Source organism: Chinchilla lanigera, unplaced genomic scaffold, assembly GCF_000276665.1.
Source record: "Chinchilla lanigera isolate Chin_1 unplaced genomic scaffold, ChiLan1.0 scaffold00027, whole genome shotgun sequence".
Classification (NCBI taxonomy): domain Eukaryota; kingdom Metazoa; phylum Chordata; class Mammalia; order Rodentia; family Chinchillidae; genus Chinchilla; species Chinchilla lanigera.
Window position 1 is genome coordinate 18175374 of NW_004955428.1, and position 72089 is coordinate 18247462.

Genomic DNA, 72089 nt, shown 5'->3' on the forward strand with positions numbered 1-72089 from the left:
TGTGTTGTGCCTATGTCAATTTTCTGGTTTTAGTGATGTAATATAAATATGTAAATGTACCTTTGAAGGAATCTGGGTGATATATTCATACTATCTATCTGTATTATTTTTGGAACTTATGAGCCAATAATTATTCCTAAATAAGAATTTTTAAATTATAAGATAAAAATTATTGCTTTAGAAAGCAGAAGGCTATATGAACCCTGGTATCATAATACCTCCTTAATATTCTAAAAGTTTCCTGCTTTGGAAAGTGCAGCTCCTATGCTTTAGAGACAGTTTGAGTTTGACCCTCAAGTGTTCATGTGTTGGAATGTTGTCCTCTGTGAAGAGTTATTAAGAAGTAAAGCCCAGTGGGAAGTCAAGCCATGGGAGGGACTGAAGACATTCTCTTAATGCCCTTAAGAGAAAGGGACTCTTCTAAGAACAAGTTGTTACAGCAGCAGAAGCTTGACCCATCAATTGCTGATATACTTCCTTTCTGGTGACATTTCTTCCTCCTACACATGTGGCCACTATCATGACACCGGCTATGCAGAGATAGTCTTCGGAGTTGGGCTGGTGCTGGCGCTGTGACCTTGAACCTCCATTACTATGAAGTAAATAAATCACTTTTCTTTAAAACATTATCCAGTCTCAGATATTTTGCTATAATAACAGAGTTATGCAAGAAGGATAGTCATTAAAATTTTAATAGTAAAGTATCAGAGAATTCACTTAGAAGAACTTATATCTAAAGTTTTCATAAATACTTCATGCTTCTGTAGTAGGAAAGTCAGATGTTTCTAAACATGAAGAATAGCTATACCAGCATTCTTGGGGAAGATATATACACATACATATATTTTTCAATAAGTAAATATTTATCTACTCATTATTACTGGAAAATCATTACTTTGGAGATAATACATAAATAAAATGACTAAATTTATAATTTTGTAGCAGTATTAAAGCCTGTATAAATATGTGAGAAGAAAGTGATATAGCATATGAAAGTGCAGAGACAGATGAAATATTTAAGACTAAGAGGTTTCCGAGACAATTTCATGGAAATTATATTTGATCTAGCCCCACAGTGGGAAGAATTTAGACAAATACAGATGAATGGAGGGGGCTGGGGATTTAGCTCAGCAGCACAGCACCTGCCTGGCAAGCGTGAAGTTGTGAGTTTGATTCCCAGTACTAGAAAAAAAAACAAAAACAAAAACAAAAACACCCCAAAAAACAAAAAAACCCAGATGATAGGGAGATGTTTGGTCTTGCAAAACAGGGAAAAAAACATAAGTCAAGTAGCAGATGTCACTGGATGTGGTGGTGTAGGCCTGTAATTCTGGCACTCTGGGAGTGAGGCAGTAGGAATTTGAGTTCAAGTTTAGCCTTGGCCACTTCACCAGACACTGTCACAAAATTTTTGAAAAGTGGGGAGAAGATTGGTGATGTAGCTCTGTGCAAAAGCCAACATGAAATAAGGAGGAGGAAGAGGAAGAGGAGGAAGGGGAGGAGAGAAAGAAATAAAAACAAAACTAAAAACCTAAAACAAAACACACAAGTCAGTACAGTACAACAGGAAAGACATAATATATGCAAGAACAGGGTAGTATTATGAATGGGGAGGCAAAAAATAACAGACTGATTGTGGTGGACTCCAAAAAGTACAATCATAGAATTTCTATGATGTAAAACATTGCAGGGGCTACCCTCATATTTTTCAGTTCTCAAATTCTGATAAAACTTTGACAGTCTCAGAGCTAACATTTGAAGAGTGATTTGATAATGATATCAAACTGTACTTTAAAATATTTTTATAGTGAAATAATTCAAAAGAAATTGATAGGCTTACAAAACAGTAAAATTTGAAAAAATTATTCAAAGATATAGTTCTAAAATCTACCCAAAAGTTATATATTAGAATGCTCCTACAATAGTGAACTTAATCTACATTATAGTCACAGCAACACTCTAACAGATAAGCATAATAAATTAATACCTACAGTAAAAATAAAACTATAATTTTCATAAAATTGTTCCTTAAAAGTTTTAAATGATAATACAAACCTTTTAAGACTAGTAGAATTTTACCATCACATAAAAATTTTCCATAAAAATAGAAAATATTACTGAATTAAAAGACTATAGAGAAAAGAAATTCAGGTGCAATAAGTTTTTTAGCAATAGAAATATGTATATTATTTTCAGGAACAAATAGTGTTTTGGTAGTCAAGCTGATCCTTTGATATTTTTGAACTATTAAGCTAAATAGAACTAAATATCTTCACTGCTACAACACAGGAAGTGAAAAACACAGTAAGTTGCATTTTAAGTCAATTTAATTTATAGGATGGTATCAGGATCAAAAGTTTTCTGAAGAGGAAATTCACATACTTCCTGTTTACTTAACAATACTCTTTCCTCTTTCTCACATCAAAGAACAATTACCTTTATCTAGGTGCCATCAAATTCACCTCATTCTTAAAGAAAATAAACTTGTATTCAAAAGTTATAGTGTTCCTTCATTAACTCTTGTGTAAAACATGACCATATTCATATCATCCCCCTCAGTATTTTCAAAGCATTTGTATATATTTTACGTATGTATTCTACTCCTTATTTTTCACAAGTTTAACCTAAATCTCCCTTAAAATAATGCTCAGTCATGTCACTTCTTCTTATGTGCAAAATGAAATACATCTGCCAAGTACACTTTTTTATTTTTGTTTGTGGTGCTGGGGATTAAACACAGGTCTCATGAATGCTAGCAAGTGTTCTACCACCCAGCCCCATAAAAACTGTAAGTTTCTTTAATAGATATCACTGATCTATCCCCTGTAGCAATTTCCTATATGCATGCCTAATAACGCTGCATTTTTCGAGCAGTACTTTTTGATGTTCCTTATGCCATGGCAGGATATGAAAATAGCCTTTCTACACAGCGGGGTAAATAATAGGCTTGAAGCCAAAGTTGACGGCCTCATGCTGGAGCTGTCACATGGTCCTCACAAGCCTCTCAAAGGCTGGAGGGCTGACTGCTACCAGTCCTCATTCATATTCTGCCACACATGATGATTTGTACTTCTAATACTATTTTTGTTAATAACTGTGGATAGCATAACAGAGTAGCATAACAAGATATAGGATAGAGTAAATTTCTAAGAACTCAAACTTTAAAATATCCTGAATACGACATGTAGAAAGAACGCAATAATTGTCTTCAAGTTCTTATTTTTCATTCTTTTCTTTACTGTGGGCAATCTTAGCTCTGATACTACCAAGTTGCTGTTATTCTGTAGGGTGGGGTTTTTGAAAGCGTGGTTGCTGTGGTTTGGATCTTCAGTGTCCTTCCAAGGCCCATGTGTTGTTGGATGCTCATTCTGCAGCTCATGGCACTATCAGGAAAGGGTGGAACCTTTAGGAGGAAAGGTTTAGTAGAAGAAATATAGGTAATTGGGGAATGCCCTCAAGTGGAATATGGGGACCTCTAACCCTTTCTTTCTCTTACTTCCTGGCTGTATGAGGTGAGCAGCTTCTTCCTGCTACTCTCTCATCATGGTGTGTGCCCGCTGTAAGACCAAAGGCAATGAAGTCAAGCAACCCTGGACTGAAGCTGCATTTGAATTGAGGATTCTTTGGCTCAATTCAGATGGAAATCATGAATCAGCAAAGCGTAGCTCTACTAGTGGCCCTGATGCCACCAGATGGTACTAGATAATGATGGATGCCATCAGGTGACACAAATGATTGCTGCTTTCTGCTGCTATTGGCCACCACTGATAGATGCCAGCTTGTGTCAGGTACTATCAGGAGAGTTGCCAGATGTTGGTCTCTGTTATGGATGTGAGCTGGCTGCTTCTCTCCAGATGTCTTCAGGGCTAACAGCCCATAATTTTTATTTGATCTTTCTTTTGAAACAACCACTCTATCTACCCTACTGGGGATAAAAATCCTGGGTAGACTTACAGGACTTTCTGAGCTCACACTACCTGAGAAATCATGAATAAACTTACAGAATCACTGAAGTGAGTCTTTATTTTTGTAACATTTTTTGTTAAGTCTTTATCAAGTTAATTTTCATGAAAGTGAGTCTTTATTTAAACCTGATGAGGGCAAGAGCACTAGGGATGTCACTACACCAGAGGGAGTCTTCACAGACTAACTTGAGAAACTTTCAAGGAGTGCTACTTATATAGCAGCTGCAGACTTATAATTGGTCCCAATGTAGAGCTGTGATTGGTTCAAATTCAGGCCTGATGATTGGTCCAAGGGCAGGCCTGTGATTGGTTCAAGTGGGTGTGGGGCTCCAGGACAGATGCAGCTGTCATGGCCACAATTCAGTAAGGGGGTGGCCTATTTGACTGACAGCTGTCATGAATTTGGGAAAAATGGCAGATGTAGAGCCCAGTAATCTTTGGGAGCACTACAGGTGTTCATTACAGCCTATTGAGGTTTGGGGAGGATGGTAATGTTAATAGTGGGCCTAGACCCCTCCCTGATCTTAGCCACAATAGGGCATTCTCCCCTACCTCTTCAAAGAGGCGGCAACAGTATCTGAAGTGACTGGAGTGGGGTAGGGCCATCATAGTTGACAGCCAAGCTGCACTCTGTCCTAGCAAGCCAGAGGAGAGTGGCTGCTAAATAATCAAGGAGGGCACTGAGGCAAGTTGTCCTAGTCCATTATGGAGGAAAGGTAGCAAAGGGAAGTGAGGGGGACCGGCACTGCAGCCAGTTACTAAACCTTGCCAGGTTCTGGAAAGAGGAGAGCCAGGCTCTTCTTGTCTGTCTCAAAACATCCAAAACTGTGATTCCTCTTTTTAAAGTTGATTATCTCCAGTATTTTGTTACAGTAACCATTCTTTGATTTTACCTTGTTCTTTATAATTGGTCACAAACTTTATTCTAGGTCATCGTCACCTATTACCTATTACTCAGGCTATTGTTACAGCATCCAAGCTTTTCAATCTCCTAAACTTTAAAAACTATTGTTAGAACACTGTAATAGCAAAAAGAAACCGCCAAATTTCCAATCGCATGAATTTGTGTTTGTACACATGTATATATACTTTGTTAGAAATAACAGAATAAAGGACTTAAATAATCTTATATATATGAAAATCACATATATATATGAAAGTCTATACACACATAGAAAGGAAGAGAGTAAGTGTGCACTCTTGGTATGGAAGGAATAGAGATAAATCTAAACTTCTCTGCTTGTACCATATATTACAGATTTGCTCTATAATAGCCATTACACAGCTTATAAAATCATACATAGGTTTTTATCATATTTCCATTTTAATTGATGTATTGTAAATATTTATGTGACATATACACACATATAAGGTAAAGATCAGATCAGGGTAATTGGCATATCTATCTCAGAAATTTATCATTATCATTTGTCATTGTGTTGGGACCATTAGAAATCCTCTCTACTAGATATTCTGAAATATCCAACTAATAGTTGTAAATTGTAGCTATCCTACTGTGCTTATAACATTCGACTTTATTCCTCTTATGCAACTGTACCCCTGTACCTGTTAACATCCTATTCCTTCCGTCCCACCCCTCAATCCCGAATTCCCCAGGCTTTGATGACCACTATTACATTCTCTAGCTGGCTTGCTTGTCTTAAATAATGTCCTCTAGTTCCATTCATGCTGTTGCAAATGATAAAAATTTTGTTCTTTCTATGGCTTCCATCGTGTGTGTATGCCACATTTCCTTATCTGTTCATGTGACTGGACACTTAGGTTGATTCCATCTACTGGCTAATGTAAAGAGTGGTGTAACAACATGCAAGTGCAAATGTTTCTCAACACACTGATTTCATTTCCTCTGGATGTATACTCACTAGTGCGATTGCTGGATTATATGGTAGTTCTATTTCTAGTTTTTTGAGGAATTCCCAAACCGCTTTCCACAATGGCCCTGCTCATATTTCCATCAACAGTGTATGAGAGTTTCCCTTTATCCAAATCCTTGCCAGCATTTGTTATGTTTTGTCCTTTTAGTGATAGTTATTCTAACTGGGTAGATGCTATCTCATTGTAGGATTACCTTGATCATTAGTGATACTGAGCAGTTTTCATCCACTTATAGGCTATTTGCATATCATTTTTGAGAAATATCTATTCAGGTCATTCATCTATTTTGATGAGTTATTATTATTTGTTTTTTCTTTAGAATTATTTTATTAAATCATAAATGTGCAACAGCTTCTTGACTGTACACACACATTTAAAGTTTTAAAGGAAAAATGTTATGCCTTATTACACCATGATCCTGGCTAACAGATTTTGAAAACTTTGAGAAAAATCTTTAAAAAGGTTGCACATGTCACCTGAAACTTACAAATTTAACATTATCAAAGAAGGAATGCTTCTGTACTCTATACTAGAAAGAAATAACAATTAAAAAGCTAAGAAACTGTCTCAAAGGTATTTTTTACAGTCCTTCCTCCACAGTAAGGTAATGTTATTAAATAATCCAATCCATTCACAAAATGCCTCTCTGCATCTTTTCTAGTGTCTTCTGCATTTATGTGTTATTATTTCAATAACCTGAAGCTGTTCTGTTACCTCTGGGCTCTCATCCTCTCATTTATACAGTGAAGCCCATGGCAAATAGGAAGAATCTCAATGTTGGCTCCTTCCACTATAACCCCCACTTCCTGCACTGCCTCCTGGACCATAATTTCCTCCACCATATGGTCACCCCACGTTCCTGCTACCACCAAAGTTTCCACTTTTCATTGGACCATCGTTAGAAGGTTGCTGGTTATAATTTTCAAAATCATTGTAATTTCCACTTCCATAATGCCCTCTTCCAAAGTTGTCATAACCACCTCCGTAGCCCCCACCCTGGTTTCCATATCCTGGTCCTCCACCACTGTATCCTCGTCTTCCTTCTCCATAAACAGGGCTATCTTCAAAATTGCCACCTCCAGGTCCCCGTCCATACCCATTACAGCCATCCTCAAATCCACGCCCACTTCCATATTCATCAGGTCCTCCTCTAAAGTTACTTCCTTGTCCTGGTCCAAAATTACCACCACCACCACCACATGAATCCCCCAAACTGAAGTTCCCTCCTCTTCCACTCCTAGAACTTTGGACTTCCTGCATTTTTTGTCTAGGCAAAGCTTTTCTTACTTCTGTATTATGACCACTAATGGTGTGGTATTTTTGCAATACAATTTTATCCATAAAATCATGGTCATCAAAAGTAAAAAAGCCAAAGCCTCTTTTTGCCAAGACTGCCTAGCAGTAATTATCTCAATGGAATGAATTTTTCCAATAATATGGAATGCTTCACGAATTTGTGTGTCATACTTGCGCAGGGGCCATGCTAATCTTCTCTATATCATTCCAATTTTAGTATATGTACTGCTGAAGTAAGCACTACTATTTGTTTTTGAGCTCATTAAATCTTCTTTAAATTAATCTCTTGTCAGATGAATAGCTTGCAAATATTTTCTCCCATACCAGACTTGTAATTTAATATAGTCCTATTTGTTAATTTTTACTTTTATCTTTATATATTATGCCAAAAAAAAAATCTTTGCTCAGACCAATGTCCTGAAGTGTTTCCCATGTTTTCTTCTAGTAATCTCACTGTTTCAGATAAGACATTTAAGTCTTTGCTCTCGTCCTGAATTGACTTTCATATAGTAAAAGACAGGCATCTAGTTTTCTTCTACATACTGAAACCCAGTTTTACCAGCACCACTTATTGAAGAGATTTCCTCCAGTCTCCACTGTATACTCTTATTGCTTTTGTCAAATATTAGTAAGGCAAAATAAACGAGTTCATTTCTGGATTCTCTATTCTATTTCCACTGGTTTATGTTTGTGTTTTATACCAGCACTAAGCGGTTTTGGGTACTACAACTTTGCGGTATGCTTGGAAGTCAGGTTTTGTAATACTTCCCATTTCTTCATTCAGAATTGCTTCTTCCCTGAAGGAAGGTAAAGGTAGAGGAGGTAAAGATAATAGTAAAATATGTAGTGGGACTGTGCAATTTGTTGGTTGAGGAGATCATTGGAGGGAGGAGTGTTTTTTCTATTTCTGTGAAAAGTATCATCAATATTTTTATAGGAATTATATGAACATGGGATACCTTTAGATTTTCTGGTGTCCTCCCCAATTTCTTTCACTAGTGCTGTAATTTTAATTGTAGAGATTACTTCCTTGGTTAAATTTATTGTAGGTATTTAACTTTTGTAGCCATTAGTAAGACAAAATAAACAAGTTCATTTCTGCTTTCTTGATTTTTTGCTTAGCAGCTTTTTGATGTATAAAAAGCAATCTAGTATACGGTTTGTTCTAAGGAATAAAATTCTGAGACTTCTGATCATTTGACTATTGTCAGAGTCAAGATTTTTTTAATTTTGAAATAGGATCTGACTAAATTGCTAAGTTTCCCAGGCTGAACTTGATCATCCTTCTTCCAATTTCCATAGTGCTGGGATTCAGGTCTGTGCCACCACTTCCACTTTCTGTACAATTTTGAGTCTACTCTCCAAAAAAACCACTGACCAGTTCTGCCATTCAGTGGGCTGCAACTTCCCCTTCTTTAGCAAACTGAGTCTAAGCTCTCAGGCAGAGCTGCTGTTATGGTTTGTGTCTAAGTGTTTCCACAAAGCCTCCCGCAGTCATGGGCATGGCTGAATCTGGAGTTTGTGATTGGTTCATTGCCTAGTGTTGGAATTATGGGTGTGAGTGCTACACCTGCCCTGGAGCAGGTTGCCCGCATACAATATAGGAGAGGGTCTTCTCTCTCGCTCCTCCCACATTTGATCTTGTTGCTTTTGCTGTTTTCCACAGCCATAAACTGTCACCCTCTGCCATGTGCCACTCTGCCCTGGAGCCAGCAGAGTAGGCACTGAAACCTCCACAAACTGTGGGCTAAATAAACCTTTTCTTCCTTAATTCTAGGTGCCATGTATTTTGTCTCAGCAACGAGGAAAAAGTAAACAAGACAGCTACCTTTCTATGTTTCTCCTTCTTGGACATTCTCTGCTATAGTACAAATGTGTCTTTACTCTAAAAATTTGTATGTTTAAATCCTAAGCCCCAATTTCATAGTACTACATGACACCTTTGGGAAGTAATCAGGTCTTGAGAGCACAACCCTTGGGAATGAGACTAGTGCTCTTAGAAAAAAGCCTATGAAGAAAACAGCAAGAAGACAGCCATCTATGAAGAAGGGTGGACACTTAGAAGGCAGTGAATCTGCATGAACTGTGGTTTATAAGCCATCTAGAATATGGTGTTTTTGTTACTACAGTACAAACAAACCAGGATACTTTATCTCAGCCATATGGACTTTTCTTAGATCTTTACTCTTATTGTGAGTTATTTTAAAGCTGAATGTAAATATTTAATAGGGAATGAGAAATTTATAATGAAGGCCTGAAGAACACAATTGCAGGACAGAAATCTATGAAAGATGAAAGAAGATAGTCAAAATAAAGAAGGGAAAGATTGGCCATGAAAGGAAGATTTCATTTTCAAGAGGGAACAAACAGAAAGTAAGATTTACAGAAACAAGCACATTCAGTGTATGTCATCTGCTTCTAAATAAGACTATTTTTCTTGAAGAAATACCAAGAAAAGTCACCCACTGAGAATGATGGCAAGATTATAGATCATTTATAGGTGCAAGGACAGAGGACAAGGTACAAAATATTCATCTCAGAAAATGTAAGATGTACTAAGGAACTATGTTAAGACTGAAAGATCATGTTAAAAGTCCTCAGATTTGTGCATATTTCTGAAAGTGATAAAATGCAGAAGAATTATATGATCTTCTCCCAGTATTTTCAGTTGTTCATGCCAAAGAAAGCCGATATTCAGGTTTAACTGATTTGAATTTTTCCTGGACAATATATCTGGTGTCATTTAGAATGACAGCTACAGGAAATGGTAGTTTAGGAGTTACTTGATTTAACTGAAAGCTTAGATGTTGCTGTTGACAAAATCTCAATTGTTCTGAGAATTCCACATCTGAGCAGTACCCTGAAAATATGATGAAGAGTAGAGGCAGATGTACGTAAAACAGAAGAAACAGTCACCAAAATTAGACACCTGAGTTATAAGCAAGCTACATGAGGAAAAGGTAGTGATCAGAGAAAAGGACACCTGAAATCAACACATTGGAGGAGGTAAAGATAATAGTAAAATATGTAGTGGGACTGTGCAATTTGTTGGTTGAGGAGATCACTGGAGGGAGGAGGCTAAAGAACCCAAGAGACCAGTTTTGGCCAAGTCATCCAAGACATGTTGATAGCCCATAATGCGGGGATTGAGATAATGAGCCAGATTTTATAAAGCTTTTGATGAATAAGCAGAATTGCAAAACGGTTAACACAAAAGAGAAGACTGGAAAGCAAGTACTAATGTAGGAACTCTGAAAAGGGTTGGATTTGAATATAGAAGGGGCCATGTGGTTCAGAATGCTAAGCAAGATGTTCCACATCATAAGAATTCAGATTATATATTTAAAAACAAACTCTCTAGAATGGGAGGGCAGGACTTCATAGGCACGTGAAGAAATTTTGAGGGGTTATAGATTCATTTTCAGGCCAGATATATAGTTCAATGGCACAGTACCTGCCTGGTAAGCATGAGGTCCTGAGTTCGATTCCTGCTACCAAAAAAAGGGTTTATTTTCTGTATGTTTTCATAAATATACATGTATATGTACACATATACATTAAAATTAGGTTCTCAGGTGAAAGTGGAAAAGAGAAAATAAACATTCAGAGAATAACTTGCTGGTATGCAGACCTGGGTCAGCTAAGCTGCTGAGGGAGTGTTGCCAGACTGTACCACACCCTCTACTACATTTTGGGATGCTGCCTTGCTCACTTCAGGGAAATAGCTATCATTTTTCACTTGCTTTGGTCCTTTGTTGTGGAGGAAAGCATGCTAAGCACTCTAGTGTTCCATCTTGCTTATATCACTCCCAGATTTGCTATTTTTGGTACCGGGGATTAAGCCCAGGGCCTTTGCATGCTAAGCACCTGCATATTTTTATATAATAATTTCAAAACCTCACTTGTAACTACTGAAAACCAAATTAAATAAAATCTAAACTGTCCTCAGTTAAAGGCATAATTACACAGAAGTTACTGTAAACCACATTAATTTGACTGCATATGTGAGGCTGCATATATGCTAAAGACAAAAATAATTTTAGTTTTTTAATAATATTATTGACGGTATTGCTATTCTGAAACTTCTATGTATGTACATGTGTGATGGAAAAATGAAGTATTTTTTATCCACAGGAATTGAAATTTTGGTATGGGATAAAAGAGATACAGAAGACTGAAGAAATTTAATTAAAAACACCATGAACCTGACTTCCTATTTCTTCTTGGGGGTGAGGGGTAATAGTAGTGGGAACTGAATCTAAGGCCTTTGCACTGAGCTACAGCCCAGCCCCACGCCCCCTTGAGAGGCAGTCTTGCTCTTAGTCTCTAAGTTGCCCATCATTCTTGTGACGCCCCTGTCTCAACTCTCCAGAGTGCACAGGAGAGCAAGACCACACTCCGTTGGTAGACATGAATTTGAAACGTGAATGTCAATATAAACAAGTATCTTAAATGGGTGTAAGATTTGTGCTCTGGGAAAAAAATCTTTAGGAGAAAATTACCAACCTAGTGTCCAGGTACACTTAGCATCAAAACTAGTTTCTCCACACCATTTTGTTATAAGGAACTAGGAGTCTTTGAAGAAATATATGCACATCAGGAGGCAGAAAAATTCTGCTGTGACAAAAATAATCAATCTAAAATTATTTATATCATGTTCAAAAGACAGACATCAACAGATAAGGTTTCCATATGAGGACTCCACTCACTACTATTAAAATGGTACTGGAAAGTCATGGACAGTACAAAAAAGCAAGACAAATTAGAATGTCAGTATTGCGATAGAAGAACTAAATCTATCATTCACACAGGATAGGACTTTGAAGAACATCTGAAAGCCTACAATAAATTATAGAACTGATTTAGTAATTCCATGAGCTATCAGGTGAATATAAAAATTAATTACATGTCTATATATTAGCAGTAGAGAAAATACACAAAATACTACTTCAAATATCAGAAGCAGTAACTAAGAAAAAATATTGAAAGATGTTTTAAAAAGGTTCCTACCAACTAAAAGTAGAACAATTTGATTATACATATGAATATTATAATGCACAGAAATACTAGAATGTTTAAATTCATCTAGATAAAATCTTTGGTCAACTTCAAAGGATGACAATAAACTATTTCAAAAATTTAAAGAAAGAAAAATAATCTAGCTTTTGCTTTATCAAGTATACCCTCTCACCCATGTAATCAAATAATCTATGAGGACACACTTCTTTAATAGAAGCATTGGTGCAAGACAATGTAATTGTGATCTGAAACCCATAATGAAATAATATAGGCAAAGATCATTAATGGCTGCTATCATAAAAAGGAAGCCAATCCAAATGTGGTGTTTTCTCCTGAAAACAGACAGTATTTCTGGGACGTAGTTTTGCTAAAAATCTGACACTGCATTTAAAAGCTTTTAGACTTAATGCTGATTTTAGGAAGTAGAAGAGAGGAACCTTTTAAATAACATCATAGCAACATAAGTAGCAAAACAGATTGTGGAAACTCTAAAAACCAAAGGACCCAGTTTTTGGCACATATAATTAAAAGCAAGAAGAGTAATGATTCCTGTATATTGATACTCAACAAATTCCAATGTAAAAAAGTAATTTTGATCCTTATTCCAACAATTTACATAAAATTTATGATAGAATTACTATTAAGGTGTGCTAACAATATAAGTGGGTGTACATAGCGGATTCCCTATCTTTTAAATTTCCGTAAGTAAACAGTAGCATAATGGTATTTTAATGCAAGTTATTTCCCTACATAGATTCTTCAAAAGCTCTTTTCTCCCTACCAAACTAAGAACATCTGCTAGGTTTGAATTTTCCCACCCAGTGTTCTACATTCTAGTCTTAATGTAACATTTCCTCATTTCATTATGCAATCTCTCATTTCACCGTACTAAATTTCACCTTTCAATGATTATCTCAGATAACATTAGAGAAATCTTAGAGATAAAAGAGAATTTAAATGTAGAAACAACAACTTTTGTGGGTTTTGAATATTTTAGAGGTACACGTTTAAAAATATGAATTTAGAAGTTTTTCTTCAAGCAAACTATCTTGTAGAAATGCAAACACACTAAACAGTACTGCTGTTTCTGATGAAGAGCAACCTAGAACCCTTCCTATCAAGGCGTATTATAGCTTGTACCTAGATTCTGCCCCCTCAAAGCCTCCTGTGCCCACAGATGTGGTCTTTCAGAGGTGGCTGGATCTAAGGTGTATAATCCTGGGATTAGGGGTGTATGGTACTAAATTAGACCACTGATTGGTTTAGCATAGGTCTGAGTGTGGATAATGGGAAGGCCCACCCTGGGTGTGGGTGGCACCACCTAAAAGGCTTATAGCCAGGATGGGATAAAAGGGAAGGAAAGGCTTGCTTCACTGCTTGCTGCCTTCTGCTTTTTGCCTGCCTTGTTATGGACTATTTCTCCTCATCCATGTCCCTGTGTCATGATGCCCTACCTTGAAGCCAGTTGACTATGGACTGAAACCTCTACAAACTGTAAACCAAACTAAACCTTTCTTCCTTTAAATTGTGGATGTTGGGTATTTTGTCCCAGCAATGAGAAAGTAACTAAGACAAGCCCCTCTTCTGGAGAATGAAAATCATTAATATAAACTTTATCCTTTAAAGATAAAGACCTGAGATGAGAGAGTTTAAATAATTTGCAAGTCACAGTCAATGTTGAGTTTTATGTCCAACTCTTCACCCTGCCACTAAATGAGTGCCTTCTACTAGGTACTATCTCCTTATCCTTTATCACCTTTCTTGGTACTTCCGAATAGCTTTCCTCTCTTTAAACCAAAACATCACATATAACTGGGTGCACAAAGATAAACATATTCTGCAATACATGTCGAGTAAGTAAGTGGTACTTACCAGATTCTGTCTGTAAAACAGTTGAGTATATTTACTTTACATTCCCTTGAAATTATATATATATTTTTAAAAATCCATAAATTTGTTAGGAAATCATATTTCACTAATTTCCATGGCAGTGCCTAACTTAAGACCTTAGAAGATATCTTGTATTTTCAAAGGCAGATTTATTGTTAAGGAGAAGTAAAACAATACTAAAAGCTGGAAATATGCTGTGAAAAGAAATAACCTAGTAAAAAGATTTTAAAAATATTTAACAAGAAAATACCAGTTGGAGAAACACGCAATAACTATATAATAGACTGAAACGAAATTTATTAATATATTTGTGTTGATCCTTATGACACTGACCATATTTCATCCTTTTAAATTTACCAAAAGTGGTTCACATGGTTCAGCCTAATATTTCTAAGTACTGTATAGAATCTAGAACACTAAAAACCATAAGTACGTCTTTCCAAAATAACTTCACTATTCATTAACTAAAAACCACTACAGTATACTTTTAGAATAGATAACAAAGCAAGCTACATTAAACATTATAATAGCTTATATTGGCTTCGGTGAGACTCATAAATTTAATAAAGATGCAAGCTAAGAGAACAAACCCTGGACACATGTAAACACACGTAAGGTTTACTATATCTCTGATAGAAAAGCAAGGAATAGAGGAAAAAAGCTAAAGTATGGGATAAACTTATAATTTTACTAATGATATCATCCCAGCTCAAGAGTAAACTTTCCTTTTTTAGCTAATTGCTGAATAAACAATATCAATGCTAAGGTAAAGTTTTATTTACCTATAAATTAGAAATCCTTAATAATCTAAATTATGAAGAACTAAATAACATTCAGTACAAACAGATCTTATAGTATTGCTGAAAACTGGCAATCTTATGTAAAGCATATACAAATTTCTTCTATTATAATCTGTCAAATGATTTCCTACCTAATATGGTTTTAATATTTTTCTGTATGTGCAGTTTGTATTCATGAACTTGATTTGAGAGATCTTTTAGTGATTATTATTACTATTATCTAGCATAGTAAGTGGAAAATATTAAGTATTTAAATGCCTATTGAATATATGAATACAAATTATTTTTATTCTTGCTTTCTATTTTTAAATAAAAGAATGCTTGAATGAGATATGAGACACGATGTTGAATATTACTGCTGTGTGGATAGATTCAAAGCAAAATCTTGAGAAAATGAATTGTGTTTTAAATTGCAGAGAGTAATGATTTTATATCTGTAAAAATAAATGTAAAATGTGTACACATTAGTATATATGCTGCTCAAGCAAGCACAGTATGTACACATCAAACCAGGCAATTCTTTTTCAAAAAAAAATGAAAAATATTTAAAAATCTCTAATGTTTCAATGTAAGTTGAGATGAAGATGCACTAATTTTTAGCAATATTTAAGACACTACTGTTTGAAGACGCTGATTTTGAAAGTTGAAAACCTCTAATATTTTAAAAACATTTTTACCAGTCAAACACACCAAAAAAACAAAAGATGTTTAATATGATAAGGAACTGTCTAATTCACATATTAAATTGCTCTATATAGGGAGATTTCACAATCCAGGAGCCATAGCCATGTTGCTGTAAGTAGGATTTCAATAAAGTTTTAGCTTCTTGATATGAGGCAGACATACGCTAGAGAGGAAAAAAAAAATCAAATTGTATCAAATCAGTAGAATTTGATCTCTGAAAAGTAAGTAGCCCTAATATTGCTTCTTTAACTTTACATTTTAAAAATAAATGAAATATTTTTGGATTTACTACACTTTTAGTTTCTAAAGCTAAAAAATTTTCTTCCCAGTACTCCTAAAAGACAATTTTGCTTATTTAACATTTATGTTTATCATTATATTATACATTTTCTTACTGTTGCTTTATATAGGCATAGTTCATTCCAGTGTGCTTTAATTTACTGTGCTTCCCAGATAATACATTTTTAACATATCAAATGTCTATGGTAATCCTGTGTTGAACAAGTCTATTGGTACCATTTTTCCAACAGTATGTGTTCATTTCATGTCTGCACCACATGTTCTTATAATATTTTATTTTCGGTTTTTGTTTTTTTTCTAGTACCGGGAATTGACCTCACAACCTTGAGCTTGCCAGGCAGGCGCTGTGCCATTAAGCTAAATCCCCAGCCCCTGTTCTTATAATATTTTAAACTTTTAAATTATATCTGTTAATACTGACCTATGATCTTTGATGTTACTACTGTAATTGTTTTGAGGTATTATAAACTATATCAATAAAAGATAGTGAATTTAATTGAAAAAGGGCTGCTTGTTTTGACTGCCCCACTGACTGGCTATTTCCTTATCTTTCTCCTTTTCCTTGGGCCTCACTATTCTCTCAGAAATAGTAATACTGAAATCAGTTTTCACTCTAAAATCAGGAACAAGACAAGGATATCCACTACCACCATTCCTATTCAATAGAGTTCTGGAAACACTAGCAAGAGCAATTATACAAGAGAAAAAAAAAGGTATAAAGATAGGAAAGAAAGAAATTATCTTTATTTGCAGATGACATGATACTCTACATAAAAGACCCCCAAAATTTCCATCAAAAGGTTACTAGATTTAATAATCAAATTCAGTAGCACAGCAGAATACACAGACAACACTCAAAAATCACTAGAATTTCTATACACTAATAACTCTCACTGAGAGAGAAATTAGGGAAACAACACCTTTCACAATAGCAGCCAAAAAAGAAATATTTAGGAACTAATCCAATAAAGGAAGTAAAAGACCTTTACAATGAAAACTACAGTACTCTGAAAAACAAGATCAAGAAAATATCAGAAAATGGAAAGATATACCTTGATCTTGGTTGGGTAGGCAGAACCAAAATTCTGAAAATGGCTGTACTTCCAAAACTGTTATACACACTTAATGTAATCCCAAGCAAAATATCAAAAGCATACCTCATAGAAGAGAGAAATCAATCCTAAAATTCTTTTGGAACAAGAAGACACCTGCAATAACAAAGGCAATTCTAGGCAAAAAAGGCATGGCAGGGAACATCACAATTCCCAATTTAAAATTATACTACAAAGCTACCATGATAAAAACAGTATGGTACCACCCCTCCCAAAAAACAGACCCAAGAATAAATGGAACAGAATGGAGATGCAGAAACAATTCCACACATACTCAGCCACATTATCTTTAACAAAGGGGGCCAAATACCTTCACTGAAGATAGCCTCTTTAATAAATGGTACTGAGAAAACTGGCTTTCTACATGCCAAAGATTAAATCTAAATTCATCTCTCTGACCATGCACTAAACTAAAATTGAAATAGATAAAAAATCCAGATATTAAAACGGAAACACTTAATCTGCTGGAAGAAAGAACAGGTAAAACTCTTGAAGATATAGATGCAGGCAAAGACTTTTATGGACAAGACCCCAATGTGGCAGAGGAAATATTACAAAGAACCAACAACTGGGATCTCATCATATTAAAAAGCTTTTTCATGGCAAAAGAAATCACCAACAAAGTGAAGAGACAATCTACAAAATGGGAAAAAATTTTACCAGCTATTCCTTAGACAAAGGACTAATATCTAGAATATATAAAGAACTCAAAAAAACCACCCAAATCCCCAAAATTTAAAGACTCAATCAAAAAATGGGCATCTGAAATGAACAGTTTTCAGATGAAGTAGTATAATTAGCAAATAAATATATGAAATAATGTTCAACATCACTGCTCATTCAAGAAATGCAAATTAAAACAACACTGAGATTCCATCTCTAGAAGGAATGGCTATCATCAAGAAATCAACCAATAACAAATGCTGGTGAGGCTATGGGGGAAAAATGAGCCTTACCCCCCTGCTGGTGAGAGTGTAAATTGGTACAACGACTATGGGGATTCCTCAAAAAGCTAAAACTAGAGACTCCATTTGCTCCAGCTATTCTCCTTCTTGGTATCTTCTCAAAGAGTTGAAAGCATCATACCACAGTAAAATTTGTAATAGCTAAGTCTTGGAAACAGTCCAGATGCCCAACAATAGATAAACAGATAAAGAAAATATGCTTCTTATATACAATGGAGTACTACTCTGCCATAAAGAAGGATAAAGAGACATTTTTAGGCAAATGAATACACCTTGAGATTGTACTTGTGAGCAAGATAAACTGGACACACATTTAAGTATCACATTGCTTCTCTTGTGTGAAACCAACAGCTTAAATAAGGACCAAAATGGACAGACATTGAGAAGTAGAAAGAAAATATTCAAATGAGAAGGAAAGAGAGGGGAAAAGGAAAAAAAGAGAATAAAAGGGAAAAAGTGGAAACAAAGTTTTTGTAAATGAGGAGGGGGTGGTCTTGAAGGTGGGGGAGGGAATGAGTCAAGAGGAATCAAGATATATTATGTACAGGTACAAATTCCCTAGAATGAATGTGATCATCATGTGTATCAAAAGAGTACCAGTAAAATTAATTTTTTTAAAAAGGAGCTTGGAAGAAACTAACACTGATGGATGATTTTGAGAGTTCAAGACTTCAGAGAACAAAGTAATTGTAGATGTGGTAGAAACAGCAAAGGAACTAGAACTAAAATTATAAGTGAAGCCTTAGAATGTGAAGAATTGCTGCAATCTTATACAACTAATGGATGAACAGTTACTCTTATGGATGAGCCAAAAAAAAATTAAGTTATGTACCTTGGTGTTTTTGAAGAGGTAACACTGTTGCACACTTATACTAGACTACAGAACAGTATAAACCTAACCTTTATATGCATTGAGAAACTGAAACTTTTGTGAGACTCACTTTACTTTATCATGTTAGTCTGGAAACAAACCTGTGATACTTCCAAGGTGTACCTGTAGTAAGTTTTGAAACTAAGTAGGGTAAGTATTCCAATCTTTTGTACTTTTTCACAATTATTTTCTCTTTTCTGCTATTTTGGATATTCATATGAATTTTATAATCATTTCATTAATTTCTACACAAAAGCCTGTAGAGATTTTTAGTTTTGCATTAAAGCTATAATTTGGAAATTATAGCATCCTAATACTACTACGTTTTCCAAGCCATAATACAGTACAGCTTCCCATTTATTCAGGTCCTCCTTAGTATCTTTCAGCAATGTTTTTATCATTTTCTGTGTACAGGTCTTATAGTTCTTTTGTTAATGTATTCCTCTCTTTGTGTGTATATTCCTATCTTTGTGTGTATTTGAGATTGTATGCCTGAAGCAATTTTATGTTGGGAGTGCCTGTTCCTAGGATACAGATACACAATTTATTTTTCTATACTATTCTTATACAATGATGTTATTACATTCAAATATGATTTAGTTGCCTGTATTTGGTATCCAAAGGATATTTTACCTACAAAATTACATCATTTTTAGAAAAAAGGAAAATGTTTCTCTTCCCTTCCTGGTATGTATACTTTTTTGCCTCTTTTTCTTGCCTTGATGTATTGCCTAGAATGAACAAGATAATGCGTACAAGTGGTGAGAGCCAACATTCTTGCCTTTTTCCATAATTTTGGCTGGGGAAGAAGAGTATTGAGTCTTTTCTTATTAAGTATAATATCAATGGTAGGTTCTTTGTTGATGGCCTTATGAAACTGGAAGTTCATATTTTTTAGGAAGTTCACTTATTTTTTCAACATATGTATCGCAAATGGGTGTCAGACTTCATCAAATGCATTTTGTGTGTACTTTAAGCTAATTATATGGGTTTTGAAGTTGAATTTATTGCTCTAGTTCCTTATATCAAAGAATTTTCTAATGTCAAATCACTCTTATGTTCTTGGATTAAACCTTGGACATGGAGTATAATCTAACCTTTTTTTAAAAATTCGTTTGTTGCTGGATTTGGTTTGTTAAATCTTGTTAAAAATTTTCACATTTATTTTTTTCAAAGATACTGATTTTAAGTTTCCATTTTCTGTGACGATTTTGTCCAGTTTTGATAACAGAGTAATGCTGGCCTTCTAATGGCCTTCTAATGAGTTGAAAGAACTTTTTATTTGTACTATGTTTGTTTATGTTTGGTAGAACTCATCAGTGATGCCATTTATGTACCTGGTATTTTATTTTGCATAAGTAATTTTAATAGTTCAATTTTTCTAACTGATCAAATTACATTTGGATGATCTATTTTTTGAGTCAGGTTTTGTTATGTCTTTCTATGCAACATCCATTTAATTAGTCTAATGCATTAACAAAAGGTTTTTGGTGCAACAGTTATTTTAGCTTCTTGAGGGTCTGGAGTAAGGACTCTCTCATTTCAGATTTTGATAATTTTTGTTATCTCATTTTTTTCTTGGTTAGTCTAGATTGTTATTAATCAAGTTTGTTGACTTTTTAAAATGAGGAAACTTTTGATTTCACTGATCTTTTTTAATTTTTTGAGAGAGGGTCTTGCTTTGTAGTTCAGGCTGGCCTTGAACTCACAATATGCAGCTCAGGCTCTCCTCAGACTAGTGTTGATCTACCTGCCTCACCCTCCTGAGTACTGGGATTATAGGTGTGGGTCACCACATCCTACATCTTGTCCAGTTTTATAATTACCCACATATTATTAATTATAAAAGATCACCTAGATAATTTTTGGTTTTGGTGTCATAAAGAGGTTGGAAATCTCTATAATAAAGTTTTAATATTTAAAAATGCATATATAAACACCTATAGTTAATATAACTGCCTTATAGATTAGAATTAAAGTTTAAACATTAAGACATTTGCAAAATTAAGCAACTTTCATAAAATGCTATATTAGAATTAGTTTATAAGAACAATTTATATGTAATATTCAGTAATAACATTAAATATGTGAATGTCACATTTAATTAAAAAGATTAAAAACATACAGTAGATCTTAATGTTTTAAAATATATGCAAAAATATATATACATTAAGCTGAAATAATATGCTCATGTTAAAAGATAATTACCTTTGTCTACTATATATTTGGGTGTTTTTTTTGGTGCCAGGAATTGTGTGTCTACCTTCTTCTAAACTTTTCACTTGAAAGATATGTTTGTATGAAAACAGAAACACTTTGCAGATAAGAAGCTATCTATATCACCTATTAAATCAGGTCCAGTTTAAATGCTGGAATTAAAACTTTTCAACAACTTTAAGATAGGAAAATTAATTTTTGTTAACTATTGTTTTAGGATACTTACTATTCTACATTTTACACAATGTTATACAGGCAAAAAAATTTATTACCATTTTGTTTCTCCAGGTTTGACATAGAAGCTTTGGACAATGTTATCAGAATAAGTGTATATCACCCAAAGGTGGCTACTTTAAGCAGCAACACTTACTTACATATTCAATTTCTAGCATATTCATTTAAAAATTAATTGTGCTATTACATGGTAGTATTGTATATTCAAGAACTATTCTGTAAACGTTTGCTCTGTAAAGTCAACATAAATTACCACAACATTGTCTATTTTTATTACTGTGATCAACTTTGTTCTTTAAGGGCCTTACCTTAGCTGCATGATATGTATTTGCTTTAAATAAATCATCTCTTTTGGCTTCCTTGGCAAGCAGATTAAATCTACTTAACATTGCAGCCTTACAGAGCCGACTTGCCATTGACACACCACTTTTAAATGGAGAACTAAAGTAGAGAGGAATGGAACACTCATTAACCATTATTTAATGATTTATATGGCAATTGTAAGGGTTAAATTCAAAGTCTAAAATATTTATGTATCTCATTTATGTACAAGGCAAGTAGTGAAACTTTTGTTATATAAAAATCATCTTAAACATTTAATTACTGTCTAGAGCTAATTTATCCTAAATTACAGTTTATTACTATAGTAATACATCAAAAATTAATATACAAGACTGATAGTTGGTTAGTTGCTTTTTTAACACAAAATTAACCTACAGTGATACCAATTAATGGAAATATTTTTTAGGATGATAAAAATGTGATGATATACTTTGACAGTGGTGATGGTTACATGGGTATATACATAAATGAATTTCTCATGCAATGGTACAGTACTTTTTCTGCAATCAAATTTTACTTTAATACAGAAGTAACATAGATACATACCTACTTCAAAGCCCTCCAGTTAAATGTACATATAGATGTATATACCTGTACATATATATATATTTTTTCAGTCCTGGGGATTGAATCTTTCACTGAGTTACCTCCCCACCCCTTTAAAAAATTTTCTTTAGAGAGGGTCTTGCTAAGTAAGTCATTAAGTTGCCCAAGCCAGGCTCAAACTTATGATCCCTCTGCCTTAGCTCCCAGAGTACTTAGCTTACAAGTACAGACCACCGTGCCTGGCTCCCTTTCCCTTGAATTTCTAATTTATTTATTCTTTCATTATGCTTCATTTACTTCCATGATTTATTAGTATAAAATTTAAGGCTGACTTTTCAATTTGCTTTAACTATGTCCTATAAGTTCTGATAGGCAATATTTTCAACATCCTTGTTTTCTAAATATTCTATAATTTCAGTTTACATTTCTCCTTTGAAACAGAATTCAGAGAACTTTTTCTGCAGTGAAAGCAGCTTCTAGCTACTGAAGTATTCTTCTTTGCCTTATTGGAATCCTTTGGAGGATGGATATTATAATTATACCTTATCTAATATTTTGATTACACCTCCTGCTTTCTTTTTTGTTTGTATTTACTTAGCAGATATTTGGTCATAAAAAAATGGTACAGCTATTTCACATTTATTAAGTTCATCTTTATTATGCCATTCTTTTATGTCTTTAGCAAACAGCTTTTAAATGTCTTTCATTGAAAATATATTTTGTTTATAGGTGTTGCCAAGTCTGATATATGATCTAAAGCTCAAATAGTATACCATCCTAGTTGAAATAATTATCATTCTGCTTGACTAAGTTCAATAAGAAAAAGTTGTACATGGCCTTAATCCAATCCTGTCCTTCACTGAGAAAGCAATTTTAAAGCATTTAAATGTTTAACATTATTCCTTACTTCATTATAAATGTATATTTATACTAAAAAAAGTTTTAGTTTTTACTTGATAATAAGTCACATAGATATTTGAAAATTGTCTAAAAGGGATAGAGCATTGTGTTAGGAGCAAGGCCTTTGGATATAAAATGTCCAGATCAGAATCGCAGATTCTGATAGAGTCCTTCAGTATTTGTGTGACCTTAGGCAACATATCTAATCTACCCTGAACCTCAGTTTATCTGTAAAAGAAAATAAATACTACCCAGTGTACAGATTTATTACATAAGAAGGCAGTATAACATGGTATAGCAGTTCTTACACTAAGTATATCCAAGTAGTCTTGGGGAGGGCGAGTAAAAATTCAGATTCCCAAGGCCAAATCTCCAGCAATTCAGTTTCAGTAGAAGAAATTGAATTTTTAGAATGAATTGTGCAATTCTAATGCTACTGGTCACAAAGTGACACTTGGAAAAACACTGATCCTGCAGCCAGATTCTGTGGGTTTGAATGCTGATTTCTCTACTTTCTATGTAACTTCACTAAGCTATGTAACTTCTCTAGGCCTGTATTCTTACCAGAAAATGTTTTAGTTAGTATGACATCTGCAACATAATTGCCTAATCAATTAAGAATTATTGTTTAGAACTCAACAGCATCCAAAAAAGAATAACATTGTGATAAAATGCCTTCTTCTGCTTAATATATAATTTTTAAATAAATTAGTAATTCAAACCTTTCAGTGATCTTCCCACTTAGGCCATCCACAATCTCCAAAGAAAGGTCCCCTTGTGCCCAGTTCATACTCAGAGACTTATATTCCAAATCCATTTGAAATGGATAAGCAGAGGGCACTAAGCTAATATGAGGCCTGTTGACTAAGTAAAACATTGGAAGTCTTGAAGTGAGTGCATCATCAACACGTTGCTTTATCGCAATTTCTAAGCCTCTAGTATCACTGCAATTCCTATCACCTAGAAAAAAAAAACCAGAAACTCAGTATCAAAAGAAAAGACAATATCAAAAATAAACGGAAACAAAAACTGGAAATATCCAAAGCCCATTTCTCTATCCTGTATTCAACCTTTTCTTTCTTTCTGCTACTTCCATATTTTTTATTAGAACCAAGACAGGATGACAGAATGTTCATTAAAAAAAAAATTCCTTTTAGTGATACAGAAAATTTTCAGTGTAGTAAGTAAAAGCAAAGGGTCAGTGTTGGCCCAGAAAGAAACTGGTACTTTTTGCATGGCTCCACCAGATAGAATCAGCTCATTCTATCTGATTATTTCTGATGACCATATGAAATCTGCACCTAAGGCAGCATATAAATATGACTGGGAAATGGTTGGAAGTGAATTATTTTTTCAAGTCTACTGGCAATATACTACAAATGTTCCAGTACCACAGTGTTCTGATTTCACAACAAAAAGCAATTCTGAGAATGACCACTCTGGTTAAAATTGTGCCCAACACTAAACACTTTTTATTCTCAGTTGCAACTGTTGAAGAAGAGATCTCAAAAAGATATAATGTCATTAATATAAAATAGTAAACTGCATCAAACTTAAAATAGAAATCAGGGAGTGTTCTTTTCTATTTAAAATATTTTTTGAGGCTATCTTTTTCTCCCTAAGGCCAGAAATTCTTGCAACAGTATATGCGTGTACATTTATTTATAAATATAATAAAATCACATGTGTGCATATACATGTTTTACAGATAAAGTTTTATTTATCCACCAGTGTAATTGTTGAGATGGTTATCAAAACTTACGCTCATTATAACTGTCTGGGCATTAGAATATGATTCTAAAAGTAAATGTGCTGCTTCTGACATTCTGTTTGCTAAGCTTTCTTTTGTTCCAAATCAAGAGGAATTGATATACTTGGACACAGCAAAAGAGTCAGACAAAATATCTGAGGAATAGTTATTGTATCACTAATGAATAGAAGACAAGGATTCAAAAATGCAATCATTTTACACTGCAGTGATGCCAGTTAAGCCTAAGAAATATTAGGAAAAAGAAAAAATGTTAAAGCTCAAGCTCTTCATAAGACTCTTTAAGCACCAAATTGTTTCACTTAGATGTTTTAATGTGAAGTGTAAAAGCTACCTTGATAGAAAAAAAATCAAATCTATTCATATTAAAAATGTTACTTTTCTCCGTCACATATAAATGCTTCTAATGATTGACTATATCTAGAGTATGATTTTGATTATATTTTGAAGGTAGGGAATTGCAAGATCAATCTATAGAATACACACATAAACTTGTGAAACAAATGTAAGAGCACTGAAACATTGAGGGTAAATCTTGTCCCTGGAGAAATACATCTCTAAACTTATACAATTGGGAAATTTTTATTTGATTTATTCAAAATTATTTAAAATAAATTTACAATGAAAGGTTTAACCTAATCCAAGACTACTGATACCTGACAGCAGCTTATAGAGGAAAAAGGTATCATAAATAACAGTATTAAGTTACTGATTGGATATGACTTCAAACTCTGTCAATAAGCAAACTGAAGGACTGTGGGCAAACATTTCATTAATATTCTGAACCTTATATTACTGTTCAGAAAAAAAAGCCAAAATTGAGTAACAATTTCTAAATTTATCAACTGATTCATAAATGCTCAAGATCACTGTTTAAAGTAGATTCCTTTACTGTAAGAGACTTCACAGTTAGCATTCTTTACAACTGTACTTTCAATCAGTACAGAAAGGGACTTCTGGATGCAAATACCTGTCTCTGGACAAGTAGTGATATGTATTGAGAGAGATGAACTTATTCCTTAAAATGTACCTTAAAAAGCTTGAAAACAAATATAAATCAAGGAATTTTCAATACCCATGTTAAGCAAAAAGTTTTTATAGATTATTCTTCATCATTTTATACTCAAGAAAGTTCTGTTTTAACATAAACTTAGACTTCATGTTATATTTTATTATTATTATTATTATTATTATTATTATTATTGGTAGTAGTAGTAGTAGTAGTTGTAGAGATTAAATGCAGGGCTATGTTACTTACTGTTCTCATTGCTGAGACAAAATAGATTGTTTTAGCTACACAAGTAATGCTCTTAATATACAGACACGTTATGAGAATTGCTCAACATGATATAACTATTTATATCAGAATCACCTGGTAGTCTTCTTTTAAAAATATACATTTTAGGGCCTCATATATCCTGTTTCTCCAAATAGAAATCATAAGATGTACAGAAATCCATATTTTTCACACTCAGAGACATTAAAATGTACTTAGGTAATACTCGACAGATTACTAATAATTAGCTTCAGGAAGAAAAAGTATTTTTTCCAAAGAGAACTATTTTTATTGCTACATGGTGCTCTAATATTGTTAGTGCAAGATGACAAAATGATCAGCTCTAAGCTTTAAACCCTTGTTCTGAACCACTAACAGAGAAAGAAACTGTTAAGAAAATACTATAACATGGAGTTACATCATACAAATGACAAATTGATAATGTCTTTTTTCACAAATATCAAACTGTTGAAGACACAAGCATAGGCAAGGACTTCCTGAATTTAAGAACACAAAACCTAATACCAAGAATCAACAGATGGGATTATGTCAAATTAAAAAGCTTCTCCACAGCAAAAGAAACAATCAATGGAGTGAAGAGATGACCTATAGAATCAGAAAAAATTCTGCCAGTGACTTCTCAGATAGAACTATAATTGCTAGGATATATAAAGAACTAAAAAAAGATACAATCAAAAATGGGCAAATGAAAATGAATATAGACACTTCTCAGAAGAAGTAAAAGTGAACAGTAAGTACGTGAAAAAACATTCAACATCTGTAGCCATGTGAGAAATAAAAATCAAAACAACACTGAGATTTTATCTTACTCTAGTCACCATGGATACTATCAAGAACTCAAAAAACAACAAGTGCTGATGAGGTTGTAAGGGAAAAGGAGCCCTTCTATATTGTTGCAGAACTAGTACAACCACAATGGAAATCTGCATGGAGAGTCCTTAATAAAACACTACAAATAGAAATTCTATTTGATCCATTTATACCACTTTTGGATATCACTCCAAAAGAGTTAAAGGCATCATGTTACAATGATACATACCCATGTTTATAGTGGGAAACTTCACCTTTGCTAAATCATGGTAGTAGCCTACATGTTCATTAACAGATGAAGAAAATATATATGATATATTATCATATTTTCTTTATATATATACACATAATAGAATACTCACTACTCAGGCATACAGGATAAATTTGATTCATCTGTAGGACAATGGATGGATATAGAAGTTTAAATACTGCATGGTTTCTCTAATGTAGGAGAAACAAAATATACATAATTTAAAGAGAAAAAAGAAAGATGGTAGGAAAAAAAGGGAAGTAGATTCTGTGGAGCAGGGAAGGCAGTCTGGGGAAGGAGAGAGAGGCAAGGGTGGTGAGGAGGAGGAGTGAGCTCAAGGTCAGGTTAAACTGCATAGCGAGACCCTGTCTCAAGTACACAAACACACAAAAAGAAAAAGAAACCATAGGGTGGAATTACATCATAATAATGTAATGACAAATTGTAGATATCTTTTCACAAAGTCAAAGAAAGCTTTCCTTACCAAAGCTATGATTTTAGAAAATCATAGACATATGTTAGTTACATTTATTAAGAACAAAAAAGAAGAAGTTGGAAAAGTTTGAAGTATCTTGAGACAATCTGTACTGGTTAAAAGCAAAAATAGTGAACAAGAACTTTAGTAACCAAATTAAATCTTTTAAAAACTGAGCCAGTGGTTCTTCATTAATAACAGCATTTGAAAAAAGCAGAGTAGGAAACAGTCTCTTTTGAAGGTATATTATAAAATCTAAAAAAAGATTGAAAAGCTGAATATAAAAAAGAATACAGAAGAACATATACATCAATATCTATATTTCTACAAGCAAAACCTAACTACTAATGTAAATAAAAGCACAAAACTAATAAGGTATGCTTCCATAGAGGTCAAATGGGTGCCTGGGGCACTATGATGGGAGGGAGACTCTTCACTGGCTATGCTCTTTTCAGTCTTTTGAATTATGATTCAAGTAAATATGTCCTATGTAAGTAAAATTAGTCTAACATTAGAAAAATAAATAATAACCATTTTTCTTTTCATAATACCTGTATGTATAGGGAGCAGGAAAAAATAATACCAATAAGAGAAATTCCTAAGAGATTGGTATAAAATATACAGAACAAAGCAGAACAAAAACAAAAAAAAAATCCAAAATAGCACTAAAAAAATATTACCAAATAAGGATCTAAAGTTTGTCCATGGATTCATTTCAAAATTAACAATAAGACCAGGGATATAACTCAGTGGCACAGCACCTGCCTGGCAAGTATGAGGTCATGACTTCAATTCCCGGTACAAAAAAAAGAAAAACAAATCTGAAAGGAAAATTAACAATAAGCAAAAAAACCCAAGTGATAGTAAATTATTTCACCAAGGTCATGGGAAAATTACAGAAACAATCCCAAAACTATTAATGAGATAACATCTGGAGGACTATCCAAATATAAATCCAGCATTCTCAAACATCCCCTCTATAAAAGAAATGTAAATTAGTAACTTATGTATTTATTTTGCATTCTACTTACTTCATACTCATTGTACTAATTAAAAGCAAAAAAAAAAAAAATAAAGATAGCAAAGAACCAAAACAAGCATTTAACATTTTCCATACTTCAAAAAGAGGAGTACATACAGTACAGTATAAGCTTTTAGATTTAAGAAGTTCAAGAAAGCATCTTCACCCCAAAGAAAGGGGAGAGTGAAGAGACACTGTGCAAACAAAAGTTCAAGATAGAATACACCTAGCTGGTTAAGTTGGAATATTAATTCTTCACACCTTGATAAAATGGCAAAAGTTATATTGTACTAAGTGTGATTACAAGTTACCACAAGACAAACAGCTTCACCAGTGGACTTTTTTCACATGCATTAAAAAACAGTGGTTTTGACTTTGAAGTTTCATGTATGCGAAAACCATTATTAAACTGACAGTCTGAGAATTTACTGAAAGGTGCCAGGAGGTACTGAAATCCCACTTACCAACAAGTATATTGCTGATGTAAACTGGCTGTATAAAGTGACTCAGCAATGCTCCCTGTACACCAAGAACTTGCCATCTTGTCAACTTGTCGCTTGAGGACATACTGTTCACTCTATTAACAATATCTGCAGGGGAGTAAACAGTCAGATAAATTTTGCCTCCAACAGCCACATGGAGACTCAGTTCTTCATTGGCTTCAAATGCAGATATAGAATTTGGATTAAGACGCCTAGAGAAAGAAAAAAAGTTTTTTTCTTTTAAAAAATATAATTGATGATACATGTACCTACTACTGTTTTCTACAATGTTTAATATCTTAGTACAGTATACATTTAACTCCAGTAACACAAACAGATACAAACATAAAGCAAAGTAGGATGGATTGACTATTCCATACATGGACAAAGCACAGAAAGTAATCATATTTAGATCTTCAGCATAGATAATTTCACTATTTTATCAATGTTTAGTCCCTTAAAAATCAAATGAAAAATTCATTTTGTCCTTATCATAATTTGTAAATTATTTCCCTTCTCTGTGAAATTCTTTAAAACTATAAAATGGAAAAAAAGAAAACTAGCAGTTTTTATTCAATATTCACCCCCAAAAAATGTTAAAACAATAAAATCTAAAATTATTTTTCCTGAAATTTCTTTCTAGGGAATATGTCCTTATTTTTGAAAATATTATTAGACAGATTTTAATAAAAATAGTACCCATGGTTCCCTCTAATGGTCAGATTTGAGGTGAATTTTACTTTCTTCTTTGTGCTTGTCTGTACTATTTAAATTTTATATTACATAATACTATCTATTCCTCTAAACAATGAAATTTTGATTGTAAATATGAATAGTGCATACAGGAACACTTTCCTAAAGTTTGTGAAGTCTTAATAGTATAAAGGAGCAACAGCATAGAAGAAAAAAGAGGTATAGTATGTGGAATTTTTAAAGAAGTAGTCATAGATCACATTGAGTAGAGTGCAAGGCTAAAGGATCTGTGGTGCCCTACAGGCTATGAATAACAACTCACAACTGAGGGAAGAATTTAGATACATATAAATGTTTTATTCTATTTGCTACCAGGATTTAGGATATATGCGATGACCAGCCTGTTACCTTTAAAAACACCTTCTGTAATACTTACAACAGTGACTTAATCTGGGCTGATCCTTTAGGCAACTGGTTCATATAGAGGTAAATGTTGATATCTTGTTTCAGAGTAAGGAGATCAGAAGCTGGTTCTGTACAAAATATTGATTTTTCCATCATGATAGGATTTTTGCTATAGAAGAGTAGAAGCTGTCTATAAAAGTACCTAAAATAAATGTTGTAACACAATTAACAAAACCTATTAAATGTATCTTAATGGGCATCATACTCATGTGTCATAAGCAATGTCTACGTATATGTAAAAAATTTAACATTAATGAGAACTCATGAAATAATATAGGTTTATTCAATAAATATTCACATTTTTTAAGAAGTCCTCAGCTGGAGGCCCATCTTCCCTTAAGACCTGTCTTAAGACACCACTTCTTGACTACTATTCCATTTCTCTCTGGTTCATCCCTTCTTCCTCAGGTAGTTGTACTCCCAGCCTCCCAGGTATAAAGCCAACTTTTGCCTTAATTTTATGCTGCCTCCTCATCCAAGCAAATAAATTGCCACTAATACTTTAACAAAAAACTCATCATCATCATCAACAGTGGCTCCAGTTTCTTAGTGGTTTTAAAGAAAAAGACCAAAAATGCATGGAAAAAATATAATAAACACAAATTTTATAAGAAGTGAAGCAGATCTCTTGAAAGACGATGACTAATTAATTCACAGACAAATACTGCTTTGCTTAAAGAAAACATGACTTTAACATGTACTCTGTTCATTCTCATCAAAAATAGGCAATAAATTAAGTACCAATATATAAATGTGCTGAACACTGGAAGAACTGTACAAAGGAGGTAGCTTTAGAGAAGTCAAACAATTCTATCAGTATGAAGGAGGATGGGAAGAAAATGAATACAGGTACAGATCCCTCCAATAGCTTCTTTAAAGGATTCTTTCCTTATTATCAGAGACACACACTCACACTTTTCAGATAAAATGTCAAAACTTGTTTTTAAATACTCCAACAAAGAGAACATTAACAACAAAAAGTGGCAATACAGAGATTAAACAAAAAGAGCAGAATGCTGATAACTATTGAAGCCGGATGATGAAATTTATTATCCAATTCCAATTTGCATTTGAAAATTTCCATAATAAGGATGATAAAAAGAAAGCTCAATGGCTTAACAGAACCAAAAGCAAGTGGATATTGTAGTAGGTAACATTTACTTCCCACAGTTTATATTTTCATATGGAGGGACTGCCAAAGAGTAACATTCCTATTTTTCTCCTAATTGCTGTTAGTTCCTCTTGCAGAAGGCAGAGTCACTGATGAGCTTACAGAAACTGACGAGGCATGCTTACTTCAGCCCTTTTTCTTCTCTTTGATACCTGTCAGACTAAACAATATCTTATTGACCCTCTGCTATATGATAAACCATACCCATGGGCATCACATATGGAAACTTGAGTGTTTCTAATGCTGTCCTTGGATAACTATATCTAATTCAGAAGTGAAATATGATAAAGCTTACCTGGTATAAATCTAAAGCTATTCTTTCCAATAACTTTAACCACTAAAAAAAGATGTTATCTGCATCTTGAACAAAACTGTAGGCCTTTTAGAACGTAATTTACAAGCAGTTAGTGGAAGGCATTACTATTCACACAGTAGACACTGCAGTTACTACAATGTTTCCAAAGGTAACATGAAATAATTGGATGAACTGGATAAACAAAAGACTGTGACATCCTTGGTTTAAGAAATTGTATAATTCCATTTGTAAATAAAACCATTTATATGTGGTTACTTTGGATTGGAAGCATTACTAATTGGTGACATTAAATACACTTGTTACCCTACCTAAGGAGGGACCTTCTCGCTGTAATAACACCATGAGTGTCATGTAGCACTCTTCCATTTGGCTTAATGCACTGGCTGCAATTGTATTCACCTGTGCCCACAGCTACAACTTCATGATGTCCAGCTGGAAAAAAAAAAAATGTAAGCAGTAGCAAGTTGTTATAACTCTCTTTCTTATGTTTTAATCCCACTATCCCATCATTTTTAATTGGGTGACATGTCTTGATCAAAACAATTCCACAATTTCAAATAAATTATTTCAAGAACCAAAATTTTAAAAGTAGTATCCCAATTAAAAAGGCAAGCTATCTTATACACTGGCGCTTTATCTAAATTTTTAATACAATCAACAGAATCAGCATATATCCTTAGTTTTTAAATACATAACTATTTCTTACACTTTTAGATTTATCTGACCTTCTGACAGATTTCAATAAGACATGCCCTTATGAATCTTCTAGCAGGAGAGACAGAAAAAAAGACTAAACAGCCAATGTGGTGATTCTCGCCTGCAATTCCAGCACTCAGGAGGGTGAGGCAGGAGGACTGCCATGAGTTTGAGGCCAGCCAGGGCTATATAGGGAGACCCTATCTCAAAAAACAAAAATAAACAACAAAAAACAGCAAAAAAGACTAAACAAACCCTACATTTTGATAAGTGCTTTGAAAAAAAACCCCTATGTAATATGGAGAATGAAAACAGGTTAATTTATGTGTATCAGTTCCAGAATTTTTTGCCTAATAAGCTGAAATTAAATTACAACGTGAGGAATGGGAAGCATGAAGAATTTAAGATGCAACAGGAAGAGTCAGCAACACCAAAAGTAAAGGAAAGCACATCCCAGCCAAAAGAAGCAGCATAAGCAGAGTAAACAGAGAAACCAGTACAGCCGCCCCAGTTAAGTGGAATGAAAGAGTTGGTTTTAGATGAGGTTAAAGAAGGAAAATTACATATCCTGACTAGGAGTTTGTGGATTTCAATCAAGTGCTGTGGGAAAGCTACTGTAGGTATGGGAGCAAAAAACACTTAAAGAGTTACAGTTCAGTATCAGTTCTTTCTTCATAGCGAAGGAAAATAACAACAAAATGAAAAAGTAACCAATGGAATGGGAGAAATTCATCTGCAAATCCTTTATTTAGTAAGTTTAATATCCCACAACTTAATAGTTTAAAAAGATTAAAAATGGGCAAAGGGCATAAAAAGATATTTTACAAGTAGAAACAAATAGGGTATTGGTGAAAAGGTGTTCATCATCATTCATTATCAGAGAAATGTCAATCAAAACCACACTCAAAAGGCTGAGGCAAGAGGATCACCAGTTTGTACTCAGCCTGTGTAACTTAATGATATAGTGAGACTATCTCAAAATAAAAAATAAAGTAAGGCTTGAGGATGTAGCTCAGTGTGAAGACCCTGAATTTAATCCCTAGTATCACAAAAAGAAAAAAATAAACTGATATATGTAGTTATACATGTATGTATGTATATATGTCAATTTATATACATACTCTCACATATATATTCATGAGTATCTCACATTACATATAGATATGCATATAATGGTATACTCCTTAGACTTTAAAAAGAAATCATGCAATTTCCAACAACATTGATAAACATGAATGGTGGTATGCTAAATGAAATAAGCCAGACACAGAATGCAGATATTGTATGACCTTACTTATATGCAGAATCTATAAAATCAAATACAGATTAAAAGAGGGGTTACTAGTGGTTAGAAAGTGGGAAAACTGGAGAGAGGGTTAAAGGGATTAAACTGGCAGTTATAAGTTCTGGAGCCCTGATATACAACATGGTGACTACAGTTACTAATACACTGTAGTCCTAAAATTCATAGCCAATATTGTGGAGGGGGTAGGGTGAACAGTAGGTAAGCTAGGAGAGTACTGGTGTGATACAAAAAGGTATAGCAAAACTTTGATTTTTTTGGAAAATTGAATAAATAGAGAACAAAATCCACTCACTGCATTGCATACCGTGCAGTTACTGGGTAGTGTTGACAAGAGCAATTTCCAAGTAGAAGAAATAAACAACTAAATTGGAGTAAAGAGGGGGCACAGTGCCTGTACACAATTTCTTGATGAAGTTTGGCCACTAAATCAAGTAAATAACAACTATGGATTTACACTGGAGGGTACTAAGAATTGAAAGGAAGTTTTTTTTTTTTTAAGATAGAAGTTTGGGAAGCCAGGCTTTACAGGCTACTAGAAAAATGATAGCAAATACATATTACTCAGGGACACCTAAGCACAGATTCAGCTTTCATCTCTCTGATAGAGATGTGGTCCTGAGAAGGCTGAACCTGACTCAATAACCAGGTGTCTAAGCCTCCCTTTATGCAGAATGATACAGTGTCAGGGTAAATTCTGGAATTAAATAGTGATGTAAGCACTGAGTTTTAAGGGGAAATCTTATAGCAAGAACTCAGCTTTCGCAACTGTTATTTGATCTGCAATGCTTCGGTGGGATATTTAAATTTAATAATACAGGAAAAAGAGAAAATAATCAAAATAAATTCATCAGGATGTGAGAGAGAATAGAATTGGAACTTAAGTGAAAGAATTAAACTATAAAGGGACATCCACCCTCCACTGTTACAGTAGAGAAGAATACAAATACAGGAAAACACATAGACTGCTGGTGAAGCAGAGAGAGACAGAAGGGCATTCAGATTTGATGATTTCTTACAGACCCAATTAAAAATGGTGAGGGAAGATAATAAGAGCTAATAATATATTTTAAATATGTATTGACTGTGTTACTCCAAGAATGTTTATATGACTTTACTCAGGGTATCCCAGGCCACATTCATGCTCACAATTTATAAAACCATGTATATTATTCTTAGTCATGTTCTTTTCCATCTAACCTCAAACCAGCTTCTAGAATCTCTATGTGTACACAAATACTACTCAATATAACCTTTATTTTTTTATTATTTTTTTTCTTTGTTTTTTTTTTTCCAGTACCGGGAATCAAACTCACGACCTTGCGCTTGCCAGGCAGGCACTGTGCCACTGAGCTAAATACCCAGCCCTCAATACAAACTTTAAATGATGCTATTACTTTTACTTATCTCTTATCATCTCATTCACTTTCACCTTCATTTTATATCAATTTTTTTAAAATATAATTTTTTTCCTTTCTGTTTATGTTCATCTAAAGTCTCTAAGTAATTCACCAAAACCACCTAAATGGTGACTTTAATTTGGTTCCAACTACTATAATCTTTTAAAAAATTATTTGCTATCAACTGTTACTTAAAAATTAACTTACCTTAATCAAGACAGACATAATTTATTAAATTTTTACTAAACTCTCCAAGTACTGTGCTACTTACTTTAGTTTAATGCATTTAATTCTATAAATCCCATGACATAGGGGTTATTATTTTTACTACTATAGTTTTAAAAATGGAGAAGAAAATTGAAGCACAGACACATTGAGTACGTAAACAGCACAAGTAATTTAAATTGCAGAGTTGTCTGATGCTCATGTTCCAACAATTATAACACACTGCCTTCCCTGTTTGAAATCTTTCAGATTATTATCAATCTTATTAAACATAATTTTTGACTGGCTATTAAGGCATATTGTAATCTGCTACCATTTTATCAATCTAACTATATTTTCACTGCTCCTGCAAATACACTATGGTGTATTAGTAATAAGTTCATCTCCTTAATGTCCCCAAAATAGTTTTACACTACTCTTTTTTTATGCCTTCCTTTCTCCAAAAACATTTTCCTTTTCTCTATATACTAAAGCTTTATTAATACTTAAAATTTCAGCATAAGTCTCATCTGTTTCAGAAGACTTAAACCCTATTATTTTTCTGCTGTCTGTGAATTTTCATGTATTTCTGCATTAAGTAAAAATGTTTTGCATTTATCATCTGCTAGAAAAGAGTCACTTCAAATCAGTACATCATTGTCAACAGAAGAAAAGATAGTTAACAAAAATATTACTATGTTATAGTTCAGATCATTCAGATTCTAATTTTTGTACCAACAAATCCCAAATAGTTGGACTTACCTCTTTCAATAATAAAAGCAGCCAATGAATTGCTACATTTCAGATATTGTGACTGATTAGAAATTAGTTGATTAAATGTTTCTTTAACAATCTGTGAGATCTTGGAATACTGTGTATGTCTCCCATCTAGAAGAAAAATCAAAAAAGCAATATGAATTTGAACAACACTGTAACTTTTCCAGAGATGTCTTATTATTAAAAACTTACAATAAATTAATGATTTATAGATATGTAAGCAAATTTTTAAATTATGTCATGAATAAGCATTTAAAGTATTCAATTTTAAAGTATTCAAGTAAAAGAAAACAAGCTATTGAGCTTTTTTGATTATTTAAAAAGATATATAAATATTATACATTATTGCTAAAGGACTACTGATTTATATTTATTGAATTTAGTCTGACAAGATACTCAAAACTCAAGAGACAAAAGGCATAGACTATTGCATAGACTGTCCCACAAACTGCAAGATGACCAACATCCCAACGAATGTCAGTAATTTCCCCAATCATTGTGACAGTCAAAGTACATTCCCTTAGTATTTGTCCCACTGAAAACCACTGCAAACTATTAAGCATTTAGACTCCTTGTACAGTTTCATGTTCCCTGTTAAAACCCTTAATTATGAAAGAGCATTAAAATAGTTCTAAATAACTAGGATTGCCAGTTAATAATTTAATGGTTTGCAGGGGCTTTTGGAATGTCATTGAATCATGGGGACCATATAGCTGACTTGCTGTTAGGTGGTGAGCTCTCATTAGGAAGATGTGGGTCACTGGCGGCAGGATGTGGAAAGGTGCACCTCCCTCCCCAGCTCCTCTCTTCTCTCTCTGCTTCCTCATGCCATGAAGTAAGCAGCATTCTTTTGCTATCCCATCTGCCATGCTGTTCTGCCCTGGGGCCAGCTGACTGTGAACTAAACTGTGAGCCTCAGATTTTGTTATCAGGTATTGTGTCTCAGAAAAGGGACTAAGACAGTTTATAACCAAGAATACACAACAAAAGATGCCCATAAAGTTTTTTTGTTTTTTAGATAAGGGGAGCCACTTGAGATTGATGAGTAGGGCTCCGGTAATCTAGTTATACCTAACTACTGGTGGACTCTGTGTTTTGAATGTGCTTATTTTTCATGGTCTGATCCATTAGGTCCATGTAAGCATGAAAATGTACAGGGCCTTTTTCTTTTTCTCAGAAAGATAAGACCAAGGTTGAATCGGCACAAACTTTTCAAATCTTAACCTGCAGGCCTGGAAAATGAAAGGAAGAATGCCTCTTCTTTATTTTACAAATACCCATATCTTTAAAGTCTGAAGTGTTTCTAATACACTGTCAACGTAGAAATTAAGAATAATTTTCTGTATTTCACAAAATTAATAGCTTAATGGGAAAAGGATGTAACTACCATACAATATCGAATGCGGTGAGATTGTAATAAAATATGAAAGTTACATGTGCTCTGTGACAGTCACTGAGATAAGTAGTTTACATGTACAAATTCATTTAATCCCTGCAATAAGGGACTTATTGAAATGGTCATTTTACAAATGAGGCAATTAAGGTGCACAGGGGAGCAAGTGGGCCTACCTCATATAACTAGTAATGTAAACTGATATTTTCCCCTTCTTGGGCTTGGACAGCTAACAACTGCCATTAAAAGAACATGAATAGATTATCTGAAATGAATATTCCCAATAACCATGAAGCACCAGGAAATACGACCACAAAAGCAAAGCATTCTCATAAAAGCACTTAAAATTTATGAAAGGTCATGAAATTGAAGCTTCTTATAAAAAGAAACTGCTTCCTTTAATTTTTCCTCTCCATTCCTTGTTTCCCTTACTTTTTAGCAAAGCATAGGGGGAAATTTACCTTTCCAAGTGTGAAAAGTTTGAATGATAAAATGTCAGAGTATATTTTCATACTTATGCATATTTTAATTATACTTTTAATGAGGTTAATTATGTACGAATGAATATTTCAAGGATTTTCCTACCATAATGTACTTTAGAAACATATGCTGGTTCAGGTACAGCAACAGGTTCTGCAGGGATAGGAGGAGGACCTATAAACAATAACAAACATTAGGAAACATGAAACTTTATAATACCAAAAATGTGGTACTTTACTAAACCAATAAATTATATTTCTGTGCATTTTTGCCAACTCTAAATCATCAAACACTCCTTAGCTCAGTGTTGCTTTCTCGCCACAATCTAAAACTAAATACCCAGCACCCACAACTTGAGAAGAGAGGTTTATTTTGGCTCACGAGATTTTTGAAGATTCAGTCCATAGTCAGCAGGCTCCAAAGCAGAAACAGGATGGTAAAAGGGCAGAGCAGAAGAAATGCAGATAAATTAGCAGCAGCCAAGAAGTAAAGAGTCAAGGGAGGCTCTAGGGAGGGAGATACACCCTCTAAAAGCATGCTGCCAGTGATATACTTCCAACCAAGACCCACCTAATAATAGCATATTTATCTACTGAAATCAGCAATGAATAAATCCACTAATGAGCATAACGCCTTTATAATCCAATCATCTTCAAATCACATGAAGCTTTTGGGGTACATTTTAGATGTAAAGCATAACATTCTCTGGCCTTGGCCCCCAAAAGACTCATGTCTACCTCATTATGCAAAATCCACTTAGTCCATCTCTAACAGTCACCAGAGCATAAAAACAGTTCAAGTACCGCTAAAAAGGTCCAAATTCAAAGTCTAGTCAGGGAAATACTTACCTGTGAGCCCCTATAAAAATCAAAAAAAAGTTAAATACTTAAAACATAAATGGCACAGGATAAACACCTCCTTTCCAAAAGGGAGGAATAACAGAATAGAAAGGACAATGCAAGACCAAAACTCAGCAGGGTCAACATTAAATTCTGTCATTCCAGGTCTAGCACCCAGGTAAGACATGGCAAGATATAAGCCTCATAGGCCCCAGCCCTGTGGCACTGTTGGCTGCCACCTTCATGTCCTCTCTCTCGAGCTTGCTCTGCTCAAAATCTGCAGCTGTCCTTAGTAGACTATCCATATTCCCGGCACTTCTAACTTCTTGCATTCTCTGCTATACTTTTAGCTTTACTCTGACATCTTCAAATACTGTCCTCTCAGGGGCATACTGCCTGGCCTCCTAGGCCTTCTAACATCTAAGCAGAAGCCTCTCTGAACCCACCACACTTGTATCCTGTATACCCATATGGCCAGCATCACAAAGATGTTAAGGCCTGCTACCAGTGGGAGCAATAGTTGAGCAACCAGGGCTACAGTGGTCTCTGAGTGCCTGGATGGCTGAACTCTGGAAAAAGCTTTCCTAGACAGCTGTCAATGAGCTGGGCATCTTGAAGCTCTCTTCTCAAAGCAACTATTTATACTTTTGCATCTTTCAGTTTGTGATGGGTGGGTTCTTGCTGAGATGCATTTACATCATCTTTCCTACTGTCCTGGTAGAAAGTACTTGCTTCTTTTTGATGCTAATCTTTTTAGCAACCATGTTCTGGTTTGCCCCAACTCTGCAGGCACTTCCTTTCTAATGAAACTGCAAACTTTTCAGATAATTTTTTTTGCTCCTAATTTTCACTATAGACCTGGATAAAAGCTGCCACCAATATCGATGCCACAGCCTGGATATTGGGCTGCTTTGAAATTTTTTCTGCCAGATTAATTAGACTCCCATGGTTAATCTTAGTCTCCTGCAAAAACTCAGAACATGGACAAAATGAAGACAAATTTTCTGCCAGGGTGTTAACACATATGGTTTATAGGCCAACTGCTAAGGGAACGCTTGTTCACAGCTGAAACTTCCTAATTGCCTATATTGTCTGCATTTCTGTCAGCATTTGGTCTTCTGAGCTCAAACCAGAATCTCCCAAGCTCAGCTTATAGTATAGGACTTCCCTAGATGGCATTGCTAAACCATGTTAAGCTCCTCTCATAAATGACTTCCAAAGATTTCTGAACTATGTGAATATTTTTTAAAATGTTGCCTACATTTTGTAAACCAAAATGTAGTCTAACATGAAATGAATAATGGTAAAAAGTGACAGTGTACATGTTAACTTTTTTTTTGTCTTTTGGGACAGGGTCTCGCCTATACAGTTCAGGGTGGCCTTGAACTCACAGTGATCCTCCTGCCTCAGCCTCCCAAGTGCTGGGATTACATGCATATACCACCATGCCTGGCTGTTAACATATTCTTAATTTTAATTAATATTTAATAATAGCCATCATTTGATTTTGTATTATTCACTAGACACTGCTTAAGGACTTCATTTGCATTATTTATTTAATCCTAATGACAGCCATAGTACATAGTAGTTATTATGATTTCCCCAATTAATTGAAACTTAGGTGTAAGGGACAAATAACATGTCTGCCAGGGTAAATATTTCAATGGTAGCTACTGGATTCTGGGGTTAACATTGTTAACATTTATTTACAGTACCCTTGGTCATCATTTTTTCAAGTAACTGCTATTTACTGAATTTAACATAGGCACATTTTACAAAAATTGCCTTTAAACCTTAGTAGTAAATGTACAGGATTACGTGCTTAATAAGAATCTAAAAAATGACAGAAAAAGCACATTTCAAAACCTGAACTTGCTGATAATCTGACAAATTATCGGACAGTTTAGCAACACAACTTTATCTTTTGATACTAAAATATGCAAGAGCGTTATTTTTCCTCTGTACATCAACAGAGAAACTGAAGGAAATTATTCAACTCCTGTAACTTTTGTCTTGCAGGTGCCAAGTGACTAACATAAATCTTTCAGATAATTCCTTCTGGAAAAGGATACCTTTTTCAACACTTTTTAATCAAGAATATTTACCTGATTGTTCCAAAATTCTTGGTTCAGGTTCATCCAATTGTAAAAGCTCATCAAGAGCTAGTTTTGCTGCATTGGATCTAGACTCCTTTTTATTTTGTCCCAGTCCAGTCTTATATTGAATACCATCCACCACAGCACAGAAAGCAAAATATGATCCCATCACATTACCTTGAAAAAGAATTCACAATGACTGCTACAGTAATTCACAATATAGTCTTATAAAGAATTGTCTGTATATAGGAAAACATTCTAGTACAAAAATTATAAAAAAAAATTTAGTGTAAAACACTGGCCTTTCTGAGGGCCAAAAGGGATTGAAACCAAGCTGGAGGTTCTGAGGATTCAAGTAGCTAGACAGGCTCCAGAATCAGTGTGAACCATAGCGTCAGCTTTAGAATACTGCAAGAGCCATACATGGGGTGACAGTGAGTTTCTAAAATAATGCTTGGCATCCAATCTATTGAATAACCAATGACAGGTAAAAGGAGGAAACTTCTGGTAACATTTCTTTAAAACTTCAGGACAAATAAAGTTGAATTTGTCTCATCTCTGGATCCCTCTAACATTTATACATTCCAGAACACAAGAGATTTCTCTGAAAAACCCATGTAGAGGTGGTACAGGGAGAACCCACAAAGAAAACTAAAATATACACAATAATGAAAAGAAATTAAACTGAAAGTCCATTCTTCTAAAATTACTTTTACATTTTTTTGGTAAAAAATGAAATGGAATAATCTAAATTTATAGGTTAAAGATTTTTCTGATTCAAGTTTTGCTTGTTGGTATATGGACTTTTAACAGCCTAAATCTCTACACTTTGGTTATGGATAACTAAATAGAGAGTCACCACACATAAACCATACCATCTTATTTGCTCACATACCTAATTATTAAAAAAAAAAAAAGCCAAATTTTATCAGAAATTCTTGTCTACATCCATCTGAGTAAACTGCTTTCCTCCCATCATCCAAAACCTAAGTGTCCTAGTCTTTCCTTCATGATTCACTAAGCCAGAGGGCATTCTGTGTATTTAGCAAATGACCCAGCTGATTCTTACGTAGCAGATACTACACATATCCGTTGATAAGTATTGGCTTCAACCAGTTTTTAACTAGGGTGCTCAAACTTTAATATGATTCTAAATCACATGTAGGATTTGTTCATAATACTGATATCCCGTTCTCATTACCCAGCCTACATATCATGCTTTGAATATAAAATGAACATAATTAATAGTCAATGGGTCATGTGTCTGAGAAATGTTTCCTCAGAGCAGTAAAAATTTTCCTTCATAAATCCTTTTCTTCCTTACAGTGATCAATAATTTACTTTTTTGAGGGGTAGCCTGAGGATAATACAGGAAAATTAACAAGATCCATAGAGATTAGGCCCATCTTTTACATTAAGACCCTATTTTTTGTCAACTGTTAAATTTACTAGAATTTCATTCAAAGCAACAGTCTGAAAGTTGGTATCACTGTGGTAATAAAATCAATAGCTCTAAATTCTTCAAAGATACTAGCTTTGAGGTCCATACTGGCATAACTTAGTATTGAGAAAAAGAAAGAAATCAAACTACTTGCAGGTACAGATATGCACAAAGATTTCTAAAGACTTTTTTTTGACTTGGCAGGTTTAAACTGTCAGTTATCCCTTAAAAGCACTAGTTCTTTTATTACACGTTGCTAAAGTTCTTCCTAATTATTGGCCAAAACATGAAGCGATCAGAAGCTGCTTCATATATTTTATGCATCTACATTCCTGTAGCCTTCCACAGGTACACGATAAGGGTTGCAAAATTTAAGGAGAATGGTAGAAACTGTAACGGACAAGTCTATAGACAGTATGAACTACATAAGTACTCTTTTCACATCAAATCCTTGAATTTCGAAGCCCATATTTAACCATGTTTTTCCTTAGGCATCATAATCACAGAATGCTCTTAAGATCATTATAGTCCAAATACTTAACACCACTAGAAAAGCATGTTTTATGTGCAAGAATATTTAAAATAATCCAGGAGACTGACTTCAGTTTGGCTATCCATACACAAGAATTACAAATTGATGACTATAAAACTTTATATACTGTATTTATTTCGAGGCTCAAAAGGCCTAAAGCATAAACATAAAAGTTTAAGTACACTTGTCAAATTAGTATTTATCTAATTCTCATAGTCCATGCAATAATGAAAGGTAACACCACTTAAATGTTCCGCTTCTAATGGAAAAAAGTTTTCTAGTACTTGCCTGTTGTGACAGTTTCCTTAAGGTCAAGCTGAACCCGCTGCATTTGTGCAAATTGGTGTAAGGCTGACACAGGATTTATTTCTCCACGTCTGTATTTCATTATAAATTCCCTAGGTATTTTTTTTGGAGGAAGGACAGGATTTGAAATAGATGACAGACTTTTGGAAAGCAATGGTTCTGGAAAATTACCTACAAGTAAATGTTTACATTGTCAATTTGGTTTAAAAAAAGAGCAAAAGCACTAAATCCTTGAAAATGCAAAATAAATTTAGTCATATGTGTTTTTTGTAAGTTTCTATTCAATAAATTTGGCACACACGACAAGCACAATCTATTACTGTACATATCTTTCATTATACTAAGGGTATTTTCCAAAGATGCAATACCATTATTACATCATTATGATACCAAAGAATCATGGAATTTTAGCAACAGCAAAGTCTTTACAGATGATGTCACTAAGGTTTAGAATAGAAAACAACACTGTTGGCACTAAAATCTGGTTTACAGCTCCCACTCACTATTTATACTGCCGCGATACTCAGGCACTACAAATTATTTAACTAGTGTACTTCAAGTTCAATCGAATTTTTAAAGTATATGTCTCCCTACTTCATACTTGACACGAAGCTAAATGATGTGGGGAATACAAATTCATGTAACTGCAGTCCTTCCTCTGAGGCTTCATGTCAAAAAGGACAAAACACACTTGAAGCCTTCAGCAGTGAAGGTAGTATGTGAGCAGCTGGGGTAGAAGTTCTACAGTTCAGAAGTTCAGATCCTCTCTAGGTGTGAAGCAGCCGCAGGGAAATGTATATACAGCACATCCAGGAAACATTTAACCCAGCGGCTCAAAAGAACATACTGGCCATTCCAGAATCTTAAAGCCCTGGGGAGCTACTACAAATGAGAAGAAAGCATACCTGTCACTTGTGTGACCTTGGATGCCATATTTAGCAGGCTGCCACTTTCAGGGGAGCATCTTGCTGGTATAGTTACTGTCTGGACTGCTGGTTGAACGGGCAAGTTCTTTTTCAACATCTGAGCGAAGCTGGGGACCCTGGACCTCTGAAACCAGTCACTGCTGCCAGAAGTTTTCTCACCTACAAATCACGATAAAATTGGTGGGAAATGAAAGCAAAATACTAAAAATACTCTGGAAAAACAAAACAAGCCCCAAACCTGATTTTCCATTAATGGCTATTACATACACACACACAGCCAGCGGCCAAGCCCTTCTAACTGATTTCATGATTGCTTTGTGAGTTTTAATAGATGATGAACCCTCCCGAATCCTTTCCTTAACTCTACCGCGAGGAGGGCAAGAAAGGGCAGCAGTCTGGGGAAACCCTTAAATCTACTCAGGGATCACGAGGAAAATTCGCAGGGTCAAGAAAACACAACGGCATACGTCGGTCTCCCAAATTCTCGCGCAGTTCCCACTCACTGCGGCTGTCCTCGCCTTCCTCTGGGGCTGACCCCGCCGGTAGGCGGGTGTTGGTCAGAGGCAAGCCTAGCCTCAGGCTACGCGTCCGCCGGCTGCCTCCGGCTGCCGCCATTACTCAGGCGTCAACCTCTCCCCTCAGGCTGGAACACGCGGCCCAGATGCGTCTTTTAAAAGCGGCCCTGAGAGGCCCACCCCCGGCACCCGCTTTGTCCAATCACCAACGGTCTGTGTGGCGCGTGCCCCGCCCCACCCCGAGCGTGCGCCTGCGCCTGCACGGTAGCTTTCTGCGCGGTAGCCTTCTGCGCAGTTCCTTACCCAGGGAGGAGGCACCAAACTTGGTGTGAATTCCAGGCCTTTGTGATATCATCGAGCCTAGGGGCAGAGGGGCAGCCCTGCCAGTGGAGAAGTCTGGTAAAACCGAATTGGGCCTCTCAGCTACCTGACCGTGCCTCCTGCCATTGTCACAGACCACCATGTGGGTGGTTATCTGCCACTTAGTTTTCTGTAGGGCACCCACCCTTACCCAGGTGTTTGGAGCTACCTCCGGGTACCTGTACTACAGGAGTTTCAAGGGCATCCTTTACTTTATCCGCAAATACAGCCTGAGAAAATGGGCAAGGCCTGTCGTTGGTAACCTTCCTGTGAAAACCCCATAGCTATGCAGGAGCTTGGCTCCAGGGTCCAAAGGGATCGTTCAGGAACACAAGTTGGCCCCTGAAAGCAAATGACTAATATCTGAGTAACAAATCCAATATGGCTGTTTTTAATTCTTTGAATTCATGAAAGTTGAAAGAGTACCTAAACGAAGGGTTACCTAAAACATTTAAAAAAATATTTTTAATAGTAAATCACTGACCAAATTTTACTGTGTAACCAGGAAAGAATTCAAAGGATAGAGTGATACTGTTTTAACAAAGTTTCAGTGACCAACTACTTTTTTTTTTTTTTTTAATATGGACACGGCTTTGTAAGAGTTAAATGTTGTAAAAAAGATGGATAAAGACAAGAATTAATGGCTCATTGCAGCAAGAGGTAAATCCATCCATAAATATGTGACAAAATTAAAAAACAAACAGACCCATCTCTCATCAAGCAATGTATTTTTAACGTGTATTTTTCTTTAATGATTACTAAGATGTGTTGTGTTTTTTGATCAAGTTCCCATTAGAAATTGTAATGAAAACTCAATCTACATTTTTTTCTTAGCATTTAGAGACTTTTGATTATAGGAAATTTAAAAATTTAAATGTTGCCAAGATGTATAAAGACACAGTAAAACTTCAGTACAAAATGTAATTTCATTAGGATCAAATGTGAAGAGAAAAAAAGAATGGAACTACAGGCTCAAAGAGTAAAATGAATGAGGAAAAAACTGTTTCACTCGAGTTTTACTCACTACTTTTAGCATTTTTTGGTGTCTATTGAAGCTGTGATTGTGTTCTAATGATAATTTTATATTTCCCTCATTGTTTCTACAATTATTACTTGGAATTCTGTGAGAAATATTTGAAAATGGGAGTCACAGACATTTATTTTATTGAGTGTAATCCAACACAATCATTTATTTTGCTGTTTGAATTATCCCACTTTCATCGAGAGGCCTTTCACCATTGGGAGGCTTCTGTGTCCTTTTGAAATGCTTTTTTTAAAAGGATTTCTTTATTTTCTGGAAGTAATCATCGTTTTCTCTTGCCAGTTTTATTGGAGGAGCCTCCTAACTGGTTTCCTATAGCCTGGGCAGTGTGGCAAGACTTCTATCACAAACAAACAAAGAAACAGCACAACAAGAACAAAAACTAAAAAGCAGATGTGTAGCATGGTGATGAACATTTGGAGATAGGCCTTTAGGGTATAAAGGAAATTCCAGAAGACTTTCAGAGATAAAGTATTCACTTTCACCAAACATTTTATTGCCTATACTGCTTTGCAAGGTACTAAAGAAATTCATACACATATGGTAGCTACAATTAACCTTGACAACACTGGGGGATACTAGCTTATATTCCAACCAAGAGGGGATGCCATGGGAGGGGTTTGTAACAGGTAAAAAGAAAAAAATAATGAAAATCATGTAAACAATATGGCAGAAAGAAAAGTGAATATGTGATACTAAAAGTGCATTATGTGTTAAAAATAAACGTTTGGCATACCAATAGGAAAAACTTGGGATAGAGAAAAGATCTTTAAAGAAAAAACCTTCGAAAATACTGTGTATTTGAAATCTGACATCTTAGGACCTGGAAGGTTAGTTTACATGTAATCATCGTCTTCTCTTGCCAGTTTTATTGGAGGAGCCGTGTAATTGGTTTCCTATAGCATTGTTTGTTCTCCTCTCTGTCCTATTTTCCTTACTCTAGCCACAGGAGTTCTCTTTACCTGTTATCAACCCCTCCCAGTGTCCCATCTCACTTTGGGATATGTCAGATCCTTGCAGTGGCCTGTGAGTTCCTACACGATCTGCCTCATCCTCCTCGATTTCATTTGCCATCATGCCTGCTGTTTACTCTGCTCCAGTGAGGGTGGCTTTTTTTGTTGTTAATAAAACATAGCAGGCTGGCACTTACTTGAACCTTTTTCCCTCTGATAGCCAAAATCTCACCTTGGTTTATTCTTTTACTTTCAGAACTCTTCTCTGCTCAAATGCCCCTTCCCAAGGAAGACTCCCTGTGTAGTAGTACACAAGCACAAGCATATCCCCTCACAAATCACTCTTTACATCCTGCCTCATCCCTTTCTGCTTAATTTCCTTTGTCACACCTCATTTTATAATATAGGTTTATTCATTATCTGCATAGCCCATGTAGTTGCATGCATAGTCTTTATCTGTTTTGTTTGCCTTTCTTTCCCATGAAAATAAGTTGAGGGGATAAGGATGAATATAATCAATACCCATTAATTCCACAATAGTGAATATTCATTGAATATCTATACATAGACACTAGGCTGGGAAGGGGGACTACAAGGGTTAAAACAGTCTTGATTTTGGAGATTACCGTATAATAATAATATAGTTAAGAAATAGATTCCTGATTGGGTCAAAATATTTACTGGCTCCTGTATTCTCCCTCCTGACACACACACAATATGCCAAATACCCAGTGGCCTTGTCCACTTTCTTTCAGCCACAATTAACATGTTAAATGTAGCATGTTAACTGTAGCTGGAGAGGTAAGATGATATTTGGGGGCCGTTTTTTAAAAATATGATTACAATTTTCATACAAATTTTAAATTTAGGTGAGATTTGGCAGATTTAGGATCTGGGACAGATAATGTATGATTTGCATAACAATCTCCAGTGAGTTAAAATGAAAGAAAAAATAAAAGTTTAAAGTTAAGGTATGTCAGTGTAATTCAAATGATTTCTATTTTAAGGCTACAATAAATGTTGGTTATGTATTTTAGTAAACTGCCTCATATTTGATACTTAAATGACACTATATTCCAAAGAGGTAGGGAAACTGGCCGTGGAGGGGAGACACTATGGTATTTTCAGATTGTCAGCTATACAAACATACTTGAAAATACAGTCCTGAGCACAGGGTACTTAATGTATTGGCTGTAAGACTGGCAGAAATTCAGACCCATGGAGAATATCCTCCAACATAAACTTGTTTCTAAGAAAGATAAATATTAATGGGCATGCATATTGTTGGTATGCATACTCCACCACTAATTTAGGGGAACTAAGACAGCCACCCATGCTTCTGTCTGCTTCTACCTACAGCAGCAACTCTATTTTCTCCTGATGCATAGAACCAGTTACTGTAGCTACCTTTTTAACAGTGTGACCAGCTGACATGACAAACCTAAATTAATTCCGTGGTAGGCTCAAATTCTAATTTAATGGGACAACTATTTCCCTGGTAGAAACAACTTGCCTGAATACTAAGAGAACTAGACAGCAGAACTGGACAGAATGAATACAAAGTGTGATTAAAAATAACAATGAATGTTTAAATTTGAAAAATTATGTAAGCTAAAGGCATTGCCATTAATCCCCCTTGCTTCAAACACACTTATCCCATCATTCTTTTCACTTTCTGACGCACCTCTGGAAGTTCTTTTTTGTGTCTGTACTTGCAAGATGCTACAGCATAAAGATCTCCATCTACAGTTTTAGTTGTGTTAATAAACAGCCATGCGCTATTACAACAGCAAAGCTTAATTCTCTTTTTTTACACTTTTTAGACATATACCCTTTGCTAAGAACCTTAGCTTTTCTGGATGGTTCTGGTTGTTTAACTTGTCAGAGGTAAAAGTCCCTTATTGATCTAAGTGCATAGGTTTGAACCAGAGCTTCCTTGAGGTGTTTTCTAGCTCTGGCTTCTTCATTTTTACTGTCTGCTCAATCTTTAAAGTGTACTGACTTGGATAAATTTTCAACCTGAGTTGCTATTAATATTATAGCTACAGATAAGATTTTTTATTTGTTTGTTTTGGCACTGTGGATTTAATTATTATTTCAGATCTTTGTTTCTTTAAATTCTTTGTAATACATTTATACATGTATATTATATATGCATACAATAGATAACATTTATGCATTATGTATCTCCTTAATATTCACAAAAGAATACATATAAACATACGTATAAGAATATAATGAATAAAAACAAGGAGCTGTGTACTTACCCCTAAACATTTCTAAACCTTCAGATGTGCCTTTCCTTGATTACATACTCCTCAGGGTATTTTTTTCAAAAGTATTAAAGGCATTTTTATCTACTTAAAATTTTATAATAATCATCTATGGGGGCTGGGGATTTAGCTCAGTGGCAGAAAGTGCCTGCCTGGCAAGCACAAGGTCCTGAGTTTGATTCCCAGTACCACAAAAAAAAAAAAAAAAAATCATCTATGAAAAACTGTGGCAACTTTAATGTGATAATTAGAAAATAAATTATCGAAGGATAAGAAGAGCTCAAAACAACTATGGACTGAAACCATTATTGTGACTTTATTACAATAGTTACAAACAATATTTTAGTGATATACAATCATCACAATTACTCAAACTATATACATATGGATATTTTTACAAGTCTACATTAAAAAAAAGAAAAAGCAGTTAACCCCATCACATTATCAATATTTTTTTCTAAAAGTTATGGTCAATAACAAAAAATTCACAGTTATTCTGCAAATATTTTAAAGATGCAGGAATTATATTGCACACAATACAATTATAAATTCTAAAGACATTGATAAATTTAATCTAGTTTTTCACAAAATTTACATTATCATGCAATACTTCACTGTACACAGAATGGTGGAACTAGAATAAACAGGTTAACTTATAAACTTTAAATAATGGCCACAAAATTAGAATTATTTTGAATTCAGATTTAAAAAACACTCCAGTGTAATAAAATGTAACGGACACAATCATAATTTGTTCACAGATTGTTACTATTTCAGTGTTCTTCTTTATCTTTTCCTTTCTTCTCCTTTTCATCCTGTAGTGCAGTACCAAGCTTTTTGATAAGAACTGACAGAACTTTGTCCAGTGGGTCCATGACTCCTCTCTGAAGCCATTTAGGAATAGTAGTCCTGGCATGGTGAAAGCCCAATTTTTGAAGAATATAATCAACGCCTACTGGATCGATCTTTCTTCCAGTCCAAGAAATTAATCTAAAATAAAAATTATTAAGGATAATTGTTCATAAGTTTAATGCTCTAGCACAGTCTTTTATTTTAAAGAGAAAAGAACAAAAACAAAATAACAAAAACAAAGACTAAACAAAACAACACAAAAACAATAAAAACAATATAGAATTTCAAACAAGGTGATAAATTAACAATGGTTGTTATATTACATATTGTTATCTTCAAATTGGTTACTCAGATAACCAGCTATAGGCATCTAAGATTGATCAATTAAACATTAACTGTTCCTTTCAATAAACCAATAGAAATTAGTACAATTATCTTAGCTATCTTGTGTATGTATGTATGTGTGTGTGTGTGTGTGTGTGTGTGTGTGTGTGTGTGTATTTTTTCCCCTTCCTTTCTTTTCTCTTTTCCCTCATCCCGGATGTCCTTTTCTTTTGAGCAGTTTCTTTCCCTTTCACAATATCTATTGTACCTTTCAGATTTTATTTACTCTTTCAGGTTCTTACACTAGGGAGACAATACAATATTACACATGTGAGTCTGATTTATTTCACTTATGAGTATAGTCTCTAGTTGCATCCATTTACCTATAAAAGCCTTGAGTTTATCTTTCTTTATAGCTGAGTAATATTCCATTGTATAAAAACACTACATCTTTTTTATCCATCCCTCAGTTGGTGAGTATTTGGGTTGTTTCCATGATTTAGCAATTACAAATTGCGCTCCTATAAACATGGGTGCACATATATTGCTATGGTATGATGTTTTCAGTTCTTCTGGAAAAATACCAGGAGGGGAATAGCTGGGTTGAATGGGACCACTAATCCCAGTTTACTGAAGAATCTCCAGACTGATTTCCACAGTAGTTGCACCAGTCTACACTCCCACCAACAGTGGAAAAGGGTTCCTTTTTCCCCACAGCCGTGCCAGCATTTGTTATTGGTTAATTTCTTGATGATAGCCATTCTTTCTGGTGTGAGATGGAATCTCAGTGTTGTTCTAATTTGCGTTTCTCTAATGACTAATAATGTTGAACATTTTTTCATATATTTGTTTTCCATTTGTATTTCTTTATCTGAGAAATGTGTATTCGTCTCAGATGCCCAGATTTGGATTGGATCTTTGAATTGAAAGGCGTCTGAATAGCATGAACATGTTACTAGTTGTACCTGAGTCAGAAATCTTTTCTGTGTATATTAATTAAACTCCTCTCAGAGCAGGAACACTAAAAAAGCATTTTACATTACTCTGAGTTATCTCATCATAAGGAAATCACAAATAATGGTACTTCTGCAAGCCTTTTTATAGTCATTACACAGAGCCTAAAATAAAAACAAGTAGTCTGTGTGCAGTGTTACAAAAAATGGTTAAAAATCATGGAAATTACAACAGATTAACAGATCAAAAGTTACAATGAAATTGGACCTTCAAGTTCAGCAAATGTTAATTTGTGCTTTGGGACAATCACCTCTTTAGGATTTTAGAATTGTAAGGATCTGTATAGATGCAAATAATATATTATCTGCAGAAATAGGAATGTGGTAGTAGGAATTTAATGAGATCAAAGCTGAAAAATGTGTACTTTAAAATCTAAATGCATAAAAATTTCAAATAAAGAAATTTGAAGTGCTTCCTAAAAAATTAGTTTAACAACCCAAGTATCAATAGAAACATATAATACTAGCATTGATGTGGAAAAGACCCATCATTCAGAATATAAATGATATCTAATATGGTTTAAAAATGGTATTAACCAAAGGAAGAATGAATACAAATCAAGTCATCCCTAAGGGTAAAGCTGAAATTTTGGAAAGGAAGTGTGATGTAAGATTATCACTTGTTCATTCTTTTCTCACTTTAAAAACACTGTGGAAGCCCCTGAAACCAATAGTTCTAACACGTTATTTTAACAGACGCATAGCAAGCAGACCATAGGGAAATCTTATTGGATTTATTCAAGTATTGAAGTACCATGGTTTCTCTCTGCTCCCTACCTTTCCTCCCCTCCCCTCCCCTCTCCTCCCCTTCCCAATTTGTGGGTTTTCATTTTACTCTGTTGGTGATTTCTCTAGATGTGCAAAAACTTATCAATAAGATGAGATCCCAGTTGTTGATTCATTGAAGTTATTTCCTGTGCAGTTTGGTTTTTGTTCATGAACTCTCGGCCTACGCCTACATCTTCAAGATATCTACCTACTTTCTTTTCCAGTAGATTTAGTGTTCCTGGCACAGTCCTGATGGTAGGTCTAAGAACATCATTGAACTTCCATAATACAATTAAGACAAAATATTTCAGCAAGGGTTTCCCAATTATTGAGCCTTTAATTTCTGGATCTAGTATGATGATCATATTCCAAATAGCAGTATACTCATTTATATGATCGTAAGTATCCTTGACAGCCTCTATTGAGCAATAGCATTCACACAATTTCATTCTGATTATTTTAGGCCTGTTCCATGGTCATCTTAAACATTTAAAAGGTTATCTGATTAACAGATTTTGCAAGTATGTGGCAACATAGGGAAAAAGGCTAAAATCTCCTGAGTTCTATGTGCCAAACATGTTTGAAGGGAGGATATTTTGTCCATATTTTTGATACTTCCTTCCATGTGGAGGGCAAGTTATTAGTGAAAGACTCCTGGTCTTTGTCTGCTTTAGCACTGATGAACTATTTGACTGAAAAGTTAACAGAAACTGAGCAGTGTAGCTCAGTCTTTTTCCCTGCTTTCTCTTGGGAGCCACTCCTTTTGGCCTATTTCTTCACACTACATGTTTTTTTAAAAGACAGGTTGCAAGGCATTTAGTGCTGTCTATAGCTAGGTGAGTCACAGCATTGCTGACCGTACATCTTCAGCTCTCCATCACTGTCTTGAGCTCTGCACCATTCAAATGCTTCAGATTAATTCCACATGTAGACTGTGCAGTAGAAAGCTATTCCTAGCAGACATGCAAACCACATTTTCTGTTATCAGCTTCACTAGCACTAAAAGTATGCTTTACATTTCCAGCGGCCTCTCTCCCACTATCTCAATAGTTCTGAAATTAGGTAGAAGGGTAGTAAGCCCTGATCTCTTAACATGCAAACTGTTCTAAGAATTTTGCATTAATGAACTCATTTAACCAGTATAGAAACCCTAAAAGTAAGTAATACCATTTTCAAAATTTTTCACAAAAGGCACAGAGAGGTTGGGTCTTCTGGCCTAGATCATTTTCAACTAGTATGCCAGAAAGCTGAGCTTAAGAGGTAGAGCTACTAAATACAATGTATGTTCTCCACCACTATATAATATTATTTTATTAGTTTACTAACAAATGAATACGGTAACTTTTTATTCATTTGAAATTTAATTCACTTGTATTCAATTTAAATATACTATAAAGATATATAGTCAATTCCATTATAATTATTTGGAGTAACAAATACAAGACAGATTTTCCAAAGTTTTCTGCATTAGGGCCTTTACAAAGTGTTAATATTGTTCCTGGGTAATGACAATATTGAAGTTTCTTATAACAAAATGATCTCTTGATTTGGTTACAAGAAATTTCATTGAGTACAAGCTACTTTTTCAGAAAAATGTATTAGTGCTATACATGTTTGTGACACACAGTAATTACATTCATTTCAGGGAACTGTTATTACAACTTGATCCTTTTTACTTCCCTAGTGCTTCCCTCCCTATAACCTCTTCTCATCTCCACAGAGTGTACCTCTGTTTCCTACTATCTTTCTCTAATTTTGTTCTTTAACTTACTTACATTTTGGGCCTTTCATATTAGAGAAACCAACAACATATTTATATTTCTCTGTCTGATTTACTTGCCTTAATATTATGATCTCAAGATTCATCTACTTTTGTACAAATGACTCAAATTTATCTTTTTTTATGGCAGAGTAATATTCTAGTATATAGAAATGCCACATTTTCTTATCTATTCATTTGCTGATGGACATATAGGCTTATTTCAAGATTTAGCTATTATGGGTAGTGGTGCCATAAACATGGGTATGCATGTATCACTGAATATGAAGACTTTAACTCTTTTAGGAAGATACCAAGAAGAGGTGTATCTGGGTGAAATGAAATTTCTAATTTTAGTTTTTTTGAGGAATCTCCATACTGATTTCTACAATGGTTGTACTAGTGTATATTCCTACCAATAATGTAGAAAGGTTCCTTTTTCCCCACAGCTGGCATTTGTAGTTTCAAGTCCCTGATGATAGCTGCTGTTACAGGAATAAAGGTAGAATTTCAGTGTTGTTTTGCTGCAAAGTAACCACTTTCTGCTTATACAAGAGTACAATGTATAATGGTGACTGTTATCTTAGAAATTATGGTGGCATAAATGTGTCTGAATAACTTTATCTAAATCTATATGATCATACATATGTTGTGCTGGGGTATTTTATATATATAAAAACCTTGGATTGAGAGTAACTTGTTCTGCAAGATAAGCAAACATTTCTAATAAATTTTAACTTGATAAATGAACGATGTCTTGCATTATGATAATATGTGAGGCCAAACATGACATGATCACAACTGAGCCAATGGTTTCCTCTCTCACTGTGAGACTGTGGTAATCATTTTCCAACAGCAAGAGGTTATGGAGGTGTTATGCTTTGTGTCTGTATGTTAGTTAGAGTTTAATTGATTATGGGTGTGAGAGCTACACCCACACTGGGGTGGATAGTTTGCATATGTAAGGGAGAGGAAGAGGCTGCTTGCCACCATTCCTCCCTTGTGTGCTTGTTGCTTTTGCTGTGTTCTGCCGCCATGAGCTGTAGCCCTCTGCCATGTGCCACTCTGCCTTGTAACCTGCCAAGTATGGACTGAAACCTCCATAAACTGTAAGTGAAATAAACCTTTCCTTCCTTAATTTTGGGCATCAGGTATTTTGTCCCAGCAACGAGAGAAAAGTAACCAAGACAGGAGGAGGTCTCATTTGCAGAGAAGGAGGAGAAAAAAGAAGTGCAGGAATCCGTCACTTCAAATGAGATTAGGGATATGTGAGAAATGTGGGAAACATCATAAAATTATGTAGAAAAACACCACCTGAATAAGGCTGTGGCAGTGCAAGCAATGAATCTGTTTTACAACAATGCAATTTCTGTGAAATCCTCAAAAGGAGGTAAAAGCGGGCATCATTGGATGGGTTTCTTGTTACAGGTACATGGAAAGAAAAAGATTCTATTGAGCCAACAGACAGCAAGAGATAGCAGTGATTATGTTAGTGACAGTGAAAGACATCTTACATAATAACCTTCTTCTCTCCTGTCTCCCTCACACCAGCCTGAAAGGTTTCCAAAGCGTAAGTGCAGATTAATTTACTTTTCTTTATATTTTGTATTTTCTCTATTATTATGTATTATATTACAGTATTGTAATAATTTTATATGAAAATTTTGGGGTTGTGGAATGAATCATCTAAGTTTCCATTGTTTCTTCTGGGAAGATTCACTTTGATATACACATGCTTTGGAGTACAAGCATGTTTCCAAAACAAATTATGCTCATAAGCCAAGGCTTTCTTGTAGTTGATACTATTCCAGGATTTGGAGAGTTCCAATTTGATTAAAAAGCAGATGAAAGGAAAAGGAAAAAAAAGTAGGAAGGCTTTTTTTTTTCTGGTACCGGGAATTGAACTCATGACCTTGTGCTTGCTGGGCAGGCGCTGTGCCGCTGAGCTAAATCCCCAGCCCCATGGGAGGCTTTGAGTATTAGTCACTGATAATAATACACAAAGCAATTAACACTAGTTGTTTAAACTATAATTAAAAATAAGAAAGACTTGAAAATTTGAAGTGATTATTTGATATAATTGGGATCATGACTGTAGTGAACACAACTCAATAAAGGTATCTGTATCTGACAGTATTAACTTCAACATTTTGGGCATGGTTATGCAAAAAGAAGTGCACTGTGACAATGTGGTTTCTATTACATTGTTAAATATAGATCGAGTAAGACATTTTTGCTAGCTTCTACTGCATCTTTTCACCGCATCTACCTGAAACACCTGAAAATAACATCCTAGTTAGAAATGTGAAAAATAACACAGATAGTGAAAGGAGAGTTAAGTTTCACATTTTAGTGATTAACTGATAAGAATGTGATAACGGACAACTAATCAGTGCTGAACTATTCTCAGTGTTTCTCCCTCTTTTTCTTCTTCCAGGGGCACTTACAAAAGTAAGAAGCAGGTACAGAAATAGCAGCCAGAAGTTTAAGGGGTTACAAATAACTAACTTTTAAATACTTTCTTTGGTAATCACATTTAACTTGTTATCCATAACCCTTTGCTCACAGTATGTATTCTCTTAGGACGTAAGTCAGTGATGGCAAACCTATGGCATGGGTGCCACAACCAGCTGGTTGTTATCATTAAAAGCTTAACAGGTTTGCCATCACTGACTCATGAAATGTAAAATATGTACACCCATTACTTACCTAAGAGTGGGTTCTAGATGCCATGTGTTGCACAGAAAATCTCTCCAGTCCACAGTGGTATAAGTGATGCCATCTTCTCTGTCTTTGTCAGAATTGTCATCATGTATAATAATTGGACTTTTCTGTCCTGGTCGAGTAGATAAAATTCGAGGTGGAAAAATGGCTATAATAAAAATGATAAATTAGTATTATAAATATGTATCTTATAAAATTTTTAAAATCATAAGAACAGAGTAACTGGTTCCATCTCTCATTTTATCTATGCCCTTGCCAAAGCTTCATTTAATTACAGTTGTTAAAAAGTAATATTTAAAAATAAGTGATAAAATAATTGGCAGTTATTCATATTTCTTGCAGAAAAACGATGTCAACGCAATAGTAAAGACAGCTGAGATTTTAAAGAAAGAAGGTTGAGATGATTTATTTGACCGAAATAGGGGATTGAGATTGATAGTTGTAGGTTTCCAAAGGAATGGCTACATAGAGGAGGAATTAGCAGCTTTCCTGAGATATTACTCATATACTACACACCTGATTTAAAGTACATAATTCAACAATAGCAAAAAAACCCCCGAACAGCCGAGTGTATAATCCAATGGCTTTTGTATGTTAACTGGCTGTACATGCATTTGAACTGTGGCATACTTAGGAGGTTTTTATGTAAGCAGTTTTTTACATATTGCTGAAGTAATTTATCGTGAATGCTAAAGTAAATGTTCTATAAGACAAATCTTAAACTGGCTATCAAACAAGTTTATTTAACTATCTATCTAATCAAATCTGTGACATAAATAGCATTTATATGACCTTGTTTAATAAATAACAGCATTCCTGAGAGCACAATTTTTAAGACATAAATTGGCTATGAAACAACTTATTAGGAATAAGCTACGCATCATGCAGCTCTAGTTGTACGTAGACTGGGAATGAATCTAGGTGTGAGTCAAAGTGCTTCACTATGTAAGAACACAGACGCCCTCAGTGATTACCCTTACCTGGTTGCTGTGCTTCTATTATCGGTGGTGGTTACAGTGCTATAATTTATCTTGATTTTTGAGAAATACGTTAGTTCTGCTCTAGTCTTACCTGCTGGTAAGTATTTTTTCAGGGTGTTTATGCTTATTTATGCCAAAATTAACTCCTTATAGTTTGTAATCATAAAATACAGCTATTTAAGTAACTATACATATAACTGAAATCCCCACAGATAACACTTTCTTATTGTAATTCTACCTCTTTTCCCATTGAAAAAATATTGTACAACAATTTATATCAAAAAAGAATTTTGTTTTTGAAATATGTATGGTATATGGAAAACAAAGTTCAATAATGTATTTCATAAAATGTCAGAGAACAACTTAGAAAAAAAAATCAAACAGATTTCAAAAGAATTCTCAACTTTACAAGTTTGTAATCTTTTTCTCTAAAGTTTAAATATTAAAACAAAGGGAAAAAGTAAAAGGATTATTAGTGACTGGCATATGTTACTTTTCCTTATGAAAACTAGATTTCCTTATACTATAAAATACTACTTACTATATGATTTCAATACCTTTATTTGGAAGTTTAAACTAAAGTCTGACAGATTTCTCTCAATCATCATTACTGATTTTATTCTCTCACTAGATTTTTGGCACATCTTGACTGAATATCACTGGAAGAGTGACTCTATACTATGCTGATTTTGCACTCTTTCAATACGGTATTTTGATAATTATGTTTTAATATTTATGACAAATTTTTTTCTTCATGAAAAATTAAACATGTATGACAGTGTGACAGTGTGACCTGAACAAATTACATTTATTCCAAGTTATTTTTTAGGCATCATAGCTGTTGTTTTACCAGTCATATTTAAATATGCAACAAATGTGCAGCAAAACTTGAATGAAAGACCATAACCATTAAGACAGCATTCCATATTATCACATTTTATTTAATTTTATTTTGGCACTGGGAATCGAACTCAGGACCTTGTGCTTGCCAGGCAAGCGCTTTGCCACTGAGAAATCTCCCTGGCCCCATATCATTACATTTTAAAGTACTTCATTCTCTTAAACAGCTACAGAGTGCTATGATATATTCAACCAATTCCAAATAGATATTAAGGTTACTGTATGTTTCTTAATGAACAATTAAATTCCAGTAAACAATGTTAGCTAGCTCATGAAAACAAAATACCATTGAGGTCTTATTTATTTATTTAAAAAATGTGCTCTGTATTCTAACTGATTTATCTTTTTATTCCATTCAGTTTTTCCATTTATATATGTAATTTGTGCTATTTTATTATGTAAAATAGCTTTAGTCATTTTTTAAAATTTGCCATATTTTCTTGTATTTTCCTATTCTGCACAAATCTTCTACAAGGGCTAATTGAAAATGTATGTAAGGTAATGACAGGAAAATTTTTATGAAGTATAAAATAGGATTCAATGTCAAGCATAGTTAGAAAAAGCATGTTATGTATCAAGCCCATACTCAGTCTGTTATATGGCATTGTATTGTTATTTACTGACACTTGCGACTTATACAGACATTCCACCCCCTTATCACTAGACCACACAAATCCATATAACTGACACTGATGGCTGCCTTTTCTGCAGCTTGAAGAAAAAATGAAGAATATACAACCTACCTTTTTCTTTTTCTTTAAGATAAGCTGACACCAAATCATGAAGAAACATGATAAGTTCAGCATCCATGGTCACACAAATGTGATCAGTGAACTCTGTTACCACACTGCATTCTACCTTTGGCTTCAAGTTGGCATCTGCAATGATAATATGGAGTTTGTTACTCATAATAGCTTTATAAGGAAGTCCAATTGCTACTTTTCATTTTACTTGGGAGAAAAAGGCACCAGAGGACCACAGCTGCTAAGAAAATTAATCAATTTGACTTATAAAATCAATTTCATTAAATTATACTAATATCAAAGCAACTTACAGAAAGACAGAAACGGTTTGCATTTCTTTTAAAATTTTTTAATAACTTTAAAGACTAAAGTTGTTTTTCCACATACCCTGCAATGAAGGTTCTTGTGGTTCTTGCACATGAATGGATTTAAAGTCAAGCTGCATCCTTGGTAATGCAAAGATTGTTTCAGTTTCATGGTTGTAGCTAGAACCTCCTCTGAATCCACTCAATAAGCTGGAATTCTTCACAGCAGTGCTATTCTCCATGTTATTAGCATCAACATTACGTAATAAGTTTAGCTCTAGATATATAACACAAGGACAAGAAGTCAATTAAACCAGTACACATTGATGAATCTATAATATGTAGAACTTTTATTATTTCAAAAGTTGAAGCACATTTAAAAATAGAAGTGTGTGTGTGTGTGTGTGTGTGTGTGTGTGTATCACCCTCATCAAGACCAAAGCTTTATAATATAATTTTGGACAAAGCCAAAATATTTTGGTTTTGTTTCCTCAGACTTTAAAATGAATATTATTCTTAATTTAATTCAAGTCTCAACTTGAGTTTCATTAAACCTAAATGTCTCCATAGACTGAACACTTTTATAAAGTTTGGGATTAATATAATCCTGACTTTGAAATTAGCTAGAAGTCTAGTTTTCCCCAACACATGTTCTATGATTATAATATAACTGCTTTATAAAAATTAATATTTTCCAGCTGGATAAATAGCAATTCAATATGCTAATAGCCCCTCTGGAACAACCCAGTTGATAAGTACTCTTTTCTCTTCAAATCCCTATTTGGAAAGCAGAATGATCAAAATAGGGATAATCTCCTAATTTACTTTCTTATCCTCCTTTGGTTTTAGAACATTTTAATCCCTAATGTTGTCTATTCCACAACAGTTATTCTCCATGAGGTCTAAGTCGTCATCTTTTTCATTTGGAAAAAGGATCATTTTAAGTGAAACATTCAAGTCTTAACATGTCTCAGTATGGCATTTTCCAGTATGATAGATGATAAAAGCTCACTGTAAATGCAAACACTAAAACAACCACAAAGTAAGCATTATCTGACCACATTATCATAAGACTGATGTATGTACTTAAATAGAAAATATTCACCAAAAACACTTTATTTAAACTTATGACTTGATTGGAATAATATTTAATTTCATTCTAACTATGCAGGACTTTTAAGTTTTTGGCAATCTCTTATTTGTTGTCTAATAAATTTCATAACACTTCAATTTTTTTTTAACACTTCAATTTTTTGTATCATTATTTCCTCCAAATCTCCAAATTGTTTCCAGAAATATTCTCCAATATATAAATAAAATTCATTTTATTTATTTAAAACCAATTTTACTTTAAATATTTCCAGTTACCTCTATAACAACTTGAATCTGTGGAATGTTTCACTATTGGGGTGGTGATTCATGTATTAAACAATTATTACTGTGTCAATAGGAATAACATGAAAACTATGTAAGGAAATGAAAATACTTCATTTAAATAATAAACATAGTTAACAGAACCCAAAAAAAGGAAAAAGGAAATTGAATTCTCCAAAGGTTCAAATTTTTAACCTTCATTCCTTGTGGCTGTTACATAATTGAACCATTCTTTTACACTTGCTACTCCATGGGGTGGATTTTCATGGCGACGCCTTGTTATCTTGGTTATTGTTGCCATAGGACTTTCCAAAGCACCGCATGGTTTAGTAACCATGGTGTTATGACCCAGATGAAAATCCAAGGTTTGTACAATATATGTAGAATGATCACTAGAACCTAGAGCAAAAATATATGTAATGATTTTTCAAGTGATGAACTATACTCAGATCCAAGAAAACAGCAATAACTTCAGAGCAATAAATATAGCTATGTCATACATAAAGGCTATAGAAATGAAGAACAAATTAGAAGAAACACAATTCTTTTTTTTAATTATAATTTGACTTATCCCTAGTGAGATGAAGAGCATTAACCATTTTAACTCCTTCATCATTAAGAAACTCCCAAGAAGATAATTCATGGTCAAATGGGCTTTATCACTTTACAGTGTATAAACTCAGCTTTGTCTATCAGTTTATAATGTAGTCTTGCCTGGCAAAGAATTTTCTTACTCTACCACCATCTTCTTGTTTTCATAGAAACACTTATAATATCCAGAACATAATAGATATAATAATGCCTAAGGCCAGCTACAGCAGCACAAATTTCAGTTAAACAACAAGGAGTAAAATGCCAATTTCAGAAATAGGTCCTTTGACAGTTGAAGTCCTTGACATGCTAGGAACATGACAACAAATAGAGTTGGACTTCAGAAATATTACAATAAAAAAGAAAAATCAATCTGAGAAAGGAAAATTCCCTTGTCATTAAGAATCAGATCAGAAGATAAGAGAAACTAAAAGCTGGGAATGTATCACTTTACCATCTTCCCAGATTTTCTGAGCTTCAGTCCAAAAAGCAATATTTGGCTCCTCTAAGTGAAAAAGGGCCCAAGATTTTGAACGGAAATTTGGACCATGAAAACAAGCCAATGTCATATGATTTCCATGTAAGCTCATGGATCCTCCAAATTGCATTCCATCTTCTGGTAAAGGTATCTGAAATAAGGATATGTGGCATCCGGATACCACCTTCAGTACTCCAGGCCAGTGTCGATGATGAGCTGCATCAAGTACTGCAAGAAAACCAAAAAATACCATGATTGCCTCATGAGCATCCTGAACGAGGAAGGCTGCTTTCTGTAGATGAGAATGACTCAGGTAATGTATTAAAATAACATCCAATAACTGGCTAGCATTAGATAATAGTTAACAAAGAGACAATCTGGGAAAAAAGTGCTCCATGAGGATAGATAGAACTAAGGAACGCAGAAAGATAAAACTTGAGGCCTTTATAGGTAAGTGGTCACGACTAGAGACCATACTCATAAGTGAAATAAATCAGACCTGCATGTGTAAGCAATGTATTATCTCACTAGTGTAAGAACCTGAAAAAGTGAATAAAAATTAGGAGGTATGACAAATACTATGAAACGAAAAGAAAATGCTCAAAAGTAAAGGGCAACTAGGGTGTGGGAAAAGAGAAGGAAAAGAAGGGGAAATTATGTATGTATGTATGTATATATAGGATAGCTAACATAGTTGTTCTACTGTCTTCTATTGCTTAACTGTAAGGAACAGTTAATGATTACTTATTTGATCAATCTTGCATGTCTCTATTTGTTTTCCTGAGAAACCACTTTGAAGATACCAGTAATACAACCACTGTTAATTTCCTACAACTTTGTCTGTAACTCTGTATTGTTTGTATTGTTCTTATGCTATTTTGTAAATGGATGTCTATTTGTTAATATGTTCTTTTATTTTTAAAATAAATTTAAAAAAAGTACTAAGGAAAGCAGTAACTTGCTAATAATTATCATAACTAACATTTTTGCAAGGATTTTGACTTATAGAGTGCTTGTGTGAAATCTCACATCATTCTCCCACACTTTGTTTTGTAAGTACTGCGCACTGATTGCACCTCTGGAGCTCCTCTCCCATACTTTGCAAACTAGATATTTCAACTTCACACTTCTCAAGTGAAAAAGCAGAACAACAGAAGGGTTGAGTAATATGCAATGTTAGTTTTTACTCTTCTGTGCTCTTGCTACATAGAGTGAGGCTAGAAGATGTGTAGCATCAGCATGACCCCAGGCCTGTTAAAAATGCAGAATTTTAATTCTACCCCAGACCTGCGATATCCTATGTGGAATTTAGAAAGATCTCCAGTGATTCAAATGCACATTAAAATTTGAGATGTACTAATCAAAAATAAAATTCACATACATATTTCTGACATATTCCAGTAACGTTCTTTCTGGCTATTTTCCCCATCTCTTATCCCAGATCGAACCAATGATCCTGCATCATTTAACTAGCATGTTTTCTGTAATCTAAAACAATTCTCTAACCTGATGATGTTTTTCTTTTTTGAAGCCAGCCCAAGCATTTTGCAGAAAATCTCTCAAGTTGTATATGCCTAATATCAATGTCTGTAGGAAATTTAGGGACTAGAGGAAGAAGATAAATGAAACGCAAAGAAGCTACTTAAAATATAGACAGTAGAGCATGCTGCAGGATAACTGACCATGTGTCTTCAGTAACTCAGGTCATAAAAAAAGGAATCATGGCAAACGAAAAGAGGTAAAGGAAGATAATAACCAGATTTAAACTGTGATCTTCAACTGGGTATGTATTGGTTTTGGTAAATCAGTTGTAAAGGATATTTTTAGATCAGTCATAGAAATCTGAATGTACTTTCAAAGTCAGGGGAGACACACAGACAAATGGAAAGTTTGAGATTATTGACAAGAAAATGTCTCCATAGACTCAAAAGTATTAATGATACCTTGATATACAGTGAACATAGGTATACAGACGCACAGAAAAATATCTTAAAGCATATGCTCTAAGTCACAGTGACTTTAGGTAGAATGTGATGTTTTTCTCTTTTGTTTATATTTAAAGGTTTCTTTTTTCAGTGCACATGTATTACTTCTGTGATAAAAAGTTATTAAAAAGTTACCCTTACTTTGATTTACTACTCATTCCTTTTATCATTAGCCTAGTTAAAGTCACTATCATCTTTTGCCTAGACTCATCACCAATCTCCTTACACTGGTAACTGTGTTGTAACTATAGCAATGATGGCTACTGCAATAGTTTTTTTACTTCCATTCTTAACTGCCTGTTATCAGTGGTGACAAACCTCTGGCACATGTGGGCTCTATTACTGAAAGCTCTAAGGTTCACCGTAACTGGATATATTGTGTTTCTACAGTAGCCAAAGTAATGCTTTAAAAAGGAGTATTTTAAGGTAAATCAAATAATATTAAATCTGGTCAAAACTCTCCAATAGTTTCTTGTTGCATTTATAGTCTTATCTGTGGCTTACTTTTCTCAACTCACATTTAATGTTTTACTCACTGCTCACTCTGCTCCAGCCACAGTAGGCACCTTCATGATTCTCAAATACAGCAAGTTTGTTCCTACTGACATTCCATGACTCCCTTACCCTCAGAACACTCCTAGATCTTAGTTTTGTGCTTCTACTCACATTTCCACTAAAATGTCACTTCAGAAAAGGTTCTCTCATTACCCTTTCTAAAATAACTGTAATTACATTTTAATATTCTCTCTATCCTCTTGTTTTGTTCTTTCTCAGCACTTCTATCTGAAATGATATCATCTATCTAGCTAGTAAATTAGTTATTGTCTATCTCTCTCAGTAGAATGTAAACCTCTTAAGAATAAGGACTGTGTCCAACACTAGCTCTCCTGTCTAGAACATGACTAAACATATATTGTTTAATAAACATTTGTCAATTACTGAAATACTGAGTTACAGTAATAATATGCCTAATATCGCACAGTTAACAAATCAAGACTTAGTTATTCTGATTGTATAGTCATGCTGCAACCCAGAACATGATATTGTCATAAATTATATTCCAGAGTATGCACTGGGGATGGCTGCAGATGATGTGTGGCAGGAGCAGGAGATTAACAAATGACTTTCCAAATGCACTCTAACGCCTCTGGCAGATAAGAAATTAGCTCTTTGCCAAGAGATGGGATGAAGAGCCCATCAGATACTTTGTAAGCATGGTGTATAGATTATTATTTTTAAAATAAAGAACAAAACACATTTAGTGAAAGATAAAGCATATACTGTATAAAGCTTAATTCTAATTCTTACATTGTTCCTGTGAACTTTTCTCTAGGTTGTTAGTCACTGTCTTTGGTGGAAGATAAGGAACTGGTCCCCAAGTAGACAGAGCTCGTTTGCTGGTGTCAAACTGCTGAGTGAAAAATTCCTGGAGCTTCATTCCTATTTTTATCAGGTCTGGTGTAGTTGATCTTGATATCATTACTTGGAAAATATCCCACTTCAAATCTCCATGGACAAAAATCTCACTAGAGCATAAAAGAGAATCTTAATCATGTATCTCACAGAAGATGGTTAAAAAGTACAACAAAAATGCTCTTTTCCACCCAGCTTTTTCATGGGTATTAACTGCATAACATAAAAGTATTTTGCAGGAAAAATGAATTGCCTGTATTTTTCTCAATGGACAATTAAAAAAGTGTGTTAAAAGCAGTGACATACAATGTTCTGAAAGTAGTATCTTAATAAATACCTTTTATCGGTCATGCTTGAATCCAATGTATTATACAGGTTTACTTTCCATTCGTCCTGAAGCTTAAGATCTGCATTACTGAAGATACCCATGAGGATACTTGAGCCCATGTAATCAACACGAGCTTCAGTAGAACCCATGGTAATCTGAATTTTATGGCTGGGTTGTTGATTTGGATGTTCAGAAATATGAGCTAAAATGAAAAAAAAACCTCATAAAATCAATTTTCAAAACATTTTTCAACATAAATTTTTAAGATATGCTTAGATCAGTTATAAAATTTCAACATACCAACCATCTCCAAAGCATTGACATCTATGGTCCCACCAACCACTCCTCCTTTAGAATCTAACTGTGATCTTCCCAGACCAACAGACATGCTAATCTCTCGATCACGATTACTTCCAACTGACAGGCGGCCTTGGCTTTTCAAACCACTAGTTGTCCAACTTTAAAAAGAAAGTTATTAGATGTACAGATATATAGATTCTAATGTTACAAATTAAGATGAGTTAAATGATCAGATTACTTAAATCAGATTAATGACAATGAAACAACACTTTCTGTCTGAACTACTCATATGTGGTAAATGCTTGAATATTAATACTGATGATGAAGCTTTATTCCTAGCTAGAAGTTATTCAATTTTCTGTATAATTTTTCCTCTTTTTTAGAACATTTCATATTATTTTATAGTATAATTATCCTTAAGCCATTTTTAGAATACAAATTATCTTTTACCTATTGTCTACTGTCTCAAATATTTCAGAGTTAAGCAAGGATTCGAATTACATAAATACAATATAAAACAAATTACAAATGATTGTATATTTTATGTTTTCTCTGATAGCTTACGTTGTATTGCCCATTACATTACTCATATTCATTTGAACATTTAGTTGCTTTAAGTTGATAGCAAAAACGACAAGTGTTTCCCACGGTGTCCCTTGCTGGCTTGCTGCTTTGTTTGATTTGTTCACAGGAGTGGATGTTTTTGAAAGTGAATCTACAGATAGAAAAATAACAAAATACATACATTCACATAGATTCCAAGCCTATTACAAAGCAAAAACTATCCAACTCTATAATCTAAAAGGTAAAAAACTGATATTCATGTATTAGAACATAATGTTGAATAATTGTCATACTGCTTCTAAAATAATAGTTACCATTTACTGAGTGCTTAGTAAGTACTGATAAGCTTTCTTAAAAGCTTACAAATTCTGAAGGGCCTCCATTTTATATGAGGAAATTTTGGTGTGCATGGGATATGGCAGCACAGATCATTTACCTTGGGATGGAGACTACCATAAGACATATGTCAAAGTAGAGGACTGAAAGGCAGGAACCATTCTGAAGTGCAGAGGCTGGTGGGGTGCTTGTCTTCTGTTTTCTAAGGGATTCAGCATGTAAAATGAATCCTGCATTTACTCTTTATACTTTTATCTTGTCAGAAGAACCATGTCATTTATTTTGATACACGTAGAAATAAATACAGTTCACAAACTTAATTCTTTCCATGGTTCTAGTTGCAAATCAAATTGAACAAAAACCAAATCAAATCAATGTTGACCTTATGGGGACCTTATTTTTTTCTTTTGGACCAATTTGGTTTGTGATCAGAATGGTGGGAAGAATTAAACTGGTAAATGCGGTGGCACTGTACAAGGTCAAAGCCAAGCATATAAGAGTTAAAAAAATACTGATTGATTAAAAATGACCGAATGAACACAAAGATGAACTTTTTTAATATCAAGGTACATTTGGTGCATATAGGTTTCTAAAAATAACTACATCATATGGAATACACTAACAAAATTAGACTCAAGTAATTCCTCTCTTCCTAGTCCATTGCAAAGCTCCTAGAAATCTGGCAATACTTTTTCTGGCAGTACTTTTAAGTGTTTGGTCCTTGTTGTTGTTTCTGTGGTTGTTCTTCCCAATCTACCATAAAACCCAAGAGCACATCTCCCTATAATCGGGGCAGATATCTGGGAGGAACTATGATTTTTATCTTTGGTACAATACAGGGCTACTGATAACAAAACTAATAATACTACCTCTTCGAGGAACTGAAGAATCAGACACACTCCTTGATCTTATGGAAGCTGGAGATTTCAGGCTCTGTGCTGCTGTCCCTGGTGACATGGTGTTGTTTGTCATGTGCTCATTGAATACATTAGGTGACTGAGGCATGTGGGTGAAAGAGGCTGACTGACTTGGCTGTTCCCAGGTCCTGCAGTAAGCTTTTCTGGATGATTCAGGGGAAAGGTGCTGGCTTACTCCTTCAATGGAATCAGGTGTCCCTGGGCCAGATGCTAGTATAAAAGTAGATGACAAAACCAAAAAAGAAACAGGGTAAAAATCACTATGGTATAATTTTATACACACATCATTTTTCATCACATTACATATTCCTTTTAATTCTTTACTTGACAACTACATTACAATTTATAGCTCATAAAAAGCAATCCAGTATTTTACTGGATTCTCATATAAACTGCACAAGAAGTGTAAAACAGGTATTCTGATCCCATTTTACAGGCAAAGGAATAAACGCAATAAATATTAGGATTTATGACATTTTCCACCATATCAGGCAGACTCTACTCTTTCACAACTTTCTCCTGAACATAAAACCACAACAGTATCTTAAGACCAACAGATAAATGAAGGCAAAATAGTAGCATGTTTTCAGCATTTTGTTTCCTTTTCTTTAACCATGACTATTTTGGATGGTTAAAAGTATTTCTTCATTTCTAGATTTGACAAAGACTACAGAGTAACTGCTGTAGAACATAATGTCAGGTAGAATGTCATATGCACAAGGGCAAGATGGTTGTGTATGTGTTCTCTGATATATTCTTAGTGCTGGCATATGAGAGGGGCTTGCTAGACATTTTATGAATGACTGAATGAATCACATAGATTCTTGGTACAGTTTACCAAGAAAGACAAAGTTTGTATTGTCAGTCATGGATCCTGCTACTATTTTAACTAAAATTAAAAGCAACCTAATTATAATTACATGATATGCTTACTTGGCAAATTTATAGTTTGGTCTCCGAGAAATAGGCGTCTTGCAATACTTCTTCTGTACCAGGCTCTTGGAAATGCCAGAATTTCACTGAGTCGGCGCATATCATACTTAAAGGAGGCAGACCCTATATCACAAACAGCTGATACAGAAATAAAATCTGTTAGAACTCTGAACAAATATCTGCAACTTTTAATATTTTATACAGTGTACATTAAACATATTATGCAGCTGAATTATTTAATGTTACAATTCATGAAATATTAAATAAGTTACATACTGTAATTAACAAGTAGTTGTATGCCCTTTTACACATTATAGAAATAGCACATTATAAAGTAATTAGTTCCATTTCCTTTTTTGAAGTGATGACAAATTGGGATTTGATTATTACTATCATGAATTTCTGAACAAGATCTCATAATCAGCTTTCATGTAGTACAAGGACCCTCTCAAATATGGAAAATGAATGATCAAGATGAGCTAGGATAGAAATTTCCTCAAAAGAAATTGTAAGCTAATGTCTGTGTGGCAGGGCCTACTATTTTCCTTTTAGATAAGAGCCCTGACTCTTAGACAGGAAGCTTCTTGACAGACTTCTTCCAGAGTCCTATTATCAGCATTCTTCTACTCCTGCTTCATGTGCTCCTCTATTCTCCCATCTCAGCTTCTGTAGGATTTACATTCAGTAACTCCCACAGCAGTGTTCCTGTTTCAGCCTGAACCCATACTCACCCAGTACGTTAGCCAGTTATCTCCCAGATCCTTGCACCTAAATTCTTACAGGAATTTCTTCATTAATTTAATTTCACTTTTAACTAAGTTACTGGCATCAATTGCCCTTCCTTCATCTAAGCTAAAAATTTCAGGAACTTGTGTCTTCTATTGCTCCTTACATAACTGGTCTTGAAGTTTGTGGATTCTCATATCTTTACCGAAACCATTTCATTTTTTCCTGTCACAGTTTAGGCCTGTATTCGGTATTTCTTGGTTTATTTAAAATAGCCTCAGGCTGGGGATATAGCTCAGTGGCATAAGCACCTGCCTGGGAAATACAAGGTCCTGAGTTCAATTCCCAGTACCAGAAAAATTTTAAAAATAAGTAAATAAATAAATAAATAAAATAGCCTTATCAAGGATCTTTTTCCTTTCCCTCTTTCAGGTTACTATAAATTCTCTTTGTAAAATCCCAATCTGAAGCATCATTCTATAAAACACAGTGCAGAGAGTTAAGCTTATGAATAGTCAGCTAGCTAGGGAAAAATACAGCTGGGTGGCCAACCACAATGATAACAATTAAAATAGGAAGAGGCAGTGAACTAGGACTCCGGACCAAGAATGAACTCCCTCATACAGCAGCAAACGCAGCCCCTCTCTACTAAATGGAATTGCATCTCTTCCCTACTAAGTACCTGAGTTTCTAGGAATTGAAATTGCAAAAAAAGTTTTTCTTTAAAAACTGTTTCCTTTAAACGCTAGGTACTAGGTAACTGGGCTGGAGAACCTGAGTTCCAACTGGTCATTTTAAGTCACAGAACTGTCTGTGATAGGTGGCCACTAAACACCTGAGCAATGCCCATGCTCCCTTTATCTGTAAGAAGCTCTTGATCAAGGGACATAGGGCAACCCACTCAGGACTGCTCCCAACTGGGAGTTATTTCTCTTCCATTATTTCTAATAAACACTTTACTACCTTCCTTTTTTTGTCTACAATTTCATCCTTTGACTTTGTGAGACAATGAGCTCATGTTTACATGGTTTGTATGGAGATAGCTCATAGCTGTTTCAATTCCATTTCTTAAAAACTTCTCCTGGCTTTTTATCACCTGAAAGATCAGAACCTGATGAGAAGCTTGGGGTAAGAGTCACTCCACAATCTATTCCTAATTTATTTATCAGCTTTACCTCTAACCAGTCCTCTCCCTCTGGCTCCAACTACCTTGTACAACCAATTACATGTTCAATTATCTTATGCTTCAGCTATAGCAAACCAGAGTACTGTGCAAAAGCATAAGCTTTTGATGCTCACATGACATTGAATATAGTAGTACGCCGCTACCTTCAAGAATATTTCTCAGTTCTTAAGATCCGGCCCAAATATTATTTCACTGGGGGAAGTCTTCCCTGATCTCCATTAAAGACAGCATTTATTGTTTTTTTCTCTTTATATAGATTTATATGGCATTTATCATCTGGAACTACCATTTATTTGCCTACATATAAGACCCTCTCTTATTTATGCCTGCACCCCCTGGTCACCTAGCAGAGTGCTTGATAAAAGTTCATTGTGGAATATAGGCTTAATATGTTTGCTGCATTATCAGGTTAAATGAAAAATGCCCTATTTATTAGGTTAAGAAAAGCTTTTCCTCGGTACTCTAAATTCCTCAAAGTATCTCACATGCTATTAATTTTAAGTAATAAAGAAACATCCTGATACAAAAAAAAAAAAAACCCTCAAGTACCAATACAAAGAAAATAAGTGATTTGTCCATAGTATATGTACTTAGTAAACTAGCAATGCTCATGTACCCTGTTAAGACTTTCTGATGCTAACTAAACATTTTTTTAATGTCATTATTTCAACCTTAGTGTTTTAAACATTTAAAATTAGAAAATCAAACAAAGAAATATTATCAATCTAAACTAGAGAAGAAGTAAAGAAAATAAGAAATTTTTACTTACTGAATTAGGCCTATTTTGGTCCTTGGATAATACATTTATCTAGAACCATATTTCTAACATTGATTACTTGGGATAGTACAGTAGGCTGAACTGTCATTTCTTTCCTTTAAACCAACTTATCACCAACACATCTTAATATTAAGCATACTTCATATTTAAAGACTATTAAGACAGAGGACATTATTTAATTCTGGAAAACAGCACTTTAATTTTAAAAATTATAAAATTGAATACCAGATATATTTATCAATGTAGTGTCCATTTTGCTTGTAGACTTGCTTATAGACTGACTTTCAAAAAATGAAGCACCTCCTGAACGCCTTATCCGAGACAAACTCACTTTTACAAATTCAAGGTTTATACTAAGAGAGTCTTTTCGACCAGTGACTGAAGTGGGTTCCTCATCCACATTCCCTAAAAAACAGTAAAATTCCGATCTATACACATAGAGGCACACATATACACAACTGTTAAGATTAAAAATTATGCAATATAGGGGC

At 34.4% G+C, this 72089-nt stretch overlaps 2 protein-coding genes and 1 pseudogene across 12 annotated transcripts in view; all 3 read right to left on the bottom strand.

Moving 5' to 3' along the window:
• Positions 1 to 6632: 6632 nt before the first annotated feature.
• Positions 6633 to 9012, bottom strand: LOC102017800 (annotated as a pseudogene).
• Positions 9013 to 15553: 6541 nt separating this feature from the next.
• On the bottom strand, positions 15554 to 44988 carry Adad1 (adenosine deaminase domain containing 1 (testis-specific)). 3 transcript variants are annotated; one of them, XM_005386771.2, is made up of 12 exons: positions 44682 to 44988; positions 44158 to 44337; positions 43235 to 43423; positions 40983 to 41150; positions 38144 to 38212; positions 36151 to 36276; positions 32094 to 32217; positions 30270 to 30440; positions 29123 to 29352; positions 23760 to 23997; positions 21558 to 21690; positions 15554 to 15713 (listed from the first exon to the last, which is right to left on the bottom strand). In XM_005386771.2, exons 1-12 carry the CDS (start codon positions 44791 to 44793, stop codon positions 15600 to 15602), a joined length of 1854 nt encoding a protein of 617 aa, XP_005386828.1. In that variant the 5' UTR covers positions 44794 to 44988; the 3' UTR covers positions 15554 to 15599. The 3 variants fall into 3 exon arrangements, with proteins under 3 accessions (XP_005386828.1, XP_005386829.2, XP_005386830.1); XM_005386772.2 differs by having other exon boundaries at positions 44646 to 44988; XM_005386773.2 differs by having other exon boundaries at positions 44900 to 44918.
• Positions 44989 to 49613: 4625 nt separating this feature from the next.
• The window catches only part of Kiaa1109 (KIAA1109 ortholog), a 199439-nt gene continuing 176963 nt past the window's right edge, over positions 49614 to 72089 (bottom strand). For all 9 annotated transcript variants that reach the window (XM_013515292.1, XM_005386777.2, XM_013515295.1 and 6 more), the window contains 13 exons: positions 71824 to 72003; positions 68909 to 69046; positions 67928 to 68185; positions 66723 to 66873; positions 66159 to 66316; positions 65868 to 66060; positions 65426 to 65643; positions 62109 to 62360; positions 61259 to 61462; positions 59772 to 59966; positions 59385 to 59519; positions 56747 to 56909; positions 49614 to 50311 (listed from right to left, as the gene is read on the bottom strand). In XM_013515292.1, the coding sequence (XP_013370746.1) occupies positions 50095 to 50311; positions 56747 to 56909; positions 59385 to 59519; positions 59772 to 59966; positions 61259 to 61462; positions 62109 to 62360; positions 65426 to 65643; positions 65868 to 66060; positions 66159 to 66316; positions 66723 to 66873; positions 67928 to 68185; positions 68909 to 69046; positions 71824 to 72003 (2462 nt within the window). In that variant the 3' untranslated portion in view covers positions 49614 to 50094. The remainder of the gene's footprint in view (positions 50312 to 56746; positions 56910 to 59384; positions 59520 to 59771; positions 59967 to 61258; positions 61463 to 62108; positions 62361 to 65425; positions 65644 to 65867; positions 66061 to 66158; positions 66317 to 66722; positions 66874 to 67927; positions 68186 to 68908; positions 69047 to 71823; positions 72004 to 72089) is intronic.

Coding starts and splice junctions, on each gene's coding strand:
- Adad1 (XM_005386772.2), bottom strand. CDS start 44,793: ATGGCGGCAGCCGGAGGCAGCCGGCGGACGCGTAGCCTGAGGCTAGGC. Junction 29,353..30,269: donor GCCCAGATTAAGTCACTGTT/GTAAGTATTACA, acceptor TTCTTTCTCTAG/GCGTCTTAATCCAAATTCTA. Junction 21,691..23,759: donor AGTGGGAAGATCACTGAAAG/GTTTGAATTACT, acceptor TCTCTACTTTAG/TTCTCCATTTAAAAGTGGTG.